The sequence below is a fragment of the Melanotaenia boesemani genome, chromosome 8 (genome assembly GCF_017639745.1).
Source record: "Melanotaenia boesemani isolate fMelBoe1 chromosome 8, fMelBoe1.pri, whole genome shotgun sequence".
NCBI lineage: Eukaryota > Metazoa > Chordata > Actinopteri > Atheriniformes > Melanotaeniidae > Melanotaenia > Melanotaenia boesemani.
Genome location: NC_055689.1, coordinates 14,652,502 through 14,716,086, shown reverse-complemented (window position 1 = coordinate 14,716,086; position 63,585 = coordinate 14,652,502). Strand labels below are relative to the sequence as shown.

At 39.6% G+C, this 63,585-nt stretch overlaps 2 protein-coding genes across 2 annotated transcripts; one reads left to right on the top strand and one right to left on the bottom strand.

Annotated features, from left to right (window-relative positions):
- Nucleotides 1–5,638: 5,638 nt before the first annotated feature.
- On the bottom strand, nucleotides 5,639–32,003 carry LOC121644871 (ephrin type-A receptor 4-A-like). The gene is made up of 19 exons (XM_041993121.1): nucleotides 31,768–32,003; nucleotides 31,102–31,169; nucleotides 28,726–28,923; nucleotides 28,303–28,413; nucleotides 27,531–27,885; nucleotides 17,148–17,303; nucleotides 16,012–16,539; nucleotides 12,245–12,369; nucleotides 11,942–12,101; nucleotides 11,719–11,830; nucleotides 10,872–10,930; nucleotides 10,552–10,665; nucleotides 10,277–10,462; nucleotides 10,133–10,194; nucleotides 9,775–9,984; nucleotides 9,351–9,527; nucleotides 7,339–7,526; nucleotides 6,985–7,170; nucleotides 5,639–6,607 (listed from the first exon to the last, which is right to left on the bottom strand). Exons 1-19 carry the CDS (start codon nucleotides 31,922–31,924, stop codon nucleotides 6,490–6,492), a joined length of 3,270 nt encoding a protein of 1,089 aa, XP_041849055.1. The 5' UTR covers nucleotides 31,925–32,003; the 3' UTR covers nucleotides 5,639–6,489.
- Nucleotides 32,004–38,892: 6,889 nt separating this feature from the next.
- On the top strand, nucleotides 38,893–40,374 carry LOC121644783 (C-C motif chemokine 20-like). Its single transcript, XM_041992964.1, has 4 exons — nucleotides 38,893–39,010; nucleotides 39,114–39,231; nucleotides 39,674–39,751; nucleotides 39,868–40,374. The coding sequence occupies exons 1-4, from the start codon at nucleotides 38,932–38,934 to the stop codon at nucleotides 39,986–39,988; spliced, it is 396 nt and encodes a 131-aa protein (XP_041848898.1). The 5' UTR covers nucleotides 38,893–38,931; the 3' UTR covers nucleotides 39,989–40,374.
- The last annotated feature ends 23,211 nt before the right edge of the window (nucleotides 40,375–63,585 follow it).

Below are 63,585 nucleotides of genomic sequence, written 5' to 3'. Positions count from 1 at the left end.
TTTGTGTTGGTAAGCCGAAGACAGTTTTCCACTTTGTATTCTATTCTATTCTATTCTATTCTATTCTATTCTATTCTATCGCAACTAAATATTACAATAAAATGATTTAGCATAGAAACATAGAAGAACAAGAAAATATTGTTAGCTTCTTATTGCTTTTTCTAGTCTAACTAAGCAGCTATTTTTAAGAAAATGAAAATCTCAAACATGCACTGTCCAGTGTTATAAATGCACATTTTATGCCTTGAATGGTGGTCATGAAAACCTGATTTCCATCTTTTATATTAGAAATGTTTGGAAATGTTTATAACCTCTTTTCATGATTTTTTTTTTTTTTTTAAATATGGCACAAACATACTTTGCTTGGCACAACATGGAAAGCCGGGCTGCAAAAAAAGGGTGTAACAGTGGCATCGGCCCTGCATGGTGCCTTCTTGCATCTGCTTCAGGCTGCTCTGGTTGTCTGCCACAACCCAAATTCATGTGTGTCAGATGAATTGGAAACCGTATGAATATCTTTCTTTGTCAGTCCTCTCTTTTGACCCCCCCCCCCCCCCCCCCACACACACACACACACCCACACCCCTTCCTCCCCCCTCTGTTTGCATGCAGCATCAGACACCTGTGACTTTGAATAAGAATAATATCCTGATTATCATTTAAAATAAACACACACACACACACACACACAAAATAGCTTCATAAAAATGAGTAATAGCATTCATAAATGGCCATTAAAGCTAATTAATAAACTTCTCATTCATAAAGAATGAATTTAAAGAAAAATTGTGGAGTGGCAGCACCTGTACCTGAGGTGAATGGGTCATCTCAAAGCTGAGCTTTCATCTGCAGGGAACATAAACAAATGCCTTTGTTCTTTCAAAGGAGAGAGGGGCGAAAGCCACAACAAACAGGGTGAGCGTGCACTGTGTGTATGTGTGTGTGTGTGTGTGTCTGTCTGCAGGTGAAAGGAAAAGAAAGGGAAGAGGAGCAAGAGAGAGAGAATGCAGAGACAGATCAAAGCAGGGGGTATGTTTTTGAAACCCTGTGTGGGAGGTGAAGCCTCACCTACCCAGAATGCCTTGCCTCACTCCTTCCAGCCCACTCAGGTTTTTGGGAGCATCACTTTACTTTTTAGCCAGCATGTTATTCTAACGCTTCATCAGTCAGCTCCTGCTATTCTCAGAGAGTCTTGAAAAGGTGATTTGATCTGATCTGTGCTGTATAACCTGTATCTCCCACACACAGTTCACATTAGTTTCTATACGCAGTGATGTGGTGTATTGAAGAAAAAGTCTACAGAATTCCAGCACCCGAGGTCTTGGTTGGAATCTTGGTTGAAGCTTGCTGTAGAAAATTTCTTCGAAGTTGGATCAGAGCCCATCCCCCCATTTCCCAGTCTCATGAAGGGATCGAAGCATCTCTTTTTAACTCAGCGTGAGAAGCTGCAACCAGATGTCTGTCTGTCCACACAGAGGGAATGTCGTGCCCTCTCACACAAACATGAAAAGATATGAAAGACTCTCAATTGCGTTGTCAGTGTCTTAAGGCAGTGTTTATCTTTGGCAGACCGAAAAAAACAAAGCCATCGATTTCTAATCCTAATCCCCTTCTACTGCTTCTACCCTATTGATCATCTATCCTTCCTTAATGAGATGAAGGGATAGAGCAATGGAGGACTGATGAAGGACAAAACTTTCCCTAATATGCCATTGTCTTTCGCCTCATCCATCTCTTCTCAGTCTATCTCTTGCTTGTGTGTTTTTTAGCAAGTTGATGTAAAACTGAAAAACAAATGCTGCCTGTTTTTTGGGGGGGTATTCGTTAAACCTGGAAGTCTGCAGAAATGTCAGCTTATTGAAACTAAATTACATGAATTAGTACACTAAACACAATTAGCTAAAAGTTAAATAGTGGGAGTAACGCACTTATGGTATGTTTTTTTTTGTTGAAGGGAACTTTGTTTTTAAGATTTCTTGTGCTATATCTTGTCCAACCTAAATTTAGAGATGCATACACACCAGGACTGAGTTTGCATTTACAATGCACAACTCAAAGGAACCGGACCTTTCAAATAACATGATTCACTCCTCACCAGAGGCTGCTCTGTATCAAGAATTACTGAAGAAGACAAAACACACAGTGAAGAGGAAAACTTGTTCATCTGTTGGTTAATACAGGACAACTTGTTTCCACCACATAACAGCAAAAAATGGAGCTGCATCAGATCCTAGCGGTCTTGGGTTGATCATCTTTCTATGGGAACTTTTATTAAGTTGTTCAGTGTCTAACCACAAAACATCTCTCCCAACCAGAGCCGCCTATCATCCTACATGTGCGTTTGTTTTGGCTGTACTTACCCACAATACCCAAAAATGTCAAGTGTCATTCATTAAAAGTACATGACAATAAATAAATAAATAAACAAACAAACAAACAAACAAACAAACAAACAAATAAATAAATAAACAAAAATGTGTTGTAATTACTTGCTATATGACTTCACAATATGACCCATCCCATTTTAGTCAGAAAACATCATTATATATAATATAATAATGTAAAATATAATATTTTTTGATGCAAACGTTCTGTATTTTTTAAACCAGTGATCATAACATAGAAAAAACAATTAGAGTCCTTTGTTATTCTCTGGACTTGTCTAAACCTGAAAAAACTTAATGTAAAACAGGATTAGACTGTAATTAGTATAGATAGGGTCTGAAGCACCTGCTGTCAATGTTTAAAATCCTGAGGAGGTCTTTATGCTGTTTGCAAACCATTTGTATGATTAATCATAATCACACTGACATTCTGATTCTGATTCTTTCTGATGGGGGAGGTTGATGGGCCGCACTATCCACATTCCTCTGACAGTAACTCATAGATTTCCTGAGTTAAGCTTAAGCTGCTTTACATTTCATTCAAATACCATTAAAGAGGGCTTCTGCAATAGTTGTCACAGAAACAAAAAGGATTTGTATTACAATAACATTATGACTGCAGAGAAAAACAAAGATTTTAAATGCATGTCGCTGCAAAAAATGCAACCCTCGGGATGTTTCTACCTAAGTATTTGATAATGGCTGCAACAGAAGTCATTAAAAGTAAGCTAATTTGTGTCAGATGCTACCTGTCCAGCAGCAGCAGCAGGGAAAGAGAGCCAAGACACGAATGAATGGCCAGCATAATGAGAGGTACATGGCCTGCCAGCTTGGGCAGCTGCTTCTCTAGTGGTACTGAGTGGTGTGTGTGTGTGTGTGTGTGTGTGTGTGTGTGTGTGTGTGTGTGTGTGTGTGTGTGTGTGTGTGTGGGTGTGTGTGTGTGTGTGTGTGTGTGTGTGTGTGGTCCAGGTATTAGTATGTTGTAGGGATGTATCTCCCTTACAAGAACAAAAGGCAAGTACCTATAACGTAAGGTGCTCAGTTTCAAGGTGAAGACCTGCTTTAAGGTTAGAGGCAGGGAAGGTCTCCAAGAGAGCAATGTAACTCAGTATAATGTCCACTAAATGTCCTCTGAAGTCATGGATACACAGCTGTGTGTTTGTGTTCAAGTGTGTAGACAGGTTTGTATTTTCTTGTTTTCTTCTGCTCTTTCCACCTTCTTTCTCAATGCATTTCTCATCAGCAGCCTCAAGAAATGCAGCCACACACACAAACACACGCTGAGCACTCACAGCCTTCACACACATCAGGCTTACCGTGGGAATGCCTGTGGCATTATGTCAGTTATTGAGGTGATGTTTTTAATCCTGAAACAAATCTAGACTTGTGTTGTGTGCCTCCGTCTGTGTGTGAGTGAGCATGCCCATGTATAAAGCCCAATCTCGCACCTATTAGATAATGGTTGGTCGCACAGCAAAGACACCCCACTGTCACTCCCACAAGGAAACGCGGGCAGGATTAACCAGCTCTATACCCGCCCTAATCTGGGGACAAAACCCACAATTGCCTCCCACTGAGACACGAAGACAGAAAGACTCAATTTGATCTGCCCTTCTCAATATAACAAGAGCGTCTTTTAGGGTTAATATGACTACTGCTCACTCTACCATCAAGCATCATGTGGATTTAGCTCTAAACTGTGTCCATTTCTATCATACAATAAATCCCTTTAACGACAAGTCGAAACTCCTACAGACGGTGCTTTGTTGTACTAAATGCATTTTGTGTAACTAAGCTGTGGATTTTATCACATATCACTGAATGTAAAACAATGCATGTAAGTCTAGTCAAGCTTATTTATGGATATACAGCAGGAGAGAGTGCATGTTGGTGAAGTTTCTACTATGTAACAGATGCAAAATTGTGAGATTATAAGAATCTGATAGTAAAGATGAAGGGTGGTCTAACAGTAAAACAGGCAAAATAAAAACCAAAAAATCTGTAAGAAGACAAGATTCTGTTGTGGGCTGCTCAAAATGACAAAAACATTCAAGAAACGACATTGGAGTCTGTTATCATTGAGCAAAACATCAACTGGCATGCTTTTTATGTCATGTTTTGCAGCCTGTACACTTTGCCCCACCCCAAACCAATACTCAGTTGGTGTGGATATATGTTAAATGGAAACCTTGGATCTAAATATGATCTTCCAACTGGTGTGGAAAGTAGCCAATGGTAAGTGTAAGAAGAAAAAAAAACATAGGAATCCACAAAGTCAAAGTTTGTCAAGAAGGCAGGAGCTGTTAATTAACTTCTCTCTAGAACAAAGTGGTGATACAACCGACAGAATCCTATAGTCATTGTACCAGCTTAGTCAAAAGCCACAAACAGTAATTATTTAGTCAAGTGAGAAACAGTTAACAGTGAGTTTAGCTGCTCTGTTGCTTATTTTCCGATAGTAAAGTTGCCATTCTGTCATTTCTTAAGCAGGGTTCAGTGTATTGATGCATTGCCACAAACTGTTACCTGCAAAATGTGGTGTCAGTGTCTCATTATTTGGCAGAAGCTGTCAGTTTCATTGCCTTGAAGCAAGACAACTTTGTCACTCCATCTCTCTTTCTCTGAGTGTCTGACTCAGAGGCATCTGCCTCATTAACCACCATCAGCATTTTATTTGCTGTGTGTTATTTGGAATACTGAGAGGAAGGCAGGGGGCTGTAAGTGTGTATATGTGTGTGTGTCCATTCACTTGTGTGTATGCAAGCAACTCTCATTAAGCTGGAAAAACATTGACATTGTTGCCAGAAACCAGATCATATCTTCTCACTCTATATATCAAAGGCTTCCTCCAATCAACTCCCTGAAGAGAGAGAGAAAGAGAGAGTGTGCGTGTGTGTCTGTGCGTGTGTGTTATATATTTATGTATATATCTTGTGCATGTGTGGTTGATAGTGGGAGACAGATGTTTGCTGAATCGACAAGTTTGCATTGCAAACTCAGCCCAAATTAGCCGACAAAAAATGTGAGCCACACAGACACTCATAGTGACAGCCCACTCTTAATTTTACCCCCCTTCAATTGAAGCTCGCCAGTCTTTCATTTTTCTTCTGCTCCTCGTTACTCTTTCACAGACACTTAAACCCAACACAGCATGATTCCATCAGCAGCATTTCAGCAGGGTGTTCTTCTAGGGTTGTTTTCCCTGTTAGAGGCACCTCCAACTAAGTCTCAACTTTCACAGAGGACTACATGAATGGATGGGTTTGGCATTTATTGCAACGCAATATGGCACTCTTTACAATATGTCATCGGTGTGTCTATTTTACAATGTACAAACTAGATTAAAAAAGGAGCATAAATAAACAAAATGTTTCATGTAGCTAATTCTCAGCATCAAACAGGAGAGATATGTACAGACACAGATGAAGGACATTCTAATCTAAAAGTCTAATTCAACAAAAAACAATAATTCATACAATTCAAAGTAAGAAAAGGAAGAATAAAAAAACAAGCAAATCAGACTGTTTGTTAGCCCAGTCTTCCAGTATGAAGCCAGTAAGAGCTTGTAGTGGTACATTCTGTTCGGCTCCTGCAGCTCTCTTTAACTTTGCATATTAAGATTATTTAAAGATAGCTGACATCTTAACAGGGAGAGCCCATGTTAAATGCATTCATGCCACACACTCATACACACACGCATACACAGCTACACATGAGAGAACAAAAAAGACATTTAATTCAAGTCAAGCACAAAGCAGCAAAAGAAAATATCTTGGAAGCCATTCTGCTTATGCACATGTCAGCCTTCACCTAACAGAGAAGAAAACAAGGAAAAGCAGAGCTGGATAAGAGGATCAGGCATCAGTCTAAACTCTCAGAAACTCAATGTAATGTGTGGTCACATCCACATCGTGGTTCACAGAAAACTCCACGGGATGGAAGTTCACCAAAGTGCTGCTTTCGCTCTCCTCTTCTTTTACTTCCCCTCACTGTAATTGTTATCGTCTTCAACTCCTTGTAGTTCCACTGGTGAAAAGTTCCTCTAAAGTGCACAGATGAGGTAAATGAAATTCTTCTCAAAACAGGTTTGTATCTGTAGGCCAGCTCAGACTGGAACCATAGAGTGTTGCATGTGTTGCATCTGAGACAACATTTCTTGCTGCACACTGGCAATTAGTATGTCCTGATGTGATGGTGTGATAATTCCCAGTCTGTCCATCTCTCTGTAGGTGCAGACAAACACAAATAGTCAGACACAGCATTTAAAGCATAAGGTCAGCTACTATTTCCTTGTTATCAGAACAGTTTTATGAGTACTTGCAGACACTTTTAATCAAAGTGACTAAAACTTCAGGGTTCAAAATCTAGTCAAGTACTCATCTATAACTAATCATCCTATCCTTACAGTTTCTACCTACTATGCTACAAATATTACAAGAAAATGCCGTTAAATATTTGATATCATCTTTGTTTTGCTGAATTTACTCTTGTTCCGTGAGAACATAAGAAATGTAAGCAATGTTACACATCTACAACTTTACTGATAGATGACTGCATATGAAAACTTAGAAGATTTTTTTCCACATGAAGGTGGACTTACTGGTGTGTGAGAGTCAGAAGGCTGTCAATGCTGGTGTAACCTGCTGACGCAAGAGTGTCTCTGTACCTCTCCAACCCAGTGGACTGCAGCCACTCACACACGGACCACTGTGGCACACACACCTCCGGTACGACTGATACACACACCTCTGAGTTCACCCCAGACTCCAACATTGTGCCCGAGGGTCTGTAAATGCAGGCATAGCAAAGGTACTGAAATAGTGATGTGACAACTTAATTGAGGGGGGGTGGGATGACATAAAAAAGCCTAAAAATGAAGATGTGTCTGTGTGACTATGAAAGTATCTGCCACCCTCTTTGTTGAGATTTCTGCATTTGCATGTTCATTATGTACCTGTCTCCTCCTGTGCGGCGCAGAGTCCCAGGGTTGCGGATGAGTTTATCTAACATGTTGAGTATCTGGCTGAAAGTGGGTCTTTCTGCTCGCTCTCTCTCCCAACAGTCCAGCATGAGCTGGTGCAGCACCACAGGACAGTCCATGGGAGCAGGGAGCCGGTAGCCTTCTTCTATTGCTTTAATTACCTAAACAAGGGTAAAATATGAAGGAATTTATAGTTTTATCTTTTATAAAATGTGCATTACATCAAAACTAGGAATTAAATTATGAGTCTAGCTTTGCTAACTGCTATTTGGACTAAATAATGCTAACATGGGTACATCTAATTATGGCAATGGAAACATATTGATATCTAATAGATCTGTTTCAAGTCGTTCATTCTTCCTGTTGGTTGACAGCAAACTAACTTAACTAACACTACAAAACACCATGTCTTACGTTTTATTTGCTTCTGCCTCAGTATTATCCTTTGTGAAACAAAGTTGTGTGTATAAAGCCCAAGTTTACACTAACAACCAAATTTTCCCCAGATAGCAGACATGTTTGTGCCTAATCCTGGCTAATTCTGGCACTTATGGCTCAGTGATAGCACTGCTAAGTGTTGTGTGGACCAGATGTCAGTTGCGAACCTGGATTTGCGTTACAGCAAGCATCTTGTGGATCACATGTGGTCCAGATGTCAGTTGTTGGCTTAGAAAAGGATAATGGCAAGTGTTATGGGCCAGAACTGGTCCAAATACTGTATGAGGAGTCTGGACATAGATTACAGCAATTTCCTTGTGGGTCACATGTGGTGGTCACATGGCTGAGTTTTGGCAGTCAAATGAAGTTTAATGCCACAAGTCAAGACCAAATATGGGCCAAACAAAACTGCAGATGTGGGCCGTATTTGGGCCAAACATTGTTTTGCTATCTGGGGCATACCATGCTGTATTAAATGGGCTGCTTCTGTTAAATTCTTTGCATGTGAATAAATCAGTTCAGTTAATTTTGTCCAAGAGATTATGAAAACCATCTATGTTAGGATGTCAATGCACTGCCTGCTTATTTATCATTTTATTGTTGCTCTCCAAGGTCTTCCCACAGTCTCACTGACTGGAGATGATTTAAATTCTTTGCAGCTGTGAGCAGCTCTACTATGTCCTGTGTGCATTGTGGATCTATTGTGCATATGGAACTGCAACACACTCAATCAAGCAGTCATTTTTCCCCTAATATAAAAATTCTACATACAAATATGGACAATGGAGTTACATTAAAAACAGCAGCATGTTGACTTGTGTCTGACAGTGGGATAAGTCTATTTTTCTGTGTTTCACTAAAGTCCCTTTCACGGAGACATCACACTGCAACGCTGCAAAAAGACCCCTCATTATGCTGCACCACAACAGTGTCCCTGTGTGTGATTTCAGATTGCATGCTGACTATCTGGAATCGGAGGTGTGACATGTTGATTGCTTGGAGATTAAACTGTGCAGGAGCGTCATTCAAATTTCTGTATTAATTTTCAACCAAATGTCATGTGATTGGTGCACTAAGCCTTGGCTGGCTGCCTTTCCTAAAGAAGACTACAAAGTGCATTTTCTAAATGGGTGTAAGTCAGAGACACTGGTCAATATGCCGTACAAGCAGAACAAATTGTATTTTCCTCAAAAATAATCAGATTTATTCCTCTGTTTGAACTGGCTCAGGCTAAATCCTTTTGATGGGTGAACGGTGGGAAACCTTTTTTTTGTTTGTTTTCTATCTGTCATAGAAAGTCACAACAAAAACTTTGGCTTAAGAAAATTTCAATTGAATGTTAATACTGAAATGTCCATAGGAACAGCTGTTTAAACATGAAACCTTGATGGATTGATCGTACACTTTAGAACTTGTAATTAATTTTTATATTAAGGTTATACAATTTTTACCAATTATTACCTTTTTTTGCCTAAAATTATGGAAAGAAACTATAAAAAATATTCCACTGACTGTCTCACAAGTTGGGTAATATAAAAATGACTTACATCCTGGTTGTTCATGTCCCAGTAGGGTCTCTCTCCATATGAAACCACCTCCCACATGACGATACCATAACTCCACACATCACTGGCTGTGGTAAACTTTCTGTACGCTATGGCCTCTGGAGCCGTCCACCTGATGGGGATCTTCCCTCCAGGGGAAAGATAAGACCCAGTGGCCTCCTGAAACAGCAATATAAATAATGAATTAAAAATTAATAGTATTTTTTTTATGAACCACTGGTTCTTTAAGCTTCATCCTTTCACAGATGTCCAAAACATTAAACAAAATCTTCATCTTTTTAGTTAATTAGAGATCCTTGGCAGCACTTAAATATGTGTGAAGAGATGAGAGCACATAAACAGCCTGTGTAGTGATGAATGATAAATTTGTCAGATCCAGTTATGAAAAGTTCCCTGTGCATCTTACCCTTGTAGTGTAGGCAGCCTCGGGGTCGTCCTCCAGAACTCGACTCAGGCCAAAGTCAGACACCTTACACACCAGGTTGCTGTTGACCAGGATGTTTCTAGCTGCCAGGTCTCTGTGAACGTAGCTCATGTCTGACAGGTATTTCATACCTGAGGCGATGCCGCGCAGCATCCCAACCAGCTGGATCACAGTGAACTGACCATCATGTTTCTGGAAATGTGACATTGCAATAATAGGAAGGTAGGTTAACATGGACAAACTCAACTTGCCTTTGAATCATATCTTATTTTGGTAAGCTGTCACCAAAACTAGATTTACTTTTGCTTCATAACTGAACACATCATTAAAATTCACATACTCGAAGAAATGCGTCCAGGGATCCATTTTCCATGTATTCTGTGATTATCATCAATGGTTTGCCTAAACATGGAAAAAGTTAGAATTATTAACAGAGATCACACCCAGCTCATCAACTTAAAACCTGAACTTTAGTTCAACTCACATCTTGTGACAACACCCTCCAGTCTGATGATGTTAGGGTGATCAAACTGTCCCATGATGGAGGCCTCAGATAAGAAGTCCCTTCTCTGCTTGTCTGAGTATCCTGCCTTCAGACTCTTGATGGCCACATAGATCTCCCTCTTCCCCTGCACACGCAGGCGACCACTGCACACCTCCCCAAACTCTCCTACATTCATATAGCAAACAGCAGCATCAGCACCAAGTAAGCATGTGTGTGTGCGACTGTATGTGTTTGAGCACCAAAGCCAGACTTACCCATGCCAATAACTTTCTCGATGTGAATACTGCTAACATCAATCTCTTTGGCAAACTCGTGGATGGCCTGATCCGGGTCTTCGTAGGTAAATGGGTCCACATAGATTTTGACTCCTGCCAAAAGAAAAGAGAGGCGGAAGAGGACAGAAAGCGAGGGTGGAGAGGGAGGAATGCAGGGGAGGGTGAGAAATATGAGTTGTGTAACTGCATATGTTATGTAAATGCCATCAGAAAAGTGTGTATAAGATGTGTGCTGGAAGACTCGAAAGAAAAGAAAGAAAAATAGCCGCTATCTATCTGTCTCCCTTTGTGTGCAGTACCTGGGTTCAGATGTTTCTCCTCCTCTGAGTCCTGTTTTGTTTTACTGTACTTGCTTCTCCTGATGAGACATAAATAATGGACACTTAGTACACAGACGCAGGAGACAAGCAAATCTAATAGAGCATCCCTGCAACCGTTTCGTTTCTCATGTGTTTTTTTGTTTGTTTTGTTTTTTTTTTTACAAGTAAATGAACTGTCAAAAAGACCTATGTCTCACATCGTTTTTAACTTTGTGTGTTTTTTTTTTTCTGCAAGGGCTGCTCCTTCATTTGGTTCTTTTAAAGATTTGCTGCAACAGAAGGCAATGACAACGAGAACAGAGAGCGACGGGCTGCAGGGAAGCGCAGAGCGACCAGATGAAAGCATTTCAGGCAGAGAGGGAGGAGGGGCGATGCCTCAGGTAGCGCAAGATAAAAGGTGTTTTCTATTAAACAAAGAAACTGTCAAAAACACCTTTGTGGCTGAGCAGGTGTGTGTGTGTGTGTGTGTGGACATCAGTGCATGCTTGTGAGTGTTCACGCCAGCAGAAGCTGGCACAAAAGCTGCGCTGCTGAAGACAGTAATGACAAGTCAGGGACAAAGGGATTATCACTGTCTCCACTCTAATCCCCATTAAAAGCTGCACGTAACATTTACACATTATTTAGCAACACAATAGCAGGGGAAGCATAAGTTTTAAGTGCGTGTACTGTGGCAGTTTGGTCAAAAGCAGTAGTAGCTATAATAAAGACTGCTTTCATGTTATGGCAGAGGCCTTCATGGGAATCTTAGCCAACCTAATAAGTCTAAGAGGTGTGTACACCTGCCTGTTTGGGCTCTTCTAGGTGTGTGTGTATGGGTTTTTACCTGCGGCTGATGATCAAAACAGCTGCAGATATCAGCAGTAAAATTCCAACTCCACTGACAGACAGCAGCAGAAAGGCGGAGTTAACTCCCTCTCCAATCAGAGGGAAGGGGTCTGACACAGCAGGGGGAAGAAAATTGGGTTAGAAACCAAAAATGAATGACTTCCTCTTAGAAACTCGAAAGTATTTTTTTTATAAACTATTGAACATCATAATCTGAATACCTGAATTGGTGGAAAATTCAAACGGAGCACTGTACTCTCCATATCCTGCAGCTGTGCGGGCCCGAACATGGAACACGTACACAGTGAGGGGGTTGAGACCCGTGACATCGACACTACGTGAGAAGGTCCTCATTATGCGGTAGGACCGCTCTCTCTGATCCTGATTAGACAGGACAAAAAGAGGAGCCTACTTTAAATGCCTGACAGCAAGTCTGTCTTCGCCATCAGTGAAATACAAACAGCCTGCCAACATATTGACATACACACACCTGCCTGCGCTGCATTAACCTGCAGGCTACTCACCTTTTCATAGAACTTGACCTCGTATTCCAAGATGACCCCATTGGGTCGATCTGGCTGTTTCCAAGACAACGACAAGCTGTGCCTGGTGACATCAGTGACTTGGATGGATGACACAGGAGAGGGAGCTGAGAGGCAGGGATAGAAAAAAAAATTTACATTAGTCTAACTGGTATCTGCTATGACTCTGCTTGTAAGTTGACAGTGTCAGAGTCCTAGATATAGCTAAAAGTGGATGTATGACTCCTGTTTGTCAATAATACCAATGACCCAGAACACCTGAAAAGTGACCCACATCTTATTTCTATCTAATCTACAGAGACAAGTCTCATTCTCTCTCCTCTTACATCCCTGCTGTTCTTTCCTCCTTTTATCTGCGTCTTTCTTCTTTGTGGCTGCTCATATGATATCGGACCATATGGTGGTGCAGGTCGAACTTGACACATCCCAGGCACTCTCTCATGCTGTGCATGCACAGCAACTTATTTCCCTGGGGCACCTGAAACTAAGCAGGTGTTCTGGTTTCTAAATGCCACCATAAAGACTTGCAATGACAGTTGAGATTTAACAGCATACAAAAACAAAAAAAACAAAACAAAAAGCCTAGACCGAAAACTAACAGAAACCATGTGCGAGAAAAAACCACACACTAGCTGACTCCTTCATAAGCAAAATGAAACACATCATAAAATGTGGGGGATTTTTCAAATGCGTCTTTGGTTACACACTGCAACTAAGAAAAACTCAATTTTAGATGCAACTGCGCTAGAAGTCTCAATTATTTTGCAAACGGCTGCTCTGATTTGCTTTTGCAACCAACTCTACCTATTTGTATTGAAGTCAGTGATTTACAGTTTCCAGAATATTTTCTGACATTCTCTTGAGAGCACCCCTATAATTAATTCTGTTGTTGTTAGGTGTGGGAGGACAGAGTAATAACTATGGCAACTATGACAGTGATACTAAGAGCAAGAGCTCTCTGAGTAATATTCCGCTCGATGTCTCACTATGGGATGCAAGCCTCTCTGCAGCCCTCAGAAGCAAGCCCTCAGAAGCATTAATCTCATTATGCCAACCCTGATTGGCTGATGAACGTGTGAACGTATCTGTCGGCATCATCTGCCTTAAATAGCTCATCCGCACGGACCAACTCATTCAAAAACCTCTTCTCACTATCTCACGACCACGGCTAGCTAGCTCAACTGTTCACAGACTGATCCTTGGCTTCAGTCGCCGACCGCTACCTAGCTTGGACTCTTGGCTCTTTTGGTCACAACAGACTATAGTGCTTCCTTGACCCTCCACGGTTCGGTCGCACTACCCTTGTCGCCCCATCACGGCGTTTCAAGCACCGAGTGTTAGCACACCCACTAATTTCTCAGCCTCCCCACGGTTAGCACACCAGTTAGCTGCCCCGACTCCCTGCCTGCACACCAGCTCGCGAGGAATGGAGGCTAAAACCCCTCACACCAGAGGGCTCGGAGACTCTGGGGCTCGTCCCTGTCGCTGCGGGAACAAAATATCAAGCAGAGACCCACACTAGGTCTGCTCAAGTTGCCTGGGGCTGGAACACGCCCTACTTGCTATCAGTGTTCCTGGCTCATGTCAACACTGTTCAGTGTTCACCATGAAGAGTCTCAGCAGATGGTTAACCTGCCAGGTTAGCCTGTATGGACAGGACCCCTATCTCCCCTTCGCCGGTGCTGAGGTCGAAGAGGAGGAGAAGAAGGGAGCTGCTGCGGTGGTGGTAACGGAGGCTGGCGCCAGCTGGGGCTCTCAGCTCGACATAGCCCCCACTGGAGGAAGACATCCTGGACTTGGACTACGGGTAAGACGAAGATGTCGCCTCAAACCTCCTCATTTCAGAGGATGAAGAGGACGACGTCTTCATCACTCCTACCCATGCTGCACAGCATGCGGCCTCCGTTGCTTCTGGGGATGGAGACGAGAGTGGCACACCAGCTTCTCCCCTCCCCAGCTCGGACATGCTTGATGCTCGATGCTCGGCCGCCGGCCGTCCCTCGATTGTGAGGCGATGGAGAGCCTGGGCCTGCTCCGCATGCCTCCGATGGAGCCACTTGTTGCAGCCCACCTCCACCCCCGGCTGTCAGCAGTGTCCTCCAGGAGTCCCAGCCTGCCGTCTAAGTCTGACCATTTTCAGTCAGCCCTGACCGAGAATGCTTATAAGGCAGCGGCGCTTTCGGCCCGGGCGCTTAATGTCATCTCCCTGCCCAAGATGAGTTGTGCAAGGATTTTGGACAAACACAGGACCCAGCAACGTGGGAGGAGATTCCGGTCATCACTGACCTATGTCTCCGCGTCCAACGGTGTGCGGTTCAGGCCACAGGCAGAGCACTGGGAACTATGGTGCTGCAGGAACGGGTGCGGTGGCTGAACCTCGCCAACCTGTCGGATAGGGAGAAGGATGAGATGCTGGATATGCCCATTGTCCTGGAGGGGAGTTTTGGCTCTGCATTGGCCTCAATGCAACAGCATTGTGAAGCCAAGAAGAAGGAGGATGAAGCTCTCCAGCTCTGCCTCCCTCGGAAACCTCCTACTCCCTCTCCGCCTGTGCAGCTCAAAACCTTCACGCCAGCAGTTTCTCAGGTTTCGCATTTCAAGATACCCAAACAGCCAAGGCCCCAACCCGCTCCACCTCCTCTGCCCGGTCGGGTTCTACCCACGCAAGCTGCTACCTTCCAGGCCAGGAAGAAGAAACAGGCGGTCTGACAGCCCCACATCTCGCCAGTGAAGCTAGATGTTCCTCGTTCTCTAGCTCCACCTGTTTGGCTTCCAAGTGTGCTTCCGGGGATATCTCACGTCCCTGTCTCCCAGCTGCCATGGACCGTGCCAGAGCATTGGGAGAGGAACGGACATTTGTCAGCAGAGGTTTTGGCGGTTGCCCCTCTCAAACGTCCACAAGGGCGGTTGCCTCTTCCGGGACAGCGGCAGCAGTGCACCCGTTGCTGCGCTGTCTCACCAGACAACCCTTCTTGCTGGGGCGAGTGAGAAGAGGTGCTTATCTTAAATGAGTTGGTCCATCCGCATGAGCTATTTAAGGCAGATGGCACTACGTGATGCAGACGGATACGTTCACATTTTCATCAGCCAATCAGGGTTGGCGTAATGAGATTAAAGCTTCTGAGGGCTGCAGAGAGGCTTGCATCCCATAGTGAGACATCTCGCTCATATTACTCAGAGAACCAGGGTTAAGTAAAAAACCTAAAGTTTCCAGTGGTGAGAGAGCAGGAAATTGCAAATCAAAAAGAAATGCATGGTGTATGTCAATACAGAGCTAATCCCAAATGTCATTAAGTTTATTTTTCCTTGTCAAATGTATTTGAAACTTTTTTCAAATAAACTGAAATTGTCCTGAAAAACCTTTTAGGAGCAGTCAAGGGAGGAAATCTACAGCTTTAAAATATAATGGAAAGGTAATGTGGTACAACAGCATGTATCCCATAAAGATTTAATCCTCTCTTTAATGAAAAAAATGCTTGTAACGTTTTTTTGTTTGTTTTTTTTTTAGCACCAAAGTGCAGAAGAACTTCATCATACACAGATATCGACATACTAAGCTTGTGCATTTCATGCTTCCACAGTTTTTAACATTACTCATGGGGCCTTCTTTCCCTGTGGGCCCTCAAGCTCTGAACAGCAGTTTGTTTTTTCAGCTGACCCACTTATGAAGTACATCTATAAGCACATTTTGTCTTGTAACTCAAGACATTGATCTGACACAAGCATTACACAGAAGCACTTCTCCTTACCGGCTTGGTTTGTGGTGACGCTGACAGATGCACTCTGTGACGCCCCTGAACCACTGGCCAGGGAAACACCATTGCGTGCGTAGACAATGAAGGTGTAGTGCGTGTGGGCCCTGAGCTCGCTCACCACCACCCTGGTGGTCTGCAGCCCCGTCTGGCTGGGAGAGAAAAGCACATCCGAGCCGCACGGCAGGCACAGTTGGGAGCTGGAGATGGAGCTCAGGCCAGGTTGAAGGTATTCTCCAGGCCTGCTCTGGAAAACCTCTCTGCCTAGCTGAACTTCAGGTCCCACAATTCCCTGGTCTGACTGCATCCGCACGCCACCATGCTGGGCCTCAGGCTGGGGGGCAGTGTGGTTCCTTTGGATGATTCTTCTCTCCGTCTGGCGGTGGCTTCCAGTTTGACAAATGAGACACTCCAGACTGTAACTGGTGTCACTTCTTCCTCCAAGCCGGCGAGGGGGGGTCCACTCCAGGACCACCGATGTTTCATTCACCACAGAGATGAGCTGTTGTGGGGGGGATGGTGGCTCTGAGGAACAAGGGGGTAAGTTTGAGCTTTAACAAAACCAAACTTATACATATGTGTGTATGTAATAAAACAATGTGTGTATGAAAAAGTATATTGGGGGGTGGGGGTCTTGCTTGATATGTAGACATCTGGCATTACACTCAAAACCATATGACTCTGACATGTTTTTGATGGTTTGGTTGTTTTCTTCTGTGGCATTAAATTTTGGTGTGTGTGAGACTGTGTGTATGTGTGTGTTTTCATTTTTCCCAGGCCAAGGAAACCATGTGCTGTATATAGACATAATTAGGTTTAAGAAACACAGACCAAGGTCTCCAAATCTGTCACACAGACTTAGAGAGAGAGTGAGGACATTTATTCACTTCTGAATGTCTTCAGTTATCACTCCCAGACAGGATGTAGATGGGGGCTTAGTCATAAGTAATGGGATCATGAAACAGGGGTGGCATTCAGAAACATTTGCGTTTCCTTCTGTTTGGAAGAGATAGAGAGTTTAGGAAACAATGACCATGCTTTTTCCTTTTATTTGGGAAAAATGCATACACACATTGTCCATCTTTTCACACTGACTGTTTGCGTCTGAGTGTGTCTTGAGTTTGTTTTCTTACGGGTGCAGGCCATGGAGGGGGGGTCGGTATCTGCACGGAAGAATCCAGAGTTGCAATCACATACGTTAGCCCCATCCCGGAGTGAGTGGCTATGTGGAGGACACTTGGAGCATCCGGCATCTGAAGACTTGGCTTTATAGAAGCCAGCAGAACAAGCTGCAGAGATAGAGACAAAAAGGCGATTAGCACATATGCATGAACAAAAGTGAATAAAATGGTAACACTAACTCATACTTTAAGTAAGCTATATTAAAAGATACCTCTAAAAAGAGGAGACATTTCACCTTAAACAGAAAACAGAAAACAGAATATCCGATTTAAAAAGGAGAAATATCTTATATATATCTTATGTATATATGTATATATTATGTATGTATACATAATATCTTATGTATGAAGAAGGGAAGAAAGTATTGACATTATATATATATATATATATATATATATATATATATATATATATATATATATATATATATATATATATATATATATACATATATATATATATATATATGTATAATGTCAATACTTTCTTCCCTTATTTAGCATTATTTAACAGTATTATTAAACTGTTTGTATTTGTCTAAAATAATACATTGTAAATAGTCATCCAAATTTCTGGCTTTCCGTTGTCCAACCAGTACTTTTTTCCTTTCCAAAATACAGCAAATTTTAATCCCATTGGACCCCTGTCCTCATACCAGTATGCATGCATAGGAAGGGAACAGAGCTATTGACATAAGCATGTCTGATGCAGCAATGCTGTGGACCGTGTAAAAAAATGGTATAGACATTCTGGCACTGCTAACATTTTCTGCATGAGATCACCATACGTATAAGTAAAGCAAACCTTCCTACACAGATGCTGTCTTTAAGTTACCTGAATGGTAATTTTGTTAGATGATGCATTGGTTATAAAATCAGGATTTTATTAGAGCAGAGCAACAGTCTGACAAAAGAAACTGAAAAACAGCTTTATATGGTTTTTGGGTGTGTTATACACCTAAGCTCCACTCTTTAAAACAAAAAACAACATTAAAAAAACAAAAAAAACAATACAAACAATACAAAAAATGGCAATTTGCAGCATGTGCAGAGCGCTGAGGCCCATGTAAGTCTAGTTACAAGTATCCATGCAGGAGTATTCATCTGCATTAACTGGTTGTGTTAGTTCAATTTTGAGAGTTTCAGTTGTACTATTTCAGTCAGACTAAGATGTTTACATGCATTTTTAAAGTCTGGTTTGAGTCTGACTAACAGAATAATTAGTTTTTCCCAGTGTAATGCAAACATGCTCATTTTCATCTCCTGTATCAGCTGCTTGAGGAGCCTGTGCAGTGTGCAAACCTGGGTTTGCAGCATTTGGATTTAAGTACAAGCAACTGTAAAGAAAGATCTGGAGCGTTAAAGTGATATATTGTGAAAGGGAGGGACAATTTGACTTCTTTTATGTTAAAATTTGATTAAACCTCAAAGAACATTCACTGATCAGCTCCCACTCACACACAGAGTACAGAAACACTAGAACTCAATACATCAAAACTCCACAGTGCTGGCAGCCCACACAAACATAACTGACATTTAAATATATGAAAGAGGAGAAACAGAGAAAGGGAGAGAGTGACAGGGAGACAGTGGGGGGAGTGGAGGGAGAGAAATCTTCTCTCTGTGTACCAAGGAGTTTGTGCATTGACAGAGCAACAATACAATAAATGAGTGCATAATTATACTGCTTGACATCCAATGGGGGAGCAAAAACGATGGCAAAGCGTGGTTGGATGGAGCAATTTTTATTCCTATGTTCAAATTTCAGAAGGATCCTTTATTTGTTTTGAACCGCAATCTTTTATCAACACCTTCTTTTTCATCATTATGTCCTATTCATTCTCCTTCCTCAGTCCCACCGTCTTTCCCAGTTCTATCCTTTTTGTCAGTCCTTTCACATTTCCAAGGAAGATGAAGACATCCCAGTGGGAGTGGATAGGAATGTGGGAATGATATGTGTGTGTGTTTAAATGTGTCAACGTGTTTTATTACACTCTCATCAGTAAATGAGAGGGAGGAAGTCTCCTCTGTAATCTACTCAGACCAACCATCCTGCCCCATCTGCGTGAGCCTCCACAGATTTGCTCTTTCACACACTCATTTGCCCTCCTTTTCACATTTTGCAATCTGCTACATTCGCTCCCTCTGCACTTCCTCCTCGACCTCCACTTATCGGTCTTTGTGTCTCTGATAACTCTCAGGCACTTGCTGTATCTCCATATGCCCCTCTCCTCTCATTCTGTCAAGCCACGAGGAAGCTTTGAAGCCGCCGAGCATCATACACAACTCTACATCGATACCAATTCAAATGGGACTGAAAGCAAACAATCACAGCCAAGAACAGAGCAGTTGAAACCTGTAAATTCATAAACATGTTTACAGCTGATAAGAGTGGCTTTCATCTAGTAAATGATTTCTCATATTGTGTCAGACTATATGGCTGAAAGCAAGATAAAATGCAATATTGTCATAGTCCAGCTGTCCCACACATTCTTTTATTTGCAATTATCAGTATAGGTAAGTAAGCCATGGGTGGGAAAGACAGGGAATTAAACAGGGAGAGACTTAGAGAAGTATTTGAACTGTTGAGGACTTCGAGGTTGATTACAGGACTCAACCAGAGTCTGCCAGGGGGTTGCACACTGTCTTTGTCTCTGTCCCATCCAATCCTCTCTGCTTGCCTCCAACACAGAGGACTAAAGGATAAAGAGAAAGAGAGGTATTTGAAGCCATAAACTTCTGTCAGCACCCTCTCATGTCTCTATTCTCCCTGTTTTCTGTAGCCTTTTGTGTCTTCTTTAGCAGTGGTTTTGATAGGGGGGTTGGGGGGGTGGTTGGTGAGTGCTAGTGACCTGGAATAAGATCTCATGAGGGTGTCATTAACCTAACATTAACCCTACGCTACCGAGGGTTGTGCGAGAGCCTGAGCATGGCCAGTGAAGTGGGAGTGATGGGGACGCATCCACTGATGATACAAAGAAGAAACTTAAGCAAAATGTGCATGTTTGAGGACACATTAACATTTTACCTGTTCTAAAGGGACGATTGTTACACTGAAATCAATAGTCTGGAGATTGTTAAGGATGGGGAAGGTGGTGTGGGAGAGACAACACGAGAAAAAAAAAAGACTGACAAGGAGTAAAAGATAAAGAGGTGAGGAGAAAAAAATGAAATGACGAGGAGGAGGGAGAGACACGGAGGGGAAGGTGCCCTTTGATTATTATCAGCGGTGTCGGCATTTGCATATGCATTCTTCTGCTACCTAAAATGCAAATGCAGCTCATTGCAAATCCAACTAAGAGCTTCGTCGGCACACTGTATGCATGCATGTGAGTGGGTGTGTGTGGATTCTCCTTGACCCCATGTTATCTGTCATCATCCCTTGTTTCTTCCCAGCAGAGGGGTGGAGATAGAGGAAATACCCCTGACTGCTTCAGTCTGACACCTGTCTGTGTAAAGGATGGAGGGAGGGACGGATTGACGGATGGATTGATAGACTGATGGACTGTCACATAAGAAGGAGGGACACTATTACCACGGGGGTCATGCCCCTTTAATTAAAACACACAGAAATGTTGGAGATAAGACAAACCTTTTCCTTTACTACTGTATGCATTAATTGATTACTGTTTGCCAAATTTATCTCAGATTTTATGGAAGAACTTGCATTTTAGACTCTCTCCACTCAAAAAAAAAAGCAATCAGTGGAAGCTGCTGTTTTATATTTGACTACATTCAAGTATTCACCAAAGTGCCGGATTTAGGAATGTGTGTGGATTTGTGAGTGTGTGTTCCTACCCAAAGCCAATAGTGCTAACATTAGCATGTGAAAGGGGCTCTACAACAATAACCCCCCCTCCCTATCAGACACACATCAACCCAGCCACCAGCAGCAGCACCTCCCTTCCACCACCCCTCTCTGTGGATCAGGATGAAGAGTTGGAGAAGAGAAAGGAGGGATAATGAGAGCGGGACAGAGAGAGAGAGAGCGAGAGAGTAGAGGTTGTCCGGATGCCAGACAGCTACAGACAGCCTGATGGAGCTGGCAAAGCTTCTCTACGTGAAGACCAACCTGGGAGATGAAGACAATAGAACAAACACACACACACACATGCATGTGAGCTTTGATTGTAATGGTGGAATGCAAACCATTCCCCCCACCTGAGTTTAGCTCACTTCAGACAATCACTTGTGCCTCTCCAGAATCTTAGCTTGCATTATCACCTGCCATACACACACACAAACACACTCTCACGCAAACAGATACATACTCTCTTTCCTCTCCGTTTGCCTCTCCACACTCCTCTCTAGGCATTCCTGGGAAGTCCTCCAAACTGTGAGAATATTGGAGGAAAGACTTTGTTGGACAGAAAATCAGAAATACAGTACACGCACATGCATTCGCTCACACTCGCACAGACACTAAATCAGGAATCCAACATGTCCTGAGCCCAGAAATGCGATGCAATAATTAGAGGGAATGAATGCGGTGATTACGCACTCATTCTATCATCTGCAAACTCTTCCTTTCTGTCATCTCTCTTTCAGTGTGGTTGTCTTCCCCCTCTGCCTCTCTGCTTGCCTTATTTCTGTCCAAAAGCTTTCTGCTGTTGACGAGACACTGCAGGTGCATTGGAGAGAAACACAACCGTGAAATCTCTCTGGACAGAGTGAGCACGGGAGCACTCACATGCAAACACACTCGCACACAGAAACATTCCAGTCCTCGCAGAGAGAAAGAGGAGAGACAGTGAAACAAAAGGCAGAAGGCTTCTCTTTCATTCCGCCTCTCGAGCTGTTCAAATTTCAAATTCTCTCTGTTGTCTCTCTTCAGCTCGTCTCTTGTCTCTCCTCCCTCGTTTCCGATCATTCTAGAAGGATCGCAGCTGTCAAACTTTTGACGTCTTCATCTACCTCGGTCATGACCCTGTATTAAACTCTCTCTGTGCATGTGTGTGTGTGTGTGTGAGTGGCTGTCAGTCAGAGTTTTTTGACGTCTTCATCAGGCTCAGTCATGACCTCGGTCTTAACCGGGGATTTAGAAAAGAAGGGGTGTTCCCTCCCTCTTGTGTTTTCTCTACTCGTCCCCTTTGCACCCAGTGACGAACCCCCAGCGGGGGAGGAGCAGCTCTGTATTGATGCCTTCTGCTGTCAGCGGCCTTCTCTCAACCCCCTTTTCGCCCCATTCAACACATAATCCCTTCTTCCTCTGCAAAGCTTCTCCTCTCATCCTCTCCATCCTCATTATCCTCTTCATCATCACCACTGAAACTGAACATTTCCCATGATATTGTTTTGACTAAGTCTGTTTGTTTACTTATGTGCTTTTCTGGTATGTTTTAAGGTCTCTGGGATGAATTACACACATTTTTTTGTGAAATATGGATATCTCATTTCTAGATTGGAATCCTGTTACAATTCTTAGAAGCGTCTCTAAAATGCAGCTATAGCCAGAAGAAGATTATCTCAGCTTAAGGTAAAGAATGGAAACAGGTGGAAACACCCATCTTATTTCCATTCAGAGGTAACAGAATCTGCCTACTAGCACGTTACACTCTTCCACCCTGGAGGCCCCTGAACAGGCCCTGGCTGTACATAGAAGCACAGGAACGGCATGTTCACAGACAGGCTGCCTTGTATTATTATGACTAAAATGGATGTAGCATTTGTTGTTCCTTATTTCTGCTGCAAAAGTGAGCATGTGGCTAATATTTTAAGACATGTTCAGTATCATCACTAGTACTAATTCGTTGTAATGAGGCTGTTAATTACTTCGGTAATTTACTGTTTTGACAAGGCCTAAGTAAATATGTCAGTTTCTCAAATCTCAGTCTGGTATGGTGATAACGATTAGGAAATTTACTCTATTTGGGAATTCATGCAAGCATGTCTTATCCAGAATACAATGTGGTTACTGTGTTTTGGCCTTTCATTTCGAATGCTCTTTCAGACTAATTTAAGAATGTTTTAGTGATGGAGGCTTAAGAAAACATAAGCCTAAGATGGACTGATAACACAGAGCCCTTTGGAATTCTGTATAGCTTTTGTCTCAGAAAAGCCAAACCAGTGTTGACTCTGACTGTCTACTTTTACGTTGTGAGAGGGTTTTTAGCCTATGAAAGTGGTTTCTTCATTGACGGTCAGTGTGGAAGTCCACCTTAACATGGACTGCATGGGAAGCACATAAATGTACTAAAACGATGCATCTAAACGCTGAAGAGTAAAAAAAAAAAGAAGGGTAAGAGATTTTGATAACTGGAAAAATTACATTACTCTGCTCTTTACACAGTAGGTTGTTTTTCCTAAACTAATGTTTTAAGAAATTCATCACTCTTGGAGGATGTTCTCTCCACTGTTCACACAAAACTATTTCATTTAACATTTAAATTCTGGCTTTTTAAAACATACTTTAAAAAAACATATAATTATTGCAATTAATTACATTTTCTTTCATTTGAGGAAAGAAATGACTGAATCATGATCTGCAAATATCCCAATTAGCAATTAGTTGCAGCTCCTCTGAATTCTATGACAGCTTGAAATCTGTGAGGAAAAGGCACTAATGGAAACATCATTGCTGTATAGAAGGTGACAGATCAGTTTTGCAGGATGAAGCTTAGTCATGTACTTTTTTCTCCTCAATTTTCCACCGTAAATATTCAACTCAGAATGAGATCCAGACTGTTTGCTGGCCACGGATGAGCTGATATGGTGCTCTTTGCATTATGGAAAGATGCATTTTCACCCTGAAGAATGACTCCACCATCAATCATAATTTTGACTGATGAAATGAGAAAAGTGTCCAACTTTTCAAAGAACATCTGTATATTTACTGTAGAGGAAATGACTGCCATCTCCCCTGCTCCTTTACTTGACATGAACCCCAAATCATCAATAAGTGTTTTCTTCAGGCAGTCATCGTGATATATTTCCGGGACCTGTACCAAACAAAAGTTCAAGCGTCATCTCTTTATCCAGTACAGTCATGATTAATCTGTGACCAGAACTTTCATCCCATCATCCACAGCTCATGACTGCGTCTCTTTAGTACACTGCAGCTTTGTTTTATCTATTCAGATGATGGTTTACATCTGTCTTTTGTGGCTGTAAAGCAAATCTCCATCAGCCAGTTTCTTACAATTTGATCACAAATACTGATTATTGTTTCTGCACCAACGTTTTTAATATTTGCTGTGCATTTTTTTTATTTTCAAAGCATATTACTTTGAGTTTCTCATCCCAGTTGCTTTTGCGTCTTCCTGTGTGTTTCCCTCTTGCGAGATTTCAATTTTATTTTTCGGCTACTTGCTCTACTTTTGCACACAACTGACTGAAAACAGCACCATTTTTACCTTCTTGAAGGCACTTTATAATCCCTTTATTGTTAGGGTCATGTTTGCTGTCAATCCACCCTGTTGATGTCTTTCTTTGACTGCTGACTAATTTGCATATTCATCACATTGCATATTGCACAGGAATGCATTGTAGAAAAGCTATTTAAAAAGTGATTCTATTTTTTCTTTTTCATGTTTGAGAGATTTACTCATTTTTTTCTTCACTTGATTTGAGAAAAATTGCTATCCCTTACAACATTTCCTATAAATACTTTGTTAAGTATGTTAAGCTGAAATAGTTTCATCTGTGATTTATTTTCGTTTTATCTATAAAACAACAGAGTGGCAATTAAATTATTTTTTAAGGGGTTTTAATTTGTCCATGAAAGTTCACAAATAAACAAATGGCTTCTAATTTCCGAAGCCACATAAAAACCACAGGGTCAAAAAATTAAATAAATAAACAAGCTGTGGTTGTAAAGAGAGGTTATGTGCAGTGAAACAGTGTTTCCCATAATACTGAACCACTAATTGAACACAAGTTATCTTTTGTTATATTTATTACTCAGAGTGAACACAGCTTGTAATCACCGGTGTCTTGGATCTGTTATGAGAACCCTTTTGACCTGGAAAAGAGAGAAATCACTTTATCTATTTATGCTATTTCCCCCTTTCCTTCTCTCAATTTTGAACTGAAAATAGTAAAATCCTTTACTCTTTCAAAATGCGCGGTCTGACATTCTTCTGAGCAGCATCCTGTATTCATCCAGACTTTGATGGATTTCCATGGAAGCAGCTGCTCCCAGCCAATAACCCAACAGGCAGTAAGAGCAGGAGAATAAAAGGAGAAAAGCAGATAGATAGATGGCACTTCACATCTGCTGGAAGTTCAACAGAGTCAAGGGGATCTCCTAAATCTAGCTGAGGAGGAACATCTTTCAGACCTCAGGGACCACCCTGTAAACCTCCTCCTCTTTTATGAAGGAACAAATGGGGCAGTACCGGTGATGGTTTCAGAGAACATTTGTCACACAAAGAATTTTGGCCCGGTCCTTCTCGCCGGATAGGAAAAAAAAGTCAACTTTTTTCTCATCTCTTTATCTCCAACTGGCACCAAACTGCATCCTTCTCTTTATGTCCATCTCTACGTCTTTCCCTCTCTCAGCATCTCCTCTGTTCTCTTTGAATTATGGTTCTGTTTGTTATACAATTAGCCTGCTGGGACAGGCTTCATAAATAAAACTGAGGGCGTAGATCAGCAAGTTTTTCTCCTTCGTCTTTCTATTGGTCCCTGTCCATCTGGGTGTGTGTGTGTGTGCGCGAGTGAACATATTGTGTTTCTGTTGCTTATGTGATTGAATAGTGGGAGTCAAGTCATGTCGTTAAAGTGTCTCCACTATGTCTGTTGTCCCACGCTTACCCCTCTTTGTCGCACATTTCGAAGTCTTCCCAGCCACAACCTCCTCTTTCAAATATTCCACGTCATCCATGCCACATGTATGATGGTGAGATGTGTGAACAGCTTGCATGTTTGTTATCATAAAGTTCAAAACTAAATTTATAAGTGATAGAAAGGCATTTTTGACCAGATGGTTGTGATTATGTCAGCACATTTCACACTGAGACTTTTAAAGCTTCTACTGGTGCATAATGTAAGACATAAAAAACTGTTTACAGCCAGCAGAAGATCAACCAGTGTCCAGGCCTGGTTCAGAAGCGCTAAACTAGAAACATCCAACATGGGTTCCAAAAAGCAAGAAAACGCCAACTCTAAAGTTAATTAACAAGTTTGAGAACGTTTTGTTGAATTTCCTCTAAAATATGACAAACAAGTTCATAGCTCCTCTGTGAAATCCTCTCATCACCAAGAGGTTGCCAAGTAATCGGAGGAAACTGCATATAATATAATGATCAGTTTGCTCCAGAGATGTTAGTAAACAGATTTTGTTGCCTTCAAACAGAAATGTTTTGGCTGCTTTCCATTTTTGTGCTATGCTTAATTGACTTTTAGCTTCAGCCTCCAGAGAGTGCTGTCAATTTTCTTTTTAACCGTTGGCAATAAAAGTGAATAAGCATAATTTACAAATGTTAAAGTATACCCTCAGCAGTTTCATTAAAAACCTGAATGGTGATTCCTATTTAATGTTTCAAGGCTCGTAGGTTAACAGAAAGGAGGGAAAGAAAGAAATACAAGGAGATTTCAATGTAAAGAATATTTCAGTGACACTTTTGGGAGCAAAAGAGCTACAAGATTAAAGAAAAAAAAAAGATAAAAGTTTAAAAAAAGTTGGAACAACTTTATCATACCTTGGATGGCCAAAAGTAAACAAGACACCAGAAGATGTTTGCTTCTTTTAAGCAGCTTTGATCATAAATGTTCATTTTGAACATGTAGTGTATTGAGGAAGATGAAGTGATGTGATTCTTTGACCAATAAAAGAAAATAATAAATGCCATTTTTGTTAAAAATTTGGCATTTCCGATTTTAATGTTTTCTTGAGATCTTTTGTGATTAACTTTAATATCCCAGGGAACACTACATTACAGATTTTTTTCTGTTTTATGATTATTTAAAATTAATTTTCTTTGTAATTCCTGATTATTTATTTTCTGAAATATTTACCTTTTCCTCAACTTCTTTTCTAATGAATAATGGCTTTAATGTGATTTCATAATATACACTACTTCCTCTGAATCATGTTTGTGCTGCTATTACCAGCTGGCACATGTGACATAGTCCCTTTAACACACAATCTCTAAATGTGTTCCTTAAAACACATCAAAACTGTCTAATAATCAAGCCGGTGTCAACCACCACACTAATCCAGCATCTTAGAGTTGCCTGTTAAATTGAAATCTAATTACTGGTATTAATGGTTGAATGGGACTTTAAAATGTACCACAATGTTAGCTAATTTAAGGAACCTGCAGTGGATGAGTCAGACCACCACAGAAACAAATAATTAAACATTGAGTAACTGCAGCACCCAACATATCCTACCTTTACACGTGCCGCCCTTCTCTTCATATCCTGGGTTACAAAAACATCCACCAATAGGAACCAGCCACTCTCCGTCAGCACCGCAGTACATTTTAGGCTCCTCTCTTTCTTCTGACTGGTTAACACAGGACCCCCTGACCTCCACTAGGGAAGATGTGTCAGCACCGGTGATGGTGTCGGGAAAAGTTGCCAAGTTCCGAATGGTGAGGGGGCAGGTTTTATAGAAAACTCTGACAGAAACCAAAGCAATGCAGGCGCCAACATCCTGAAAAGCCAAGTAGAAGCCTTTCCGTGTTGTGACTTTTACATCTCGCACCTCTGTGTTCAATTTCATGATGCGGTCTCCGACATCCACCTGAATGGGAAGAGAATGGAGCTACTTTAATGGAATGTGGAGTAAAATGTGTCAGGCCTTATTAATCCAATTCGCTTGTTCAACCCGAAGTGGAAGATTCAACTGAACCATTACTGATCTTCTCATTTTCAGCACTTGGCTCTCAATCAGACAAACTTTTATTGATTTCAGAGGTGGAAGAAGCTTTAATGCTTGCAACATTTAAATCAGAAGGCATTTTAGGAAAGGCTGAGCAAAAGTACACAGCCAGCATTCCTGGGACAGCAAACAGACATCCAAGATAAAAGTGCTTGTAAACCAAGTCAGAAAATTACAACTGAGTGCTGGAGGGTTTTAGTTTCCACATCGTAGCAAATTAAAGTGAGTGGATGAGGGAGGACAAAGAACTGAAAGCCGGACTCAGTTGTTTGGTGATACCTGGGTAAAGCTCTCATCTGCTGCCACAGTGTCCACCTTAATGAAGCTGCTCTCTTTGATGTAGCTCTCTCGGTCTTCGTTTGACTCGTGGTAATACAGATTGAACGTCTCCTACAAGACAAAAGTGCCGTTTTAAAAAAAGAAAAAGAAAAAGAGAGACCTAGACGTCTATTTATCATCAGCAGCATTCATCTTTCTCTTAATAAGATAATGACTCAAAGTGAGGTTTGCGCTTTAGTAATCAGCAGTAGTAGTAGTTATAAAAGATCCATTAGCAGCAGTCTGCACATTAACAAATCGTTACAAAAGCTAACATATAAAAGAAGTTTGACCTTTATCAGAAATCTTTGCTGCTGTGTAGTTTTGTTATGGTCAGATCATATCATACAGTGATCAGTATGCTCTGAAAAGGTTTTCACGTACCTTGCAGGTGCCGGTGACCCCTGGCAGGCTGTTGCAGTCTCTTAGCGTGAACTTGACTTCAACGTAGACCCGCTGAGCTCCAGATCGAGGGATCCAGTCTGTCCTCAACCAGTTGTTTTGATTGGGTTCTAAGACGTTACACACCTGGTACGTCCTGATGGGGATGTTCTTCTCATCCATAATGCTCACTTCCTCCCACTTCAAGTAAACACATTTTTATTACAACATAAGTGAGGCAACAGTCTGATACTATTTCATCAAAATAATTTGATCAATAACTAAAGGGATCATTTATCAGTCAGCAAACTCATGGGTGAGGTGAATTAGGAGGTTTCCATTTACTTGAGAAGCAAATCTGATGCAATCTTTAGAAATGTTATAGCATAACTGGGAAGACACCAGCCAGAAACGAGAGGTTATCCTTTGATTTTTGCCCTTTCTTATTTGCATCCTCTGAATGCCAGAGAACTCCTAGCTAACAGTAACAGGTTATTAAAGCTTCAACTTATTAAAAAAAAAAAAAAAAAACATTTTAAGAGTCAATTATCAAACTGCAAAGGCTGTTGACACTCAAATTTCAGATTACAAACATGATGCAGATTAGATGCAGATGAAGTCCCCACAAGAGCTACAAAACGCTAACAAAGAAAAATCCCTGCCAGCAGCTGCAGGTAATTTTAGAAATGTGACAAAAACGAGAAGTGTTCAGACCCCCACTGTTGTTCAGATAGTGAAAACAAAGTTACAATAAGGGATTTTACACACAGTAATAATACAATATGAACACAAGGGAGAGGATCAGCAGAACACGTTCAGTGAGGAAAACTCTGTCAACTTAAGAGACATTTTGTCTCATCATTAAAGCAGAAAAACAGGATCAAAAGCATTTTAGATGCTGGCATCCTCTTAACTCGCTGCTGTCATCTGAAGCCTCACAGGCTAACACTCACTCCTGCATCAACATTCTGCAGTGGACAGCAGTCTTGATTTGTTGTGAGTCCAAGGTTTCTGCAGGCACATTTCCATACAAGTGAAGCAGGCTCAACCTTCGCTGCACCATCCATCTCAATAGGGCCGATCATTTGCCTTGTACTGCGACCCTTCAAATGACCGCTGAGCCTCCCAACTCTAAATTGGCTTTTTATTGCCACTGAATAATAATCTGCTCTCTCCCTACTAGTGAGAGCTGTATACAATTAAATGCACCGTGTCCAGAGAGAGAAAAAGACAGGGAGAGCCAGAGAATAACAAAATGTGTGTGTGTGTGTGTGTGTGTGTTGGGGAAAAGGGAGAATGGGTGTCATTTTGTGAGTATTTCTTGAGCGAGATCAATATATCATCAGCGTCCCATACAGGCTCATTACAAATATTTCATGTTGTTAATTTCCATATTAAGCAGCATAATGTTGAAAACATACTACATTTGTATCATATGAGACAATAACATTTTATGAAGACACATTGACTGATAAGCTTTAGCAGCATTTTATTGTCCTGGAATACCAGGCCTGCAGTCTACCTCAGATATACACCATCTGTCTGGTCTTTTGACTGTGTACTGGTTTTCTGTACTGTACCAGTATCTTCAGGCATCATGACTGTTTCTGTGATGTTGCAGTGTTTTTACAGACTATGTGTACATTGAGTATAAAAGCTGACATGAAGTATGATGCCTCCTTTGGAGTTTTTGTTGGCAGACAAAAATCACTGCTGCCAGGGGGGAAGAAGGCTTTCCACTTGCCCCTGTTGTAAAGAAATCGAGTTTTGTATGTATGCGTGTGTGTGTGTGTGTATCTAAGAGATGAAGAAGGTGGGAGGGGGTGCCTGTAATCAAAAGCCCAGTGCGTGCAGACCAGGACCCTGTCAATCAAGCAGCATGTGAGAGAATGAGAGCATGGTGACTGAAAAAATGACTCAAGTTCACCAATAACTCTTAAAAAAAAAAACAAAGTGGGCAGGGAAACAAAAGAAACACGGAGGATGTGTAGATGCTGATCACAACAAAACAAAAAAGTACAAAAAGCTGGGAAGACAAACTAAAAAGCAGATAACTCCAGGATTCATTCTGGCAACTGCTTAATAGTAAAAATCCCTAAAAAATGACACCCACCATCAAGCTGGTTTGTGCTTTTGCTTGTGCCAAACACAACGCCAGCAATCTCATATTAGCACTTAGGCTTGGTGAACAACAGCACATTGCAAAATCTGTGGGATGATTATTTACAGCTTCCAGACCAAGTGTGCACAAGTATGCGTGTGTGAGCGTGCGCATGCATGCGTGTGTAAGGTAAAAAGAGTGTGTTTTCAAAAGAAAGAGTGTGTTGTAAACAGTATCTGTAAAAGAAATGAATAAATAAAATGAAAGCTCCCACTCACCCCTCCTTCTGAAGGACTAGCTGCCCATTTCAGTTCTCCTGGAACTGTCCTGGTATCCAGTAGGGTCACTAGAATTGCACATATACACACATGCAAGTGTTTAAGAACAAACAGTTTACATGGCTTTTAAATTTTAAATAATCAAGCAATGACAATTAAGTTCTTGCCCTTCTACAAGATCATCACTAAATAAGTGGCTAGCTTAAGACAACTGTCTACCTCAGTCTTGATCAGTAGTAATCTATATGTAATATTTATTTTTAAATAACTCATTTAGGATAATCAACCTTTATTGTTGTTTTCTTCTTTTTTTCAGGTAAAAACGTCCCGAAAGAAAGAATTTCCATGTTTGAAATAAAAAGTTTGTTTAATTAATCTATTTTAACAATAAATGGCGCAGTTCGCGTTCCATATGCATTAAACTGTACACACAGACTTAGATAAAAATAAAACATGCAGCTGAACTCATCCAAGACACAACTCTGCTGGAAACCAGAATCGGATAAATGTGCTCCAGATACTACTTTTTTTTTTCCTTTTTTTTTTTAACATTCTTGCCCATTTGCCCCATTCTGACATGCGTCCGGAGCGCACGCGCTGCCCTATTCCAGCGTACATCAGCATTAAGACTTGAACACACGGAGAGACGATTCCATCGTCACTTACCTTCATTGGGTGGATAAATCCTCGTCCTCGAACTTGAAACTAATGATATTATCCAGATGTGGGTCAAAAATGTTCGCCAAAAATGTGCAGCCATGTGTGCCGCGCGGAACCGTGTGAGTGCCCGGTCGGTTCTGCGCGCTGGCTGAAGCGGCTCCATCCCGGTGGGAAAAGTGTGTGTGAATGAAAGGAAGTGTGAAAGCGAGTTGGATGCAGCAGCAGATACTGGGGCGGTCTCTTACACTCAGAAGCTTCCCTTAATGGTAAATGACATGAGCTTAATGACATACAGTACTGTGGCCTCTATCGACGTCAGTTTACTATCTCTCCAGGGATATTTGTTTTTAATGCCAAAATATGAGATTTTGGAGGCTTCCTCCTGAAATTTTGCTGATAAAACTTTATTGTGTTTATTATTAAGTTAAGGTTTATAATATTAAGGAAAGTGGGGAACAGCTGAAAAGGAAACCGGCTGCATACTTCCCTGTATATAGCTGGCTCCAACTTTAAAGAGTGCGAACCTCATAGCAATTAAATTAAATGTAGGCTAGTTAAACTAAATTCATAGTGACGTGAATGATAGGATTGAGCATGAAGATAAAACCCCACCGTACTTTAGCTAGGGGCCCCAATTGAAATCCACTAATCTGAGAGAATAAAACAGAAGATGAACCTGTCTCAGACGCAGTGTCGCGCGTCAGAAGTGGCATTTAGCAATGATAACCTTAAGGACGCCACGGGAATGAGGTCATAAACGTCACAACAACCAGGCTAGAAAAAAATCACTTAGCCTGTCGCATGAATTTCAAAACATTAATGTCACATTTTCCTGACAAAGGGTTGGGCTGACTGAATCAGGAGGCTCTTTGTCCTGAGGAGCGTAACAAAACATTGAAGAGTGTGACTACAGCGCCACCTGTTGATGGCTACACTGATGATGAATTAGGAGAAACCCAGTGCATAATCAGCAATGTTTCACGTTTGTTAGATATTTTAAGGACAATAACATTAGGAGAAGAGGCTTCAGTCAGTCCCCCACCATCTGTTATCTGCAAGTGGTAATATTTTAAATCCCAAATGGGCATAATAAAGAAAAAAGAAGCTGATCCATTTCTTGATAAAAGAAAAAAGAAAAAAAAAGCAGCTGTAAACAAAAAGGTGCAGGGCTATGGCCTTGTGTAAAAGCGTGATGGGACAAACAAAGAACAGGCTCATGACCCGTCCGCCTACACTCTCCTTTCTCAAACATTCTTGGGAGCACTCACTCTTAATAGAGGCACAGTTTGAGGAGTAAATACTTTCATTTGCACTGATCGAGTCTGCTTTTCCACCATATTTAGTCCATTTTAACAACAAAAGGTGAAACAGAGGCATGCTCCTCTTTGTTTAATCCACGTTTAAAATGGATAAATGTAAGTTCTGATGACCTCTGATGAAAATCATCAACATAAAAAACAAAGCAGTTTGGCCTATTTTAGGGAGTGTTTCGTCCAAATAAGTGTACACGTGAATGCATGAGCAAGTGTGCCAGTGGCTGCATTTGCAATTATGTGCCATGTGTGAGTGTCCATCTTGGTCGGTCTCCATCTTGCTTTTGTGTCTTCACAGTTGCTACGCCGAAACCATCTCGGTCCCCTGTAAGGCATCATAATGGACCCAGGAAGAGCATCTGGCACTTTGAGACGGCAAAAAACGATCTCCCCGCTTCGACCTGCCACTCTTCCTCCATGCACCATAATACCGTTTTCACGTTTCATTCTCCCCCTACGCCACGATAGACTGCGCAATCACAAAGACCCAATTAGCGATGAGAGGAACTCGATTTCGCTTGGGGACCAGCAGGCCAATCCTATCGGGCGGCGTCCGGCGAGGGCCTATGGGACAGCGGCGCAGGTGGGTGGGACATGGCTGTGGGGTGGAGGTGACACACTGACATGGATGGAGAACACTCCGTTGTTTCTGGTCATTTGTGTCACCAAAGTTTTGATTGATGATAGTCGGGATGTTTTTCCCACTCTCCCTTGAGATTCCAAGCTCTCTGAAGGGGGTTTCCACAATGATCCCCCTGCTTCGAAGTTTGGCCCTCAGCCCCACACGGCACAAATACACTTCTTACAGACTTTTTGTTCCATTTGGGGCCCCAGATGGTGGCTGCCCACACATCTGTATTGGAAAGCACTAAATATAGGCCCTGCATACGTGTTTTTTACATTACGTGTGCCTGTATTCACACATGTACAGAATCTCCACGCGTGCAATGGTGGTGAAAGAGCAGAAAGGACAGGAAGAAATAAAGTGAAGTACAAAGTACCCAAATGTAAATTTGTGCATGTGTGAGAGTGTAAAGAGAAAAGCCCGAGGGACGGTAGGTGTGTGGGCGGCTGAGAGAGATGAACAAAAGAAGCAGGGAAGAGAGATGAGGAGCAGCGCGTTGCCAGTGAGGATTTGATTGGATGGGTGGGTGGTTGTGGTGTAGTGTGGTATGGTGTGGTGTGGTGTGTTGGGGTGTTGAAAAAAAGATCTTTCCTCAAAGGCTCTTTAAGATATTCTTGGAGTGAGAAAGGGTTTCATTTGGCTTGCAGTCTTACACTGAGTGCTAACGTCACCCTGGGAGCTAAACCCATTTAATATTCACACAACTAGACTGATATTCTCTTGGATATATAACAGATAATAGTCAGAGTTTCTAAATCTGCCCCAGTGAGCATGTGTGGTTGAACTCCTTGGGTCGACAAAGCGTCATTAGCATGTCAGAGGCGTTTCGTTGGTACTCTATTCTCTCCATAACAGCTGCTAGTCTGGAAAATTACTCGGTTCATGTGTGCATGTGAGTGGATGTGTGTTTATGCACATGAAGGTTCAGCATAAACAAAGAAAAATGCAGACAAAAGGGTTGCACAAAAATCACCAAACTACCAAAACTGTCTCTGTGTGTAAGTGTTTCACTTTGATGACTGGAGAAATCTCCATCACCATCTTGTTTTGGAATGTAGTGTGTGTGTGTGCACTTAGAGTGTGTTTGTGTGCATGTTTGCATGTGATTGCATAAACATGGTGTCGGAGCTATGAGATGTTCTCTCCATCCATCTGTTCTGCTGGCATTTACATCATTGGAGCGCTACAATAGAGGGGAGGTAGACAGAGAGAGATAAATAGTGCTGTGGAGAGATTCTACGATAATGTTGATTTTGTCTGTCAGTCACCAGAGTAAAAACACATTCAGGTCGCTTTTGGAGCTCTGAGACTGAGTCTGATGTGATATTTTAACACAACTGAGGGTTTTTAAGTACCTGCAAGACGACCTGTGAGAGTGAACCTGCAGTGTGTCTTCCTGTGGATGTGGTTTTGGTTTTTTTTTCCTTTCTTTTTTTTCCTTTTTGAGTGTGTATCTGTGTCTTTGTGGATGTTTCAGCGTATGTATGAGAGACGGCGAGAGAAATCATTGTTCAATTCCTTCTTATCTACTGTCTCGGTGGAGAGCCCATGCTGTTTCACCCCTCAGCGGTATGACCCAGCTGCGATACCACACGCCCTCGTCTCCACTGATAACAGACCACCCTAAAAATACCTCTCCTCCAACCACTCCTCTTCTCTCTCTATGCCTCTGTTCTCCTCACCTCCTCTGGCTCGCTGTATCCTCCTGGGTCTCCTCGGCCATGAGTTAGCTCCGCCAGACTGAAATACCTCTGGGCGCTTCCTGATGTCAGAGGTCATTTAATGCCGTATCTTCCCTTCCTTTTAGCCAACTACTTTTCACTCAGTCAGAGGCCGTGGATGTTTCAGTGTTGGTTTGAACAACAAAAGTGTAACTCATGCTGTTACATCACAAGTTTTCTTCTAATTTGCCACAATAATTCCTCATCCCCCCGCAACCACTTCAGTCAGCCACATTCTGGACACACAGGGCAGATGGCATGTAGGAGGAAACAGTGAGGACAGAATCTGCTGGGCTCACATGATTATATATCAAGTAGTTAACCATCATTCCTCAACAAAACACTGAAGAGTGCATTGCTTTTTTGTGCCTCATGGGTTTGACAGTGTTGCACAAAGTTAGATTTATCATAAACTAGCCACATTTTAAATAATGCAACAGCCAGCTATTTCCTAAGATATATTTTTTTATTTCCCTGCTGCCTCTCTTTCATTCTGAAATCTCCTCTGTTTTACGGTGCTTTTAGGAAAACTGACAGTACCTCGTTATTTAAGTTAGAGGAAGTTTCTTGCTCATTTAAAATGCTTTTAATCCATGTTACTTTGCCACATTTGACATTTGAGGTTAGCAAGCTGCCGTTTTGTTCCTTTTGTGTGGGCTTACGTGCATGAGTGTATTTGCACATCCTCGCCTTCCTTTTGGCCCACACCCACTCAGGTTACCAGAGGGGGCCTAGTGTGGGTGGACAACTCAATGAAGACCCCCTCTCTCTTTACCCTCACCCTCCTTCCATCCTGCTCCCCACATCTTTTTTGTCCTCCATCCAGCGGTGTGAGTATAAAAAGAAGAAGAGGGGCCCAAAGAGGAGAAAAGGTCTAACCTACACCCTGTTTTATTTTAAGTAAATGATTATCCAAATAACACAATAATGAAAATGTTAACAGTCTGTAAAGATGAGAGTTAAAACACAACATAGAATTAGGAATTTCACGTGAAGCTAACTAAAATAGATAAATGAATTAAACACAAGCAAGTTGCTAACTCTTTTCCTGATAGATTATTAAAGTTGCAACACTCATTGTTTGCTTGTTTGTTTGAATTAAGACAACATTACACAATGTGCAATAAAAGGTGTGACTCACATCAATGAACCCACAAAGACTTAAGCAGTTCCCCTTAGCTGTGCCAACCTTTTTAGGGACTTTTTCTTAGCACCGTGATGGTTTTACCGCTTGTAGCGGTACTATTTTGGTTTGCCCTCACAGCGCTTAGCAGCTTTGTTTCCAGTAACAGAAGGCAGACATTATATAGGGTGAAGTATTTCAGAAACCTACTGTTAAACTACCTGTGCAACAACACTGTTAACACTTTATGATTAATATTTTATGGAGGTCAGGTCACCAGAACTCCACTAACCTGAACATGTAAGATAAAGCAATAAGTTTTTTGAAAATAAAACAATTCCAAGGCATCACTTTGGAAACTTCAGGCCTTCATTAATATGTCTTTTAATCACTCGAGGATCCGTTAGGCATTTCTAAACTTATCCGTTAATTGTTTTGATTATAAATCTGAAATACCGAATAAATGTAGACTTTTTCTCAAGTCCAATGTAATGTTGTGGGTATTATTTGATTTTCAGTTAACTGAAAAAAATTATAATAATAATAATAATAATGATAAAAATGCACATGAGTCTATTAGTTATTCAGTTAATAGCCAATAATGTAATTTAAAAACATACATGAAATTAACAAGAAATTAAAATAACTGTCTGTATCAGGATTTTGACTTCGCATAAGGTGTGTGTTTGTGTGTTTCATGCAGAAAGACAGAGTGATAAGAGGCTTGGTTTTATAGAGGATTAACTGGGATTAGACTGTCAAACAAGACAATTATCCATTCTATCACACAACCTTCCCTTTTATCAGTAGTCACACTAGGTCACTTACGGACACACACACACACACACACACACACACACACACACACACACACACACACACACACACACACACACACACACACACACACACAAGAAGGATCAAACTTCAGGTATGATATTAAAGTCTGGTCACTTTTATACTTACATAAATTACCTTTTATTTCTTTTTGCTGTTATGACCAACACTAATGCAGATGTTGATCTTAAAAGGGGATCTACACCAGAGTCTCCTCTACCAATTACATCTTCCTGTGTACTATCAATGTTGCCCTCTATGGGTGACTGCAGAAATTAGAGTTTCATCAGATACCATCTAATGTGGCATGGGTTTGTCTGATGTGGTAAATGGAGATCCGTGGGCTTAAAGGTGAGGGACAGAAAAGGTTATTTAAGTAGGGCACAGGATGGGCAAGACATGACGAGAATATTTAGAAAAGTCAAGTATTCTAGGCATATGAGTCAGACTGAGAAATGTCACATCTGAAGATTTTCAACACTTTTTCGCAGTCATTCCTGAACAGATACTTATCAACTGTATACAGCTGTGTACAAAATCAGTGTTAATGTCAACCAAAAATTAGTCTGTGATTTTAGTGAAATATAATTCAAAGACAAATTTGCTATTAAACTTAAGTTCCTTGCAGTCCAACTTGATGCAACCACATCGCATGTACAGAATCAAAACGAGAAAGCCATATTGATTATTAACTCATAAATGCTGCAGAGGCTTTTGTCATGTTGCAGTGCCCTTGTAACAACTACAACTGTTTGTTTTAGATATTCAATGTTTTTCATTTAATTATTTATTTATTTATTTAGCTAACTACAAGATGCTAGAGAACATTTACAACTAGGAGATGTTACATTTATCTAGGTCAGCTGAGCTGAATGTGGATTTGTCTGCTTTCTGCAGACTAAATAGGTCATGCTAACGAGAGGGGATATTTTGACAAGCATCATACTCCGTCATATCTCACCACAAAAACCTCTCCAGATTGCTGATTCGGTAAAACACCTTTACTACTACTGCTTCAAGTTACAACATCAAGTTATGTAAGTGGAAGTCACAGTCAATCTGACAACATCAAAACACTTAATAAAGAAAATTAAGTGCAGCCTCTTGGACTGCAAAATATATTTAGGTTTAGTTATATGTGTTAAAAGTTAAAGATGCATCCTTTAACTGAAAGATCTGAGAAATGTGTGAAGAGTGGAATTTGTTTTGGTGTGTATAAATAATTTCATAAATGAATTTTTAACCCCAAATATACAAGTTTAACAGAAAGTCCAAGAAGATTATATGTACCACCTAGATTTATTATGATCTTTTCACATGCTCATTTAAACACATCTCATGATCTGATGTTGCACAATGGCATCATGAGGTTTCATTTGTTATCAAAGTGCTAAATCTGCATCTTTGGCTGCTATGGAGCGATAGTGGGTTTCCTGTCCTCAATTTAGGAGCCACAAGTTCTGAAAACAAAAGAAACAAAAGAAATCTGTAGGTGACATAAGAGTATATATACATGCAGAGGATGCGTTATTAGCATCTTCTTCCACAAGAATGGCTCCCAGAAGCATCACCGTGGCAACCGTTCTCCTCTGCTTCATACTGGGCATACTAAGTCCAGCTCCAGCTGCCTGTAAGTTTATTTACCCCATCATGTTTAACTGTTTGATCAGAAGAATTTACTAAATTTAAAGCTATCTGAAGCGATCATTCTCTGATGTTGTTTAAATCATTAGGTTCCCATATGAACCAAGGCTGCTGTACAAGTTACAGCAGGAAGCCAGTGCCAGTACGGAATATAAAGGGCTACAAAGAACAGACCATCGAGGAAAACTGTCCCATCAAGGCCATCATGTAAGACATCGTCAAGTCATCCAACATTGCCTTCATTCATCGAAGTCTTGTGTTACACTGGATTTATTCTTTAATATTAGAGGTTTTAATTATGTTGTAAAAAGTTAATCCGTTAATGACCTGGCCATAAAAGCATGTGATCTAGTTTTAAAAGCTTAGCCGAAGTTTGTTCTGCTCCTTAATAAACATATTAATTATTTTCAAATAATCTGTCTAGCATTTAAGAATGACAAAACCCCAACACATGCATTCTTTTTTATCTTAAATCTTAATCACAATTATTATTTATTAAAGTTCAGAATTCAATCTGAGGTATTATACTGTACATTTCTGATGAATCTGAGAAACTTTCAAAAATCACATCTAATCAATCTTTGTAGTATCACAGAAAAAACAAAATACATCTATCATAAACCCGTACTGTTTTGTCTCAATGTTGTAGTTTCTACACTGTTAATAAGAACTTCGTGTGTGCGACTGATGAGGACCAGTGGGTGAAGAAAGCTCTGACGATACTGAGGTATGAGATGCGGATTCACTTAGTATTATTTAAGTTTAGTTTAGATAAAGACTTTAAAATTTAGGACAAGTTTTACGTTTGTGTACCAGAGGGAGTAAAAATGACTTTTCTTCTAGTTTCAAACTGAGGAAGATGGCAATGAAGAAATCTGGAACCCATTCAGTCAAGGATGGAAGTAAACCTTTCTCCACAACAACAGCGGCTTTTCTAAACGCTACTGAAAGTTTTTATGAGTAAATATGTTTGCTTTCATGATTTGGAACAACCGGATCTGTTTTAGAGAAAGGCCAACTGGAAGAGCGGTTTGAGTCCTGAATCCAGTCATGTTAAGGATATAATCTCTTAAAAGTGTTATAAACTGCTTCACTATTAGTTTGGTTTCTTTTTTTATTATCATTATTTTACTGAGTTAGTCATGTAACTCTGTTTTAACAACTTAATAACAAGAACAATCTTTTCCATTTTCTCTTTGACACTTAGAAAATATCAGTGAAAATCTGTCTTTAATTCATTTTTCTGACTTTGCCATTTTATTTGAAATTATGTCAAATCTTCTGCATGAATATGTTTATGTGCATAAATATACTCATCTAAATAAAAAAAACATATAAGTGTATTTCATCCTACTCACACACTGTTGTCCCTGTTTATTGAATGAAACAACAACACAGTCTTAATCCACTACTTTTTACTGAAAAGAATCTGTAAGTGATTTCTGTGTCAATCTCCTCTAACAAGTCTTACAATATGTTCTTAGAGTAATATGCAATACCTTGACACTAGATTGGAAACCATTACCATGTCTCTATATATTTCCAGTTAGTAGATGAAGGAAGGCCCACACCTTGAGTCAAACCTGTAAATTACAGCTCCAGATGGTGTGCATTTTAAAGTGAATTAAAAACGAACTACAGCCAGGATATCTGCTGAGGGCTGTGTGTGAAGCTTTGAAAGAGCTGATCTGACTTCTAAGTTCTGGCAAACACACGATGCAACAGACAAAATGGCCTTTAAAAATTTAGATTCAGGGCTGGTTCTGTCAGACCAGGGGAGTCTGAAAGGGATAAACACATGCTGCAGTTATTTAAAACAGCCACCAGATGGCAGCATGAAGCTTTGAAATTTTTTTTTTCCTGGCCACATTGATACAGTAGCAAGAACCACAGGAAATCAGTTTGGAATTGTCTGCATTTATGTATGCATGTCATGAATAAAGTTAGCTACAACAATGAAAAAAAAAGAACAATAAAAAATATATTTATTTTCTAATGTTCATAGCATAAGTAGTTATTTTTGTCTAATTAAAGATGGTAAAGCTTTGGAAGCTTTGTCAGTAAGCAAAAAAGGGTAAAAATAAACAAAAAAACAAAAAAAAACTTTAGATTCCTTTAGATTCAGGGTTATTTTGATTTTTCAAATCACAAACATTTTATTTTGTTAATCACAAAAATTGTCTTCTAAAGAAAGATTGAGAATTACTTATCTGTATCACTTGGAAAGGAAAAATAAGATAATCTTGAAGAGCCTAGATGTAATAAACTCATATAAATTAGCACTGGCTGCTCTCTCTCGAGATAGACACCAATCTAGCACAAGGCCAACAGAGACATACTTCACAGCAGGTTAGAAAAATAAATAAATAAAAATAAAATACAAATAAAAACATGGGAAAAGGGTTTACAATATCCTTTTCAACAATTTACCTCACACAAACCATGTTTGCTGCCATACTATGACCTCTGCAGAAGTACAAAGGAAGCAGCATCTTAACAAGACAGGAAGTACAACCACAATTGTTTACTTGAATGGTTGAAGCATGGTAGAGGGCGTATCATGCATGTGCAATAATAGGTTGTCTTATAGATAGAAGTAAAGTCATGTCAGGATGGACATTTGTTGCTCTGTGTGCTAAAGCATTTTTGTAAGAAAGGTTCATTTACTTACTCCTCCTGCATGTTGAGTGTGCCCTTTAAAAAATTATTTTAATAGTCTTGTAATAATTGGTCCTCATGACTTAGAAAAGAATATTATCCCATTTAAAAACCTCATACAAAAACCCTAAAAAGCAGGTAATTGTAAGAATTAACATGCTAAAGCAAACATTAACAACATCAATCTGGATGTATGACAAGATTTTTTATTTTATTAACAGCAAATAAACAACAGCTCTCATCTGGTACTCGGTGCAGAACGCCATGGATACATTTCATATCTTCTGCCTGTTTTTTTAGTCTTATTTAACGTTTTAAATAATTTTCAACACAAGCAAAATATTTAAAAGAAAAAAGACAACAGACAAATAAATATTGCTTGTAATAAATATTAAATATTAAAAACTTTTGGTGCACATTTGAGATAAGTCTAAATTGATGCAAGCCAGGTGTTTGTATCAAGGATGTTGAGGAAGGAACTCTATTTGTTGGAGGTTTTAGGAGCAGGAGTGGTCTTCTTTGCTTTGCGTTCCTGCCTGTGAAACACATAAATTCAAGACAATTTTTAAAATAACTATTTTGATATTATACATCATCTGTAAAACAACAGCTTACAAAACTTCAGTATCAAAAGCTAAACGAGATAGTATGAGCCTACTCACTCTAGCTCCTTGATCTTCTCAAACACCCAGTCCTGTTTCCAGTGGCTGCAGATTTCTCCCTCTGCGGTCTGAAATCTGAGGGGAAAGCATTTATATTTTTAGTGTAAAGCTTACATTTTAATTTTGTATGAAAATTTTGAAAATCTGCCACTTTCTTTAAATAAGGAAGTAATTCTTACACGACAGCTCGAACACAGGGTAAGTGCTTCCTCTGGATCCTATAGCCAGTGATGGGAGCACTGATGTTCTTCATACTGATCTCAGTGCAGCATTTTACAATCTTAATTTCTGTTTATCAGGAGAGGGGGAAAAAAAGGGTTTGTTATTATAAGAAAGTGGCCAACAGACACAGTGGAAGCTGCATTTAGATGTAGCAGGTCAGAACTGTGAAATAGACAAGGATCTCTGTTAGAGAGCTTACCAGAAGCCGATGCTGCTATCACTAAAACCCCAGCAAGGAGGGCCAGGCTTGCCAGTCTTCTGATGCACAGCTGCATGGTTACTCTGTCAGATGGTCCAAAAGTTCTTTGCAGATGCAGGCTGATGGATCAGGATGTTGGAAATGAATGATCTCCATAGAGAAGACTTCTAGTTTTATGGCATAAAAAGAGGAAACTGGTCAAACCAAACGGATGAACTGTATACACGACCCGGATACACCCACATGCTGACACAGAGGATTACACCGGAGACACAAATTTCCCTTTTTTTTGCGATTTCATCATGACACTGACACAGATCGATCACCATGTAGCTGTAAATGTCACTGTAACAACTTTGAGCCAAATTAATTCTGGTAAGTCCTCTCTTCAGATTCATCACTCAGTCATACCCCTCCTGTTTTGAAAGGGAAGCGGCCCCTTTACTTATGAGAATCAGGGTTTATTGGACATGTAGCCCTTCAAGAGGGGACAATATAATGAAGTTATTACAGGAGAAACAATTTTCTCAGAAAGCTGGGCAGAGTCAAGTGGTAAAATTAGGATTGGGAAATTTTCTGGTAGATTTTTTTCATGTGTAATGATATTAAATAAATACACTGTGTTCCTAGTTATTATACAAATGCTGCTTTTGTTCATTTCTCCAAAATAATCAATGCTAACAACAATGAAATACAATTTTTGACATGTATTATATTGCTATGTAGTAATCTAGATTTTACTGAACAAAACTACCAATGATAAAAACAGCATTTTTTTCCAATCACTCAAAATACAGTGTTTCATATTAATACACAAAACACATTTAAAACGCTAAATAGGTTGCAAAGAACTGAAAACATGCATGTGTCATATTTTTTGTGTTACATAGAGGAGATTATTTTTCTGAAAACAAATTAAAAAAAAAAACACCCATCTTTGACAACTTTAACAACTCTCTTGCCCGTTGAACTTGTTAGTCCACGGATACTTTCTGCCTGGATCCCCCCCTTGATCTTCATTGTAAGGGTGCACCGCAGGTTCTCTGTCGGACTGAAGTCAAAGGATAAAAGATTAAATGGTATTTTGTCTTGCATTAAAATGATTTTACTGTGGAAGACATGGTTCTTCTTTTTATGCCAGGGCAGGAAGTGGTCAGCTAGAAACTGCATTGATTTTGCATAGGTCATTTTAACACCCCCAGGCACCCATAAGGGGCCTACCATCTCACTCCTCATTATTCCAGCCTAAAACATCATTCCACCATCACCTTGCTGACATCTCAACCTTGTTGGGACATGCTGGCAATCTGCCAGTCATCCAGATCATCATCCATTTGGACCATCCAACGTAACATGGCTCTGATGAGTGAATAAAACTGTTTGAAAATAAGTCCTTATGTATTTCTGGGCCCACTGCAAATGATGCTCTTTGGTCAAGTATGACTGAAATACAGTTTGATGCCCAACCGCAAGCCCGTGGAGTAACCTGCATGCAGAGATTTGTTGGGATTTCACAGCTTTCGCAGCTTCAAACACCCACTCCCTGATCATCAGTGGGTTTTTAACAGCTGCTTTCTTAATAGATGCATTTACCTGACTTTTTTATATACCTTTATCTGAATGAACCCGTTTGCTCTCTGAATCACACACAAATGTTTCAACAGTTTGATGACCATGTTTAAGTTTTCATAACATGCCCAATGTTTTCATTCCCTTCATATAGAATTGCACCCATTTCATTTTCAGAAAGCATATTCCTTTTGTCCCCATAGTGCATAAAAACTGTGGCTAGCCTCATAATGTGGAACAGCCTCCTCAAAATGTTTCACTTTAATTAAACTTATCTGGAAAACTAATTATAAAACCCGTCTGAGAGTGTTATCTGTCATCGGAACAAACAGGAGAAACAACACAAGAAAATCTTCATCAGAAAAATTAAAACCCAAATGTTTTATTACCTGGAATCCTACTTGCAGAATAATTTGCAACACTGTGTACAAAATGCTGGTGTAAACTCTAGTCTGCCATTACCATGAACAAGATAACAATAATACATCACAGATGAATGGTCTTATATTATAGAATATTTAGTTAGGAATTGTTAGCCATGCATAATCTCTATTTATTCAATTTCTGAATGGCAGGTCTAAATTTGCTAACTTCAGCAATAATCCACAGGAAATGTGACTCCTCTCTGGTGTTATGGTCATCATACTGCAAAGGAAAGGAGAAGGATGGGGATTCTCGCGCTTTCCACTATAAACTGCAAACTTCTGAGTTTCATCCACTCATTTTTGGTCATTTGTTCCTGCATCCCCTGCAGGTCTCTACTTGTTCAATAGCATTCATGAATTAGCCAGAAAATTAATTCAGCAAGAATGTGGTTCTTTGTTGGCATTTTAACATAGAGAAAATCACAAATTTAATGAAGAAAAAGCCTTTAATTTGTTGGGAGCAATAGAAGAAGGTCATGTGGTCTGATAAATCCAGATTTACCTTGTTCCAAAGTGAAGGGCGCATCAGGGTAAGAAGAGAGGCAGATGAAGTGATGACGCCATCATGCATACTGTACAAACCTGTGGGGGCAATGTCATGATCTGGGGTTGCTGCCGTTGGTCAGGTCTAGGTTCAGAATGAGGTCAGCTTACTGTCTTAATATAACGACTGGGCAGGTTATTCCATCAATGGCTTTTTTATTCCCTGATAGCATAGGCATATTCCATGATGACAATACCAGGATTCATTAACTAAGATCGTGAAAGAGTAGTTTAGGGAGTATGAGACATTATTTTCACACATGGATTGGCCACCACAGAGTCCAGACCTTTAGGATCTTTGGGATGCTGGAGAAGGCTTTCCACAGTGGTTGGACTCTCCCATTAACAAAAGCAAGATCTTGGTGAAAAATTTTTGCAAAAACTAGATGGAAATAAATCTTATGAGATTGCAGAAGCTTATCAAAACAATGCCACAGTGAGTGCTGGCATAAACAAAGCAAAAGGTGGTCCAACGAAATATTAGTGTTTGACCTTTTTTTTATTGAGGCTTTTAGATAGTGTATAATTCAGTTGTACTTCAGCCCAGCGTCACAAGAAAACATATTACGAGTACATTTGTCCATATTTAAAAAATGTAGTAGAATTACAATCCATGGTTCAAAGTAATGAGGTGGCAGGTTATTTATTCTGTTGTTTTTAGAAGAGGAGCATCCATTAAAACGAAAAGTGGTGCTCATATCTAGTTATGCAAAAGTTCTCTAAGAGTGACTTTTTTGAGCTGAAGGCATAACTAATTACTCATAAGGAAGTAATGTTGTAATCTAATTTATTACTTTGATACACTGCACTGTTCAAAGCCCCCCTACATTATCATTACATCACGATGGAATTTGGCAAAACAGCAGCGTGTTAATTAATTTCCATTAGAGTTGCAGCTTTAGTTATATTAAAAGTTGTTCATGATTGATGTGGGGCCATGGCACCGGGAGTATTGTGTTGTGGTGCTGGAGTTAGCCTGCAGGCCCTTTTTCAAATCTGAAGTGCAGTTCCTTACTGCTGATAGCACTGATTATCAACCAGGCACAATATGCATTTCACTGTGATGTTGTTCTTGTTCTTCTCCCTGATACATTTTAAACAAGCTTGTATTCTTCTTACTTTGTCTCTCTTTTTTGGTTGTTTATATTTTGGCCGCAAATTGTGCTTGTAAAATATAAAAAATAACAGTGTGTTCATCTGAAAAATAATTAGTAACTGGTTGCTTGTATTGCAAAACCAATATGCTACATTATAGCATATTGGTTTTGCAATAGAAAAAGAAAAAAAGGAGCACTCTGACTTCTGTATTGGTATGAAACAAAATATACAGACAAATTGAGGGTAATTTGTAAAATGTATTAGTCATGCAATCTCAGTGTTTAATGCTGTGGACCAACAACAACTACACATTGTGCCATGAGACATGTATGACATATACTAGTAAGAGAGCAATGCAGAAAAAAAGTACAATTAGTGTTTAATGTAGTATTTATGTACATATAGAAATATGGTTTTGACATCCAGGCATTTCACCCACCTAAAAAACTATAACCATGAGTGTAAATCCTCAGCCTAAATGTACAACTATCTTTCCTATTTTCACCAAAATGTCCTTTAATACAAGATATTGAGACTTTTTTCAGGTTTTGTTATGTTTTTGTTTTTGTTTTTTTTATAACAAATCCTTCATTACAACCTAAAAACTCTATTTGTGTCCACAGAATGACGTCTTTTTGAAGACATGCTGCTTGCGGGCCTGATGATCAGAACCATTCAGTATAGGTTTTTGATCATGTGCCACATCTCTAATGAGTCTACATTTTCAGAAGCTTTTTACTAACACTATGTCCCATAGATGTTGACATTTACAAATTATTTTCCATTTCCAGACATTTTTTAAAGTCAAACTATTTGCTCACACATGACTTAATGACATTTACTGGAAATGAGACTCTGATTGAAACGTTATGATGCATTGACAATCAAAAGCAGAAATGATTCCTGAAAATGAGGAAGGAAGTAACAACAGTGTGACTGTCTTCACTAAAATAAAGATAAAATGGTAAAATGTGAGGAAAATGAAAGTCCGTCTTTTCCCTCATTCACAAAGTTTGTTTCGCAACGGTGTGACTGCATGAGGGGTTTGTCAAATTCAAGAATTCAGGCAGCTTACTGTCAACTCTGTCCTCACCACTATCCTGTCTGGTGCCTAAAGCGACTACTTTATAACCCTATGTAAGATTTTAGCTGGTGCCTCGTTGCATTGTAGTAATTTAGAATAAAATAGAATGTGGACTAAAGGTATTAAATATGTGTTTTTTATTAATGATTGTGCATTATAATCTCACTCTTCAGTGCATTTCAGTTGTAATTTTGTTGAATGACAATAAACTGAATCTAATCTAAATACTGTAAAATTCTGAAATACTGCATATTTCAGATCAGCTACTGAGCCAAAGGAAGTGTAACGATCATTACAGGTTTTTGTAGCTTCTTTCTGAACTTCTTACAGTGAATTATTGGACCAAATTTCTTTACAGCATCTGTGCAATCGACGTCATGACATAATACTGTTAAATGATTATAAAAACTGACTTAGGAGGGAAGTAATTCTATAGTGTGATTGTCTTACTGTTTTACTTTAAATTAATATAAAAATAGCGACCCACCGGCGACCCGACCCCGGATAAGTTGGACAGATGGACAGTTAAATAGTAGCCTACCTACGGAAAATCAAAGACAGTATTGTGCTAAAAGCTACTAGAAACTTAGCAAAACCTTGCTGACACAACAACCTTCAAACAATAATTTTACTGATCTGCATACTGCCGTTTCTCTGTTTACATGGTGAAATCCAGCATAGTAGAGGATCAAACCTACTGAAGGAGTGCACACTCCCGCCTTAGGGGATACAGTTTCTATCGGGGATAAAGGCCTTGGTGCGTAACTGGCTCTGATCATTATCAATATGGGCTCCAACTTGCTGCCAAATGACAGAAAAGCACACTACAGTGTAGAGAAATATAAATGTGGTGCAGATGCACTTGGGAGTATCAGTTTTTACTGAGTCATGCATTAATGACACACTGTCATTGAGGAGGGAAAAGACAGAATTAATTCAATTTAATGGATCAACCTACAGATTCCCATTTATAATGTCGTTTAAAGCAATGGAACAACAGTCCTATTGGTCTTTACTGATGAAAGGGTAACATCTGCAGAGACATCAAAGCTGCAGAGAAATACTCATTCACAAGCTCATTTTAAGTAGAATTAATTTTTTCAAATTGCATTTTTCTCCTTCCCACATAAAACAGTCCCAGTAATTATTTTAATAGCTTTGAGTCATGTTCATAAAATGCCCCACCTTCTGGACATATACCGTCATTACACATGTAAACCAGTGAGTCACCTGGATTTTATACTTTCTCTTCTTTTATTTTTCCCTTTATGTATATATATTATAGATTTATTTATTTATTTATTGTCAAATTAGTGAGTCAATTAAACAAGTAATCATGTTCACTAAGTAGATGGTCATGTAATTCAATATAAAACAATTGATTAATTAAATAAAATCAAAGAGCAGTTTTCTGATCTGCAGCAGGTGAGATCTCTGCAGCATCTCTGAGCTCTGTTTTTTTTTTTTTTTTTTTTTTTTTTGGTCTCTGCCAACTGTATAGTCCAAGTCCTGAGGGAAATTTGTGGATGTTTAGCTGCTAAATGATCCATTATGTTCACCATCTGGGCATTAACTGTGCCTGTATTTGGTGAAGAGTAGGTAGTGTGCAGGAGGTTATTAGAGCTATCCCCCTGAGAACAGACCAATAAAAGATGAGCCGAAGATGGAAACTCAATGGCTCATAAAGCTGAGAGAGATGCCCATTCTCTGCAGGGTTATCCTGAAACATCCCTTAAAGGTACAGTATGTAAGAATTACTGACATCTAGTGGTAAAGATGGGCAGTGTCTGTCAGTGGCCAAAACTCTTCCAGATGTTTATTTTATATTTGTGAGTGGATGAAGTGGCCTCAGGTACAGCCATGACTGCTGATAACTATCAAACAAAGCCAGTACTGCAGTTTGAAAACTCAGAGGGTCCTCATGTCGCAAGCAGGTGTTTGTCCATTCAGAGGCACCATAGTGAAAATGGTGGCAAAAATATGGCAGCTGCATCTGTGAAGATTTAAATGACAACAACAGTTATTTTGTTAGTGATTAGTTACAAACATAAACACAGTTTTTAATTACATATATTTTTTTCTGTCATTGACCTTTGATTTTGTTAACCTTTGATTTGTGTTTAATAAAACACAAAATGAGTTGTTTTCAACGTAAGCAGTGATGATAAAGCTTATATGAGGGAATTATTTTGAAGGATGCTTCCTAAAAGTTACAGAGAGGCACTTTTCCAAGCTGTACTAACAGCAGTATGGGTCTTTCCAGTTTTGGCTTGCGGTTCCTAATGGATCAAACAGTCAGTAGAGCGTATTAAGTATAGGTCAGAGCGCCAGAGCAGCAAGGATGAGATATAAGATGGCAATTTTATGCAAATGGCTTTGTAGGTAAACAGATAACTGCATGTTATTTCCTCCACAGATACATTTTAAAGCCACTTTGAAAGCCCAAATCCTGGGATGATACCTCAACTCCTCCATCAAGCAGTGTTAGTCAGCATCTCTTAGACTTTTTACTGTTTGGCCATGAACACAGAACTCAAACTGGATGATGTACAGTGAAGACAGTCATCATTAGTTTTTCTGACCATGGAAAACTTGGTTCTGTCACACATCACAGTTATTATTGTCTTTTGCTCTAACTTTAGCCAGCATCTTGTTCAGCTAACATTAGCACAGAGAAGATAGTCAGCATAAAATCACATATGAAGCCATGTATCACAGAACCCTTCAAAGTAACACCGGAATGAAGATCCAACATACCTTCGCCAACCAGGATTCATCTTTACACTTGTTAGCATCTTTAACTTTGTTTGCATTTTGCTTTAATTTTGCATTCAACATAGACGACATTGCTCTTACCAGCAGTCTAGAACATCCTCAATCCAACATACTTGCTGAAAGAGCTGTACGCAGTGCCAAACAACTCTTCTAGAAATTTCATAGAATTTACTGTGTGATGTGAACTTGGAAAAGACTACTCTCTAAACACACACCACACTTACAGTCACAAGAACACTGCTTGAACTTGTGTAACTCACAAGTGGTGACAACCCAGCTGATAAACAAAAGGTTACCACAGAAGTTCTACAATGATCGATCCATCTCTAAACGAAGGACAGGCTGTAAGGCTGCAGACCCCACAGGGTTACAGTTACACAGGTGTGGTGAAGGCGCTGTGCAAAGAGCCTAGATCTTACCTCTTCTATTCAGATGGGAAGATTTTTAGGAGAAATCACAAACACATATAACTTGTAGCTGAGCCTGCCCCTGCAAAAAAAGACTAATCGACCAAATTAATGTCACAGAACCATCTCACCTCACACACTGATCAGTGCCAAGACATTCTCCAACACAACCCATAGGACAGCTAACCTTTACTGGACATGCTCAGATTGTCTTTCTTAGTCAGATCCCAGATGTTATTCAGTTAAACCTAGATGATTTCTTCTTGTTTTTTTTCGGTTTGCTAGTTAACCTAACAGCAGCTGGCACTGATTTGTTTTAAAAAAGTGTTATTGTATTGTGCTTTCAGTGATCATTTACAGTTCAAGGTGATATCTGCAGAAACACATTTTCATTTGTCAGTTGCAATCACAGCCAGTAATAAGAGTTGCTAAATTTCATTTCTCACATTTAGACTTTGTGAGGTTCATTGTTTAAAAATGTCCACCAATTTTATTTAGTATATAGAGAATTAATTTAAAAAAGGAATAAACTCCCTGTTTTCATATAAGTCTCTGTTGTCCTATTATACTCTGTAATGTGACTGTAGTATAGACTATAGTTACAAAAAAACAAACATTTTAAATTTACATGGTAAGAAATCAGAAAAAAAAACATGTACAGGAATGTGCAAATGTTGATTAATTCCCATGTATGCACAATGGTAACATTCTGTCACTGAGCAAAGGAAACCTGGTAGTGTATTCTCTGAGAAAGGTGATACAGTGCAAGTGTGGCAACTGAACCCAAAGGAAGAAAGCAAAACCAAACATAAAAGAACCAATATAAAATAAAACAGGAAGTAACCATGACAATATGAAGGGCAAGCTCATACATAGAAACTCAGAATATAAATAACTCATAGACCACAACGATTACAAAGGTAACCAGCAAACCCAGTATTCATTTGGTAATATATGGTAATGAGTTTTAACAATGCAGTCACTGTGCTGACTGATATGCACTACTGCTTTTAACATTAAATACAAAAAACATTATTGCTCCACTGACATGATGTTGCAGCTATAGCTGTGATGGATATCAGTGAGTGCTGCATGGGTAATCAATGTTATTCTTTCATCATTCATTCATTGATCCTGTTGTAGTTGCCTCCCAATGAGTCATAACATTTTTTTTTATCACCCTATTCTCTGACGTCATCTTTTGTTTTTAGAAAAACAATTATCTGTGCTTTTACAGTCCTACCATTCCTCAACACACTGGTAAATGAACAAGCAACAGGGGACATTCATAAAGTGAAAACAGTAAAAAGTCCCCCCTGCCATACTCTTCTTAAATGCACTAAATGACATGAGACTACACTCTATGTGGGTTACAGTGGAACTAAAGAGCATTTGCAGTATCTGTGCATGAGTGTGCCTTTAACCCGTTAGGTGTATGTAAATACCAAAAAGGCCGACAGGGGTGTAGATTTTTTTTATCTCTTTGCATGCACTGTGGTTGCAAAAATGAGCTCAACATCATCAGTAGCACAGAAACACTCACCTCAAAAACCCACAGGAAGCTTCCATGTTAGAAAGTGATATAGACAGTATAGCAGTGGCGTGCTGTAGGAATTCAGCAAGCGTTGCAGTTCCATTGAAGACTTTCCAGTTGTGGATGTTCCAGATTCTGGAGTTCAATAAGTTACTATTTTAAAAACCCAGTCAAACTTCCCAGTTTAATTAAAAAAAAAAAACTTAGCTGAATGCCATTGCTGCTTTGTAATCTCTTTGTCTTCACTTTGAATAAAAACAAGTAGCTTTAACATGGGGGAAAAAAACACCTGATGAACCAATAGTGTTATCGTTTACTAACTGTTACAAAAAACTCCCAAAGAATGACAGACACTCAGATCAGTGTGAAGACACAACTGTTTACTGCAATTTGCAGGGGCTCATACAGTCAGCAGACACATGTACACAAGTCGACAGACATGTTGACCTGCCAAATTTATTTATGACAAGCTTTGTATACCCCGTCACCATCTGGGAACTGTTATCTCTTAGCCCCTGGTGCTGGACCCCTAGAGCGAGGTTTTTACGTTGACCGACTACATTTCTGACTAGCTGTGTTCCTCACAGAGAGACACAATATCATCAACAATCAATACAAGATTTCTCCAACATTAACATTTTGAAAATTCCAATAAGGATTCTGTTACTTCTCTTAAAGTTAACTAATTCAATGATAGTGCAAGAAAAGACCATATTTAACTGCAGTGGAAATTTTTTTTGACACCCCCAGACCACCAGTGTACAAAGAGCAGCGGGGTAAAGACCTAAGTAAGCCACTGTAGGAGGAAGTTCTTTACTCACTTTCCAGCCGTGTGTGTGTCTGTGGGTGCAGCATGCTAGCCTTGCAAGTGTTACAAATGAATCTTGAGAGACCTTATTGGCCTATAAAAGCCTTGCAGAGCAGACTGTACATCATAACTGTGTGTACTCCAGAGAAGCAATGGCACGCCTCACCCTCATCTTGCTGTTACTTGTAACTATGATGGTGTCAACAGCTTCAGCTCAAGGTAAGAGCTTTATTTTGCTTTTGAGCAAATTAACTAAATGGATTTTCTTATTTTGTATGGCATTGTGATGATGATAATGTCATGTTTTTGTGTTTCTACATAAAGGCGGCATCTCAAATTGCTGTCTTAAACTCTCCGTCACTCAAGTTAATCGAGAATGGCTGAAGAGTTACTATGTACAACGTCCCCCATCCTGTAAACTTCATGTAGTGGTGTAAGTACAGAAAATATCTTTAAAATTATTAATCAGAATTTACCTTCATTTCTGTTGCAGAAAGTCACTGATTATAAATTTTATGTTATTTTCAATAGATTCACCACAATGAAAGGAAAAAGAATCTGCGCTGACCCTCAAAAACTATGGACACTGACCAGCATGGCCTTTCTGGATGGAAAGAACTGGAATAACACATCCCATCCACATAACTGAAATTATATCTTTCTCACAATAAATTATGGAAACTTTGGATTTTTTAATGTATTGAATTGAAGTGCAATTAAACAAATAATTTCTACTATATCACATTTTATTTGACACTTTTTATATATTTTTTTTTATACTTTACTTATTAAATGTTTTGTATGAATGTAAATATGTAAATAATGTTTTGCTTTTATTGTAAAGTCAAATTTGACACAGGCTAATAAATATGTTCCCAATGTAATGAAAACTGGAGATTCGAAGTGTTTTTCTTTTTTATCAGATAAGTCTGGGTGCACTTATTGAGAAAACCGACAACCTTTTTCTCAGCATGTAATATCACCCACCGCTTATCAAGGTGTTTCATCTCTTGATTTGCTTTAGTTTTTTAACACCACAAAGATTCTCACTGATAAGAAATAAGAGCAGTCTGTGGGTCTTTGCATACCGTGCACACTGCTGATAATTTGGGATATTTTTCCTGTTACACGGCCCTGCTCCAGCCAAGCTTTAGCTATTCTATTCTATTCTACAGTCATTTAGCGACGCTTTTATCCAAGCGACTTACATTTGAGAGTAAGAACAACACTAGCAAGAATTCAAACAAGATGGGACGTCATCATTAGTCGGACTGCTGAGAGTCCATTCAACTCTGGAAAACTTTGGTTTGCAGACAAATTCATGATATAATGACTGCAACATGTCCAGATAACGTTGAAGCCTAACAAGCCCAAATCATCATTCATACACAACCACTGTTAAGATGTTGAGATGTGTCATCACCAATATGGGGGATTTTCTTTATGACCACACATGTTCCATGTGGTCTCATCTGTCTGTCTGTCGGAAACTGCATCAGACCAGCTCATTTAGGTCTTGAATGTTTTCCACTTATGAATTAAATGGTCACTTTATGGATTTTTTACTTTTATTAAATAACAATTATACAGTTCTGTCCAGGGACAGGCTGGCCATAGGGAGGTTTCCCGAACAGCCGGCATGTTCTAGGCTGGCGGCCAGACCCTTTTTTTTTTTTTTTTTTTCCTTCCCCAAACGCAGCTGCAGTTGACCGCAGCAGCCTGCCTTCACAGCCAAAGATAGTAAGGCAAGCACAGACTGGGTCAATGATCTACTGGCCCAAATAGACAAACCTAATCATAAGACGAATGCCGTGATCACAGTTGCTTCAAACTTTCATTCATGCAGTTTGGCAGCCAGCAAACAGCTGTTGCCACGGAGCGTTGCAGATGACGTCACATCTACTGTCAATTTGAGCAGGTCCTTGTTGCTTTTGAGATGTGATAGGCTCAGCCACCCAGTCAGTCATTTAACAGTTGTTTTCCTGTTACAAAATAAGAAAGAAAGAAAGAAAGAGAAGCAGACATGTCTAAAAGAAAGAAGCCAGAAAAAGAGATGGGTGGAGCAACAAAGCTGAGGGCTTAAAAAAAAAAAAGGTTAGCATAGGAAACAACCAAATGTGCGAAATTGACAGACCTTTTCCGTGGCAGAGGGGCTGAGGGCAGGCAGGCCAGTGATCCAGGACCGAGCAACAGCCTGGCAGGTTAGCAAGCACTGCCTTTTTGGCCCTATCATCCAGACTAATAGTGTGTTTGTGTTTTTGGGTGTATTCAAAGCACACAGAACATTAAGGATAGCCTATCATCAGCAAAGTTACACTATATGAGCATGAATCACTTATCTGCTTTATCAATTCTAAATAAAATTGATACTGGCTGATCAGAAGAACACACGTTTCTTTAGTGCAAAAGAAAACATATTTTAGCAGAAAGCCTCTCTTCAAAGTTTTAAAAAAGCTACTATTTACCTCAAAGAATCAGTTAGTTAAATTTCACTCCCTGGGGTCCCTTGTGATTATCTCCATCACATACTGTAGGTGGAGGGCTGTGACCTTGTCGCTTTGGGGGTTGGATATTGGTCGACCAAATTTCTGGTTGTCTGACCTCTACCTAACTACAAATTAGTTAACATTTATTAAGACTTGGTTGTTACACTGAGGACGAACTATTAAAGCCAAATTTTTTCATTTTTTAAGAGCTTACTCTGTCAGTGGTTTTGTTAAGGTTTACCAGGGTAAGGAAGCTTTACTGTTTACTTAAGAGTCTTCCGGGTCTCTTTGGTTTATTTTTATTTTATTTCATAGTAACTTTATAATGCTTGTCGTTGTTATTCGATCCACTGTGTAAAAAACTGTGGATGGATGATCTTTGCCCTTTCCTGTTAACAGAAACGGTTTGTGTTACAAAATTATTTTAATTTCTTTCTGATAATATACTAAGGGAAATAAATACATATCAAATCTTTTTTTATAATTTTCCCATTTTTAGAGGCCAGTGGAGCCTGAAATTAGCAGATCATAAAAAAATCATAATAACTCCTCTGACAATTGGCCTTTAATAATCCCTGTGTTACATTTATTTTGTAAACAATCTTGAACTTTTAATCTATTAGTGATGAAGATTTAATTTAGTCTTTAACATTCAGATTTTTTGTTTGTTTTTCTTTATATGATTTATTTTGGATTGGGAGCTGAAGTTGAGGGGACCTGAGCTGAATTGAACGCAGCCTTTAAAGGCGCCAAAGGGAATCTGCTGACAGCTCATCCATGAATTGAAGGCTCATCGGATGACACAAACTTCCCCTGAATCCAGTCTGCTCAAGGCTATCCACAAACCTCTTTTAACCTGCTTTTATATATTAATGTATAGTTGTTTGAACACATATAGACATAGCATTTTTGTTTTTCCTATTTTTGTTGAAAGCTTGGGTGAACAAAACACATTTATCTGTGCATACACATATTATAAGACACATATCCAGATCTGGATAAGGCCAGGAATGAACACGACCCCATCATAAGACAAATACTGGCCAGAGTGGAAAGAAAAGAAACTAAGGCACAAAAGAAAAAAGATGACAGAGAGAGATGACAGCTCCTACAGCTCTGACAGTGACAGTAATGAAGATACCAAGAGAGAAAGTTCTTCTCCATCAGAAGAGTTTTAACCTGCAAGCACCAGTACTGGGACCAAAGAAGACGGCCGACAAGCTCTGATGGAACTTGAAAAGAGCATAGAGCAATGCCGTTTATACTTGGAAGAACCTACCAGTGAAGAGGTTCGAGAAGCACTCAACAACCAGTTGCAGGGGTTGCAGGTAAAGAAGAAAAGGTACGAAAAATGTTTTTCAGAAAATCGCGGGTTAAGTATTCTTTTCACCCAAGAAGAAGAAAACCAGTTGGCAAGATGTGTCCAGTGGTCGTCTGACACAGGAGTCAGTCTTCAGCATTATGATGGACTCTGATTCTACGAGAAAATAAACATTGCAACAAGTTCCAGAATAGTCTAAAATAAAAATAATAGCAAATTTAACCTTTGACTATTGTCAGCAAAAAAAGAAAAACCTGCTGAGTGAGACATCGTCTTTTTCCTCTATCTCTGCTGATAGTTGTACATGTGCAAAAAAAAAGTGAGACATCAGGTGTGTCCCAGTACAGGGTCTGCACACCCTGCTTAATGTTAGTGAAATAGGACAGCCTACCTAGCCAACAAGAATTTTCCCATAGCAACAACATAGGACGTTGAATCACTTAAACCTCTGAAATTACTCAGGAAACTTAAGTGGACGTTAACTCCAACTGGTAACACCGATAGTAAAAAAAAAAAACAAAAAACAAACACAGTCTGAAGCTCTATTGTTTTCCCAGTCTGTACACACTTCATTAACCCTTAAAAAATACAAGAAAATCAAATATTACCAACTTTTAATGTCACCATTTAACAAACATGCTTTTAATGTACTTGGTTTTGCAACGTTTATACTAAAGTGTAGATTTATAAAAAAAAACATACTGTTTTTTAAACAAAACTTTATTTAAATTTAATACGTACTTTTCTGAGTTTGGTTGCTGATTCGCCATCGTCTTGTGCACAATGAATTCTAGGAGAAAAGAGGCCGCAAAGGATGCATCACCAGCAGCCTTCTTTTGAGGCAAAATGAAGTGTGGATTTGAAGGGTGGATTCGGAGGGTCCTTCAAATTCTGTGAATTGGGACAGTTCTTCTTGCACTGCCATGACTTATGTGGCCGACGAGTCTACACTTCGAGGTCTGCAGATCCTGAATTGGGACACACCTGTCTTTTCCCCTATCTCTGCTGAGAGTTGCACATGCACAATAAAATCCCCCAGGGGAAAAATATGGCGGCAGGCCAGGGAAAAACGGCGGCAGAGGATGCCAAAAGTCTGGGACTACTTCACATTACACTTAAAAACTCAATTAATTACATGTGAGATTTGTAAAGCGGACCTTGCGTACCATGGCCATACGTTTGCAATGCTCAAACAGTTAGAGAGGAGGCATGTCAGACTTACATAACAACCTCATGCAAGATTTAACAGCTGAAAGTGAAAAATGAGCCATTTAATAATTATGAGATACATAATCCGATTAATCGACTAGTCATTTTAATAGTCGATGATTAATCGACTATCAGAACACTCATTAGTTGCAGCCCTAATTTACACACTCTTTAACGTCTCCCCCACCTTTAAGCGCCAGTGCAGTTCTCTGTGAATTAATATTTCTTTGTTAGTTTATCAGCAGTACAATATGTCCTAACTCTTTAAAACATATTTAAAAATATCAGCAGCAAATCTGAACTGGCAGCATGATTTATGCAATGAAAGTCAATTTATTGCTTACTGCTATTGCTTAAACAGAACTTAAAATAACAAGGTGTTGTATAATCATTCCAGTTTCATTATATCAATTTTTAAAAAAAGACTTAAGTGCCCTCTAGAAGCAACACTTCTAGAGTTTTATTTTACATTACATTTACATTTTACATTCAAAAGTTTATTAGAAGCACTGGGAAATAAACAAGGCAACAGAATTTATTAAAGCAAATGATTACTTAACAAATTCTGTAGAGCCTGTGGGTGTGTCAGCTTGTATGTAACATATAAAAAGTTATAAAGTGTTGAGGTGCCGCATCAGAGCCTCACATACTTCACTTAGTTAACGCACAGTTTCATAACTTGGAATCTTACCATTGGAGAATAAGTTTGGCAGAGAAGTGGGGTATTGGTAACCCTGTTGGGCTTTGCCAATGACAACATAAGAGGATTTGAATATTTATCTAACTCACAGAAGAGTCACAGATTGACATTGCTGAAACATGACATGGCTCTAGATTACATTCTGGCTAAGCAAGGTGGCCTGTGTATGGCTTTGAATCTAAAGGCGTATTTATACTTGCGCAACAGCTGTGTGCGGTCACCACCAGCCTTTTGGACATTGCATCAGACGGGACATTGAAGACAACTTTCATGGAGAAACGTTTAACTGACTTTTGGCTCCACATCCGACCTCAGCATCCCGAGCTTACTGACACTGCACTGAAATTGCAGATGCCGTTTTAATCCACTTACAACCGCGAAGCTGGATTTTCTGCACTTTTTGGGCTTAAAAGAAAGCAAGACTGAAAAAATTTAAGGAACACTACATAAGAGCAGGGGTGCCCAAGTCCAGTCCTCGTGATGTACTATCCTGTAGCTTTAAGATCCATCGCTTCTCCAACACAGCTGAATCAAATGGCTGAATTAGGAACCCCTGCCTTATAGAATCTTTGTAATTAAAAGAACACTGTTTAGCTTCAATTAACTTTCTGAATTGGAAATCTAACTTGGGGGTGAGGGGAGGGGATGAGATGGGATGTTCACCTGATTATCAGGTACATTCACTCTTCCACAACAGATATAGAGCAAACAACCCAGTGTGACCAGGTAGTTGCAGATGTGAGGGTCAGAAGAATGTGTAAAGTCAGAGGCAATTTTGTTTTTGTTATGGTGAACATCCAACATTTGGCATTGTTAGTATTCATCTTTAACTGTTCATTCTTCTTTAACTTCATAAGGGACAAACATCCGGAATTTCTGGCTCCTAAATACTTCAGAGAACACTAACAGACATTTTAAAAATAGCTAGAGTTTGTTTGTTTGTTATATTGCTCCAACCTGTTCACGTTCGATATATTAAAATTGAGTTTTAGGGCACTATATTAATCATTTGACAAAGCCTCTTTTAATACAGTTGTTTTAAAGGACCTTGTGGCTCCAGTTCTTCTGTGTCTGCTGATTGTTTTATAATGAGCCTCTCCCACGAACCTAGAGACTAACTGGTCAAATATATTATTAAACCTTTGTTAACCTTAACCTGGGTTACATCTACAAATAGAAAAACAATTATCTGAAGTTTTACAGTCCTACTACTTCTCAACACACTCATAAATGAACAGGCAACAGGGGACATTCATAAGGTGAAAACAGTGAAAAGTCCCCACTGCCATACGCTTCATAAACACACTGACATGAGACTATAAACTATCTGGGTTACAGGGGAACTAAAGAACATTTGCAGTATCTGTGCATCTGTGTGCCTTTAACCCCTTAAGTGTATGTAAATACTATAGGGTCAAAAGGGGTGTATCTTTTTATTTATTTACTTTTTATTTTTATTTTTTTCTCTTTTTGCATGCACATTGGTTGCAGAAATGAGCTCAACATCATTAGAAGCACAGAGACACCTCAGAAACCCAACAGGAAGCTACCATGTTAGAAAGTGATATAGACAGTATAGCAGTGGTGTGTGTTGGAGAAAATCTTAAAAATGCACAAGTAACAAAGAACAGGTACTTCTTCCCCCAGTATTAAAATAGACAGGTACTAATTTCCCACTTTCCTAATTAATAAGGTACTGTTCCACACATTTTCTTTATACCTTTCTCTTTAGGGTCTTCTCCTGCGTGTTCTTTGATGGATCAAAATATGACAGACTACTTCTCTCAAGTTAACAATTTATTCATTTACAAAGTATGAGAATGTGCAAATTACAGAGCCCTGGGTCCATATCTATCCCTGGCAAACAGACATAAGAGATGTCCGGCTGCCCACAACAGACAGAACAGCTTCTTTCTATCCCTGGACCCTTATATATTACAGCTCCTCCTCCTTTCTATACACAGTTTTACTGACTAATGGTGCAGTTGCAAAAGTAGGGTCAGCTGCAGTCAAGCAGACCACATGCAGATGTCGACCCCCCTCCTTGTGACACCCATCCATTTGGTGGCTTCTTTTGTTCTGGAAAACAGGGACAAAGAAAACACACACACACAAACAAGGTATCTCCTCTGAACTCCGGTTGACCCAGAAATTTCCCTTAAGGGTAACATTCCACATGTTGTTTTACTAGCAACACCCTGTTAGTCAGTATATGAGCTTAAAGATAAGATATGATTAACAGAGTAAGAATATAAATGAAAATAAGTAACACACCCAAGCCATCCCTTGATGAGTACCTTAATAAATTTATCTACATGTGCTGTAGAAGCGTTGCAGTTCAATTCAAGACTTTTTCAGTTGTGAATGTTGTTTTAAGACTTACATCACATTTTCCAGATTCTGGAGTTCAATAAGTTACCATTTTGCTATCTTTAAACTCAATTAAACTTCACAGTTTAATCTCAAAAACTTAGTTGAATGACATAGCTGTTTTGTGATCTCTTTGTCTCTTTGTAGCTTAAATATGATATAAAAAAAAAAAAAACACCTGATGAACCTAACAGTAGTCTCATTTACTAACATTATAAAAATTTCAGCAAGGATTCTGTTACTTCTCTTAAAGTTATAGGTTCGTTTCCACAAAGTCATAAATGGGGTTTTAGTTGAATACCCCTGCCTTAGAAAACAGACAACCAGTGTACAAAGAGCAGCGGGGTAAAGACCTAAGTAAGCCACTGTAGGAGGAAGTTCTTTATTCACTTTCCAGCCGTGTGTGTGTCTGTGGGTGCAGCATGCTAGCCTTGCAAGTGTTACAAGTAAACCTTGAGAGACCTTATGGGCCTATAAAAGCCTTGCAGAGCAGACTGTATATCATAACTGTTTGTACTCCAGAGAAGCAATGGCACGCCTCACCCTCATCTTGCTGTTACTTGTAACTATGATGGTGTCAACAGCTTCAGCTCAAGGTAAGAGCTTTACTTTGCTTTTGAGCAAATTAACTAAATGGATTTTCTCATTTTGTATGGCATTGTGATGATGATAATGTCATGTTTTTGTGTTTCTACATAAAGGCGGCATCTCAAATTGCTGTCTTAAATTCTCCGTCACTCAAGGTAATCGAGAATGGCTGAAGAGTTACTATGTACAACGTCCCCCATCCTGTAAACTTCATGCAGTGGTGTAAGTACAGAAAATATCTTAAAAATTATTAGGCAGAATTTATCTTTCTATTCCAGCATCCATTAACATGCTGATGTTTAAAATGAATCACAATCAATGTCTTTTTCAATGCTGCAGCAGGTCACTGATTATAAATTTCATGTTAACTTCAATAGATTCACCACAATGAAAGGAAAAAGATTCTGCGCTGACCCTCAAAGACTATGGACACTGACCAGCATGGCCTTTCTGGATAAAAAGGACTGTAATAACATATGCCATCCACATAACTGAAATTACTTCTTTCTCACAATAAATTATGGAAACTTTGGATCTTTGAATGTATTGAATTGAAGTGCAATTAAACAAATAATTTCTACTATTTCACTTTTTTTTTTTACACTTTTTAGATTTTTTTTTTATTCTTCACTTATTAAATGTTTTGTATGAATGTAAATATATAAAAATAATTTTTGCTTTTATTGTAAAATCAAATTTGACACAGGCTAATAAATATGTTCCCAATGTAATGAAAACTGGAGATTCAAAGTGTTTTTCTTTTTTATCAGATAAGTCTGGGTGCACTTATTGAGAAAACCGACAACCTGTTTCTCAGCATGTAATATCACCCATCGCTTATCAAGGTGTTTCATCTCTTGATTTGCTTTAGTTTGATGACACAAACTTCCCCTGAATCCAGTCTGCTCAAGGCTATCCACAAACCTCTTTTAACCTGCTTTTATATATTAATGTATAGTTGTTTGAACACATATAGACATAGCATTTTTGTTTTTCCTATTTTTGTTGAAAGCTCAGGTGAACAAAACACATTTATCTGTGCATACACATATTATAAGACACATATCCAGATCTGGATAAGGCCAGGAATGAACACGACCCCGTCATAAGACAAATACTGGCCAGAGTGGAAAGAAAAGAAACTAAGGCACAAAAGAAAAAAGATGACAGCTCCTACAGCTCTGACAGCGACAGTAATGAAGATACCAAGAGAGAAAGTTCTTCTCCATCAGAAGAGTTTTAACCTGCTTTTATTGTAAAATCAAATTTGACACAGGCTAATAAATATGTTCCCAATGTAATGAAAACTGGAGATTCAAAGTGTTTTTCTTTTTTATCAGATAAGTCTGGGTGCACTTATTGAGAAAACCGACAACCTGTTTCTCAGCATGTAATATCACCCACCGCTTATCAAGGTGTTTCATCTCTTGATTTGCTTTAGTTTTTTAACACCACAAAGATTCTCACTGATAAGAAATAAGAGCAGTCTGTGGGTCTTTGCATACCGTACACTAGTGATGCGCGGGTCGGGGGGTTTTTCCCGCTCTTTTAAAAAAATTGGACCGCACCAACCCGCCCCGCACCTCCGCTTCTATTTTTTTAACCCGACCCGACCCGCCCCGCCCCATTAAAACACATCTTATGACATTGACGAATGCTTTTATTTAGTCTGAGAAAGGTGCATATGGTCTCCTAAATTGGCACTGGAAACTGGCAACACAAAATGTATTTTCATTTAAACGTTAAGCCTATAAACATAAATAGGCAAATAAAGTGTTTTAAAGCGTTTAAGTGTTATAAAGCACATAGCCAATGCTGCTGTTGTTGTCTGCATTGATTACCTCGTTGAACCTGTCCCAAACCTGTGATTTGGCATTTGACCCTCCTTCTTCTTTTTAAGGAC

What these genes read in the sequence shown, in the direction of transcription:
- LOC121644871 (XM_041993121.1), bottom strand. Translation starts at nt 31,924, where the DNA reads ATGGAGCCGCTTCAGCCAGCGCGCAGAACCGACCGGGCACTCACACGG. An exon ending in GAAGGGCGGCACGTGTAAAG is followed by an intron (nt 17,304 to 27,530) that starts GTAGGATATGTT and finishes CTATCTCTGCAG; the next exon opens with CTTGTTCTGCTGGCTTCTAT. An exon ending in GGAGAAACATCTGAACCCAG is followed by an intron (nt 10,666 to 10,871) that starts GTACTGCACACA and finishes TTCTTTTGGCAG; the next exon opens with GAGTCAAAATCTATGTGGAC.
- LOC121644783 (XM_041992964.1), top strand. Translation starts at nt 38,932, where the DNA reads ATGGCTCCCAGAAGCATCACCGTGGCAACCGTTCTCCTCTGCTTCATA. An exon ending in TGTCCCATCAAGGCCATCAT is followed by an intron (nt 39,232 to 39,673) that starts GTAAGACATCGT and finishes TCAATGTTGTAG; the next exon opens with TTTCTACACTGTTAATAAGA. An exon ending in AAAGCTCTGACGATACTGAG is followed by an intron (nt 39,752 to 39,867) that starts GTATGAGATGCG and finishes CTTTTCTTCTAG; the next exon opens with TTTCAAACTGAGGAAGATGG.